General features: G+C 39.9%; 6 protein-coding genes and 1 long non-coding RNA gene across 14 annotated transcripts in view; 5 read left to right on the top strand and 2 right to left on the bottom strand.

Annotated features, from left to right (window-relative positions):
* Nucleotides 1–116, top strand: part of LOC121969533 (ATPase family AAA domain-containing protein At1g05910-like) — a 9155-nt gene extending 9039 nt beyond the window's left edge. Inside the window, exon 11 of the mRNA XM_042519675.1 lies at nt 1–116. This exon is cut by the window's left edge and continues 335 nt beyond it. Coding sequence (XP_042375609.1) covers nt 1–42 — 42 coding nt within the window. The 3' untranslated portion in view covers nt 43–116.
* Nucleotides 117–2048: 1932 nt separating this feature from the next.
* LOC121969532 lies at nt 2049–3055 on the top strand. Of its 2 annotated transcripts, XM_042519674.1 has the most exons (3): nt 2049–2539; nt 2630–2748; nt 2813–3055. In XM_042519674.1, the coding sequence occupies exons 1-2, from the start codon at nt 2083–2085 to the stop codon at nt 2707–2709; spliced, it is 537 nt and encodes a 178-aa protein (XP_042375608.1). In that variant the 5' UTR covers nt 2049–2082; the 3' UTR covers nt 2710–2748; nt 2813–3055. The 2 variants fall into 2 exon arrangements, with proteins under 2 accessions (XP_042375608.1, XP_042375607.1); XM_042519673.1 differs by having other exon boundaries at nt 2630–3055.
* Nucleotides 3056–3587: 532 nt separating this feature from the next.
* Nucleotides 3588–10471, top strand: LOC121969530 (phospholipase A(1) LCAT3-like). Of its 2 annotated transcripts, none has more exons than XM_042519671.1 (11): nt 3588–3953; nt 4144–4235; nt 4923–5050; nt 5156–5291; nt 5404–5455; nt 5596–5696; nt 6960–7160; nt 7753–7910; nt 9101–9155; nt 9238–9291; nt 10064–10471. In XM_042519671.1, the coding sequence occupies exons 1-11, from the start codon at nt 3716–3718 to the stop codon at nt 10256–10258; spliced, it is 1410 nt and encodes a 469-aa protein (XP_042375605.1). In that variant the 5' UTR covers nt 3588–3715; the 3' UTR covers nt 10259–10471. The 2 variants fall into 2 exon arrangements, with proteins under 2 accessions (XP_042375605.1, XP_042375606.1); XM_042519672.1 differs by having other exon boundaries at nt 3589–3953; nt 6960–7136.
* A 913-nt stretch (nt 10472–11384) lies between these two features.
* Nucleotides 11385–12916, bottom strand: LOC121973126 (OVARIAN TUMOR DOMAIN-containing deubiquitinating enzyme 4-like). Of its 6 annotated transcripts, none has more exons than XM_042524712.1 (7): nt 12641–12833; nt 12405–12487; nt 12211–12332; nt 12088–12128; nt 11922–12020; nt 11676–11849; nt 11385–11596 (listed from the first exon to the last, which is right to left on the bottom strand). In XM_042524712.1, exons 2-7 carry the CDS (start codon nt 12421–12423, stop codon nt 11581–11583), a joined length of 471 nt encoding a protein of 156 aa, XP_042380646.1. In that variant the 5' UTR covers nt 12424–12487; nt 12641–12833; the 3' UTR covers nt 11385–11580. The 6 variants fall into 6 exon arrangements, 5 of the variants coding, with proteins under 5 accessions (XP_042380646.1, XP_042380647.1, XP_042380642.1 ...); XM_042524713.1 differs by having other exon boundaries at nt 12405–12541; nt 12641–12741; XR_006109391.1 differs by having other exon boundaries at nt 11676–11840; nt 12211–12487; nt 12641–12711.
* Nucleotides 12917–25773: 12857 nt separating this feature from the next.
* Nucleotides 25774–27200, bottom strand: LOC121973125. Its single transcript, XR_006109390.1, has 3 exons — nt 26606–27200; nt 26416–26526; nt 25774–25833 (listed from the first exon to the last, which is right to left on the bottom strand). It is a non-coding gene; the product is annotated as an uncharacterized LOC121973125 (long non-coding RNA).
* Nucleotides 27201–48865: 21665 nt separating this feature from the next.
* On the top strand, nt 48866–49648 carry LOC121972233. The gene is made up of 3 exons (XM_042523927.1): nt 48866–48877; nt 48919–49120; nt 49557–49648. The coding sequence occupies exons 1-3, from the start codon at nt 48866–48868 to the stop codon at nt 49646–49648; spliced, it is 306 nt and encodes a 101-aa protein (XP_042379861.1).
* Nucleotides 49649–50753: 1105 nt separating this feature from the next.
* Nucleotides 50754–57348, top strand: LOC121969529 (WD repeat-containing protein 43-like). Its single transcript, XM_042519670.1, has 13 exons — nt 50754–50895; nt 51325–51472; nt 51568–51711; nt 51799–51914; nt 52785–52939; nt 53766–53854; nt 53977–54505; nt 54697–54873; nt 55432–55613; nt 55768–55847; nt 56671–56794; nt 56877–56951; nt 57023–57348. The coding sequence occupies exons 2-13, from the start codon at nt 51377–51379 to the stop codon at nt 57209–57211; spliced, it is 1956 nt and encodes a 651-aa protein (XP_042375604.1). The 5' UTR covers nt 50754–50895; nt 51325–51376; the 3' UTR covers nt 57212–57348.
* The last annotated feature ends 13428 nt before the right edge of the window (nt 57349–70776 follow it).

Below are 70776 nucleotides of genomic sequence, written 5' to 3'. Positions count from 1 at the left end.
AGGCATCTTTTGGAATTTGTAGAGGATGATGCAAATTTTTAACTTCTATTGTTAAGTCCCTTAATGCAGTTCTTGTACATTGAGCTTTTTATAAAATTTTCCTCCCTGATTCAGCATGTTTATGCTTATTGATGTCTGACACTTTGGTTCGTGAAAATTTGTTGGGGTTTGATTTTCCTTTGTCAGAAAATAAATTCTAAAAAATAAAATAAAATGGATTGTACATTGAGCAATGATTTTTTTGTACTGAGGGCTATAATGCAGGCCACGTGGTGGTTGATCTGTGCTTGTCACAATTCAAATCGAAACATGTCATGGATTGGCATTAGAAAGAATCACGTTTTCTTTTATTTATTTTTTATTTTAACAATTTTTATCTGTATTTTGTTTTAAATGGTCCTACTTGACATAAAGAGAGACCATGAGTTCTTGTGGGGCTCCTGCAATATTGAAATATGAAGTGGACAGGGCAGCATATAACATACCACTCATTTCCAAACGCTGCTCTTTTTCATCTTCGAAATTCATTTTATATTATTTTAAATTTTTGAAAAGAAAATCACTTGTGGTTAAAGTTATATCGCTGGAAAAAAAATCATTATCAAGATTATCACTTTAGTCTTTCATGTATATCCCAAAGAAATATGGATATCATTTTCTGTCTCTTTCCCTCTAGCATGAGTCTCTGTCATGCTTGTATAAAGCACATGAAATGCAGGCTTATGAATGGCTGCAACTGCTGGACCAGCTCGATGGTTCCATATCATGCTTTATCTGACAGATGAGCAATAGAGTTGCTGATGAAGGAAAGCCACATATTGCATTTATTGGGACTAATTCATGGAAGAGGACACCATTAATCCTGTGGATAATCCTGTCTGCCATGTGAGCCACAAGGTTGATAAACAGATGAGAACAGGAACTTTGTTTCCTGGTTTGTTTGTTTGCTCACTTGCAAGAAATCTGTACCAAGGATAAATTATTAAAGGAAAATATTGTTCTTTTTCGATGTTTTTGTTTTGTTGTTTCTTAAAAAGCTCAAACCAACTGTGAAGAAGCTTTGAGCTTTTAGAAAGAGGCCACCTAAAAGTATGTTTGCATGATCACCCAAACAATCCACAAATTGTGAAGAGGTTCTTTTGTTGTTATCTTGGTATTTGTGGATACAAAGTTTTTGATATGATTTGTAGAAAATTATCTTTTATTTATTTTAAGTGAATCCTAATGAGTCTCGTGCATCATCCTTGTGATCCCTTTGTTACCTCATAGTTCTCCGTTAATCTTAAATCTTAAATCTTAAATTTTAAAATGATCTCATCAATAAACTAAAGAATTGTATATCAACTACGATTGTAGATATTTTGTGCATTAAATGTGTGTAACGAATGTAGATTTGATATGTATCAATATCTATTATAACTTGACGTTGCAACTAGTCAAAATGTTGAAGTTCCAATATTAATTGAACTGAATAACCTAGATGCAATTTTTTAAATATCAGCATTAGAAGAGCTAAAAAAAATTGCAAAATAAAAGTTTTTATTGGTAGATCATAAAAATATCTTCTAGTGGCAAACAACATCAAAGAGAATAATTTGGATGTAATTATTAATTATCATTAACTTGTGTGAGACCGACAGCAACATAGCATTGATCGCATCAATTTTTAATAATATATTCTTACAAATTATCTTGATTAATTATTCAAGCCATTCATACTTAATCCATTACTCCTTTCTAACCTTTCTTAGAATCTACTCTTCCTTCTATAGTTTCCCTCATTTAACTTTAAGAAAACGTATTAAGATACCTCAATTAGCTTCGTTAAGCCAATAAAGCCAAATTAAATTGAAATTGAAAATTTAGTTAATGCATCACATTGGAATATATAATTGAATTAAATTTTTTCAAAGAGATTAAATCCACTAAATTAGATCGACCACCAATTAACAAATGGCGTGACATGCCATGGGCATCATCCTTCATCATGCACCGGAACGTGATCATCATCCATGCCATCGCTCCATCTCGCCTATTTAAATGCTCAGACCCAGCCATCCCGGCCATAGCGACCAAAGGGAGATGGGAACTTACTCTACAGAAGTGAGGGAGGAGGAGGTGGAGGAGACGGCGGTGCCGGCGTGGTCGGCTCAAGTGGAACAGGGGAAAGAGCATGATGCGGCGGAGAAGGAGCAGTATCCGCAGAAGCGGAGCAGGGTGAAGCTCGAGGGCTACGTGGACGGAGGAGAGGCGGACGGCGAGGGACAAGGCCCGGACGACGCGGCGTGGACCAGGAGCTTGACGGAAGGTGACCTCGAGGAGCTCAAAGGGTGCCTCGACCTCGGATTCGGTTTCAGCTACGAGGAGATCCCCGGGCTCTGTAACACGCTCCCGGCGTTGGAGCTCTGCTACTCGATGAGTCGTGGCTTCTTCAGCGATCGTCGGCAGCTGCACCAACGACCGCTCGCCGACGCCGCCATCGATCCGTGCGCGTCTCCGCCGTCTCCTCCCGTTGCCAACTGGAAGATCTCCAGCCCTGGTAAAAATTCTGATTTTACTAAATATTCTTCGATTTCGAGATTTATTTATTTGATACTGAAGCTATTTGATTCACTTGTGTTGTTAGCAGGAGATCATCCGGATGAAGTTAAAGCGAGGTTAAAGTATTGGGCTCGAGCAGTGGCTTGTACTATTAAACTATGCAATTGACAAAAGTTGCATCTGTTTAACTTCTCCTGAACTCTGAAGGTTGGAAGAAATGAGCAGTGAGCTAATGGAGTTTGGTGCTGAATCTAATCTTTTTTTTTGGCAGATTTAATCCTCTGCTTAGCACATCAAAGATGCTGCAATTTTTTGCTGGAGATTTTCATATCAGAATCGTACATAGTAAGTAGATCACAAGTGAGGCATAGAAGAAGAGTGAAACAATTTCATGTATGATAGATAGCATAGTGAAGTACTTTTCTTCTTTCTTATACTGTTAGTATCTGTATAGTATCTGGTGTAACATAAGTATAAAAATGGATTTTGGATGTTCTCGATCCTATTATGATCAGTCTTGAGTTACAGTTGGATAATTCAGCAGTGGCTCTTCCATAACGTTGATTTTATCTATCATGAACTAACTGTGTGTGTTTCGCAGTACTCCCTAAACTTTACTAGTCTCCTCAACAAGATGGAAGTGACTTAAATCGATATGTAAATGGATGAAATGGAACGAATGACTTGAGTTGTCAGATAAACTGCAATGGAATTTTTTCCCTTGAAAATTTATTGTTTTCTCAAAATAGGTCTATTCGATTATTATCAAATTATTCCTCAAATTATTTAACGAATTTAGACTTCCACGGCAAATTTTTTAAAAGTAAAAAAAAAAAAATCGTAGGGTCAAGAATGAGATTATTCGAAGCATAAAGGGATAAAAACCCTTTCCAGATAAATAGCAATATGCTCTTTTCTGGTCGTTTTAGTTTAGTATATACTGAAGGACACGCCTCTCTTGGACACGTGTCCTCAACTCACGATCCACATCTTGGCATCCAACGGTTCATATTTTATTTTATTTATTTTTTCGGCTATATTAATTTCCATTGTTGGCTTTGACTCGAGGAGGATGGGCGCCTGTTCACCGACCAGTCGACGGATTCCATCCGATTCCGACGTAGATGCCCTTTAAAGCTCAACTACTTCCCAATGCCCGCCTCTCAAGAGTAACATGTTCGGCGATTGCGGCTTGCGCTTCCCCTCCCTCCGGAGCTGGATCGGCGGCGGCGGCCGGCGACGGGAGGCGGACCCGGACCTCGACCCTGTGCTCCTGGTCTCCGGAATGGGGGGCTCGATTCTGAACGCGAGGAGCAAGAAGAACGGCTCCACCATCTGCGTCTGGGTCCGGATCCTCCTTGCCAATCTCGAGTTCAAAAAGTACCTCTGGTCCCTTTACAATCCGGAGTCCGGTTTGCCCTCTCCCCTATACCATGTTTCGTGCTCGCTTGTCTTGGTCTTTTGTTTCGCTTCGATGGATTGCCCGCTTTTCTGTAATTTGTAGTTTTGGTAAAGTAGTTGGTCTTTTGGCGATCGGGTCTGGCGTTCTGATCTTTTCTGGTGTTCAAGAATCTGGAGTCTGATAGACAGATGATTTGGCAGGGTATACGGAGTCACTCAACGAGAACAACGAGATTGTTGTTCCTGACGATGATTACGGGCTTCAAGCGATCGACATTTTGGATCCATCGTTGGTGAGCGGTCTCTCTCCTTTTGTTCTTTTATGGTTCGTTCTCTTTCTCCGTGCATATTGTGATTGTTTGCAAGGATCTGTCGTGTGCTTGCGTGGCTATCCATGTTTAGTATAAGAAGTTAGGATGATTAATGAGAGTGTTAGTGAAGTTCTGTAAGCGGATGAAGCAGAGCGGAGGGACACTTCTTTACTAATAAATCCTTCTTCTGTAACGTTGTGAGTTATTTTTCAATGTTACGCCACGAAAGAATGAAAAGTACTTATTAAATTACTTGACGAGTAAATATAGTTTATTAGCGTGCTGGTTCAAAATTACATAATCTTAATTGTGACATTTCTTCTTCTGTCAAGTATTCTTTTCTTGCCTACAATTTTGTTTTGAATCCATGCGCATAGAAGAGTCGTATAAATAAAAAAAATGACCAACTCTATATACATTTGTTATCAATCAGATTTGAAACTTTCCTTCTTAAAGACTGGCTGATCCTACAGTCCACTATTTTACATGCAAAGCCATGTGACAAATGTAGCAGGCTATTTCATGCGAGCAAACACATAGATATGTATCTGGTGTCGGTGATAGGCTTGCCACTGGATGATTTTATTGTTTCATCTAGATTTCATTTGCTGCATGGTGCTAGGTTTTGGCAAATGTTTCTTATCAGAATTTGTTTTTTCCTGTCTTCAGTGGGCAAAGCTATTCCATCTGACTGAGGTATATCATTTCCATGATATGATAGAGATGCTTATTGGATGCGGTTATGAGAAAGGAACCACACTCTTTGGATTTGGTTATGATTTTCGTCAGAGCAATCGGTAGTGATATTATTTTTTATTGTATTTTCTAATAATTTTGCCAAGTTCACGAATACAACAGAAGTCTAATGAACAATTGTTGACCCTTTTGATATGTTGCTTCAGAATTGACAAAACAATGGATGGACTGAAAACAAAATTGGAAATGGCTTATAAAGCTTCTGGCGGTAAAAAAGTAAACATAATATCACATTCTATGGGCGGAATGCTCATCCAATGCTTCATTTCGCTGCATAATGATGTACGTGCCCCTTCATGTTTCATGGCTAAATTTCTTCTTTGTACTCTACCTTTCTTTAACATAAATAATTATTTTGTGTTGCAAAGAAAATGATAAACTATTTTTTTGACAGGCTTTTGCTAAGTATGTCAATAAATGGATCTGCATTGCTTGCCCCTTCCAAGGTGACAATGATCCCGAAGTTGTATAATGTGTTAGCATTTACCCACTTCACTTCATATTAAATCTTGAACTTTCATGATTATGCAAGCTCTATATTGAATCTGTATAATGTGTTTTGCCACTATATCTTATTTTTCAACAGGTGCACCAGGATGTATCTATGATTCCCTTATAACTGGATTGCAATTTGTTTATGGTTTTGAAAGCTTCTTCTTTGTTTCTAGATGGACAATGCATCAATTGGTAATTCCTTAACATGTGAGTTTATTTCATAGTACATACAGCCTACTCATTGAATGCCATACCTGAGTCAATTACATAGTTGCAACTATAAGTACAGATCTTTCTTTACCTTATTCTGTTGTTGTTTTTTTTTTTCAGAACATGAAGGTTCTGATAGAATTTTTCCTTTTTCATCTATAATTTTTCTTTCAGAAGTTTCAAGAAATGACGTTTAGTGCAATTTTCATAGAAATTTTCAGTCATTATGCAGTCGTCTTATTCATCAACATTGTGTTAATTAAGTCATCAAATGAACCATGCAAACTGTATATTATTTTCAATTCTGTGGATGCACCAAAATGAATAAACCCATTAAAATATAAAATATTAGTTAAAGTTAAACGAAAGTATGGTAACTGTGTTTCTACAATTGCATGTATGCTAACCTCAAATCCAGTCCATTAACAACAAAATTGTTTGTTATGCACAATTGAGTGTATGCTAGCCTACAATTTTTAATATTTTAGTCTAATATTCTATAAATTTATCTACTCCATTGATATTTACATTTACATTTCATATTCATACTTGTTCAATTATTTTAATTAAATGTTTACTAATTTCATATTTTAATTTTAAATTTATATGTTTTCTTTTTTACTGTTGGGCAAGTATGCTTGAAATAAATCAATTTGTTTTTTTCTCTGTGTTATAATATATTTGTACAATTATCTTTTAAATTTGAATATATTTTCTTATTTAAATTATTTTAAATTTCATAACATTTAATACTTATATTTTCTTTTATAAAAATTTATTGTTTCATGATAATGATAGTATTCACCTAGAGTGATAAATTAGTTGTATCAACTTAAGTAAAAATAATAGATAGCAAATCAAGTATTAATGAGAAAATCGAGATGAGAATATCTCATTGTTATCTTTTAATTTTGACTGGAAATATTTTGGTTGGAAAAAGTTTTCTGTTTACGGAACACAAAAACAATACATAATTTTTTTTTGGAAACAATTTTTTGGTGAAATAAATGGAAAACACTTTCAGCAAATAGCATCTCGTGAAGCATATAATCCACCATGGCTGCCGTTATGTAATTTTTAGTTCAGGAAGTAACTCTGGTCTGCTTATGGGCTGACTTCTGGACAATTTGAACTTTCTTGTTTTGGTTGTCTTATAAATTGAAAAGTTACTTTGTTCTATTCGTATATATATTTATTGCAGTTTTCATTAAAATTCTTCACCTAAAGAATTTTCTACATTTGCAGTTGGTTGAATGCCCATCTATCTATGAATTGCTGCCAAACCCAGACTTTCAATGGAAAAATCAGCCCATGATACAGGTTTGGAGGAAATTATCTGAAGATAATGGAGTTGTGAAGTTGGAAGAGTATGATTCATCTACATGCATCTCTTTATTTGAGGAAGCTCTAAAAAATAATGAGGTAGTGTGTGGCTTATATACGCAGGTCCTATTTCAACCCAATGCACAATTGAAGAATGAATATTCTATGTCAAAATTTTGTCTATTAGGTTAATTATTTTCCTTGTGAGATGTAAAAGAGACTAGTCATAACTTGTTTACGGAGATACTATTTTTAAAGAGAGAAATAAGTTGGCATTTGAATTCAAATTCAGAACTACAAGTTACCCTATTTTGGTTTTTCACATTTTGATCGAGCAGATCTTGCAGGAACATGTTTCTACTATATAAATGTTGTGTATTTGTTGTCCTTAATTGATTTCTCATAATCATACCTTCCTTTTATTTAGCATGAATTTTATATGCTTTGGATATTTTGGTGACAATAATGTTTAGCCTACAGCTTATTCCTTGATGGTTCTTATAGAATCTATAATGTTTCTATTATATCATGCCTTTAGTTAACTTATCATAAACACTGTTTTAATTAGCATGAACTCTACCTTCCTAAATATCATGAGAATGTTTAGTGCTCAATCTTTTTTTTCCATCTTGGATCAAATATGCAAAAATGTTGTTGTTTCCTTAGAAAATAGTTGCTAATTAAACTTTAATCAGCAACTTTTTTTTTTTTGTAGCTTAATTACAGTGGGAAGTCAATTGCATTACCATTCAATTTTTCTATCCTTGAATGGGCTACCAACACTCGGAAGATCATTTATGATGCCCAGTTACCTGCCAGTGTCAGCTTTTACAACATATATGGGACATCATATGAGACTCCTTTTGATGTTTGGTATGTGTTACTGAGTTCTTTACATTTGTTTTAAGTAAAAGGCCCTAAATTAACTATTTTCCCTAGACATTTATTTATCTTAATTACTCTACTCTAGTGTTCTTTACATAAGAGGATTGAGCCTCTGTTTACTTAGCAATTAAAATGTTTTTTCAGAGGCTGGATCTATATTCTTTTTCCATATTAATATGTACTCATTGATGTACTAGCAACAATGGAATCCATTTTAAGGATGGTGACCTTACATGAAAGAGGTCGGTTTGTTGGAATGTCAAACTCCCAGTTCATACTTTTCTTTGTTCCAGTATTTATGAAATAATGTTCAATTAAGTACTTTGCAGTTGGAATTTGTAAGCTCTTCCCTTGCAGTCGGAACCTCAAGACAATCTATCAAACACCCTTTAGGATACAAGATCAAGCTTCCTGTGTAACAAATTCTACTTAGAAACTAAATCCTATCTATACCACAATTTATCCAAAATAAAGCCAAGATAATACATTGGTCGATACAATAAATAGGTATTTAAGTCCATCTTCAAGCTTATGATCAACAGAAGTCAAAAGCTCCTCTGACTTCACACTTGATTCATGAAATCCATCATCCAAGCTTGATCACTTCAATCTTCAATTCGTATGATATCATATACACTGTGATAAAATAGACAACTAACTTCAATCATATTACTAAACTATCAAAACACTAGCTAAACTTAATCACAAGGAACCATTATTCCCCTAACAGATTAGTCAACTCAAGTCTAACGGGTAAGGAGTAGTCAATTGTTCAGGATCATTGATGCTTGAAGAATGTCTAGATCTATACGTCCTAGGTAGATTTTGCAAATATTTTTATTAGAGAATCCAGTAGTATATATTCTTTTGTAACAGTGGCTATTCAGACTTTGTGTTTAAAGAAGAAAATGACTTTTAATGACATGGCACGCTGTCTTCGATCAACAAGATATATATTGTTCATCGTTCCATTGAAACATTGAATTATTATTTTTTTAATTCTGTTTGCTAGTGTCTAAAATACTTTAAGGACTTATCATGATTGCTTTGGTCTCTCATATATTTAGTTCTGAAATCATTATCAATCATTTGACTTTATTTATTGAATTTTCTGCTGAACTTTATATATGACCTACGTGGCACCAAAAAGATAATGCTTTGTATACTCTCTGCATCAGCTTTGGATCTGAAACTTCCCCTGTTGACGACTTAACCAAACTGTGTCACACAATGGTACTGCATATGCCCCTATTTTCTTTTGAAATTTAAGTTATTGTCATCAGTTGTCAATCATTCGCTTGCCTTCTGTTTTCAGCCTGAGTATTCTTATGTAGATGGGGATGGGACTGTTCCTACCGAGTCTGCTAAGGTAAGTGCACAATTTTATATCTTAAAGAGCCTGTATCACAGTTGATCGATGCTGAGGCAAACAAGCATATTTCCTATACCAAAAGAATAGTGTATTTTAAATCCATGGAATCCATGCAAGGATGGCCATAACCGTTCTTCTATTTTGGTGTTAAACTCCACTGTGCTTCACCAATTTGTAATTGTGGAAGTAGTATTTTTTTGGCACTTTCCATGCAAATTCTTCAAAGTCACATACAAAATCATTGGTAGTCTTCAATGGACATGACACCTGCCTGAAACCTTTTTGAGAAACGTTAAGGTCTAGATTCTAGAAGAAAATAATTAAATATCTGAAGATTTAGCATGGATCTTCATCTTCTCTACAGGTTGTCCTTAAATATAGTATTTTAAAATGTTAAATTGCCATCAGATCATAGAAAATTAGGAAATATCGAATTTTTGCTTCTATATCAGAAAAAATAGTCATTACTATGTTGTTAATTAGAAGAACAGCACATGAAACAGCAAGCAACCCTTTTGAAAGTTGTGTTTTCCCTAGCATTACTGGATGCCTCTTTGCAACATATTTGGCGGCAGATTGCATGTTCGTGAAATAATTGCAGATGTTTTCTATTCCTCAGTAATCTGTTTTAGTTCGAAGTCTTTACTGGCTGAATATGTTTAAAGCTTATTGATGCGACAAAATCCCTTTAACTTAAATTCTATAATATTGGAATATGCTTTTATTATGTTTCACGCCTAACATATTTTCGTTTCCTTTTTTATGATAGGCTGATGGATTTACGGCGATTTCAAGAGTTGGTATTAAAAATTCCCACCGAGGTTTGCTGAGCGATAAGAAACTCTTTAACCTGGTGAAGCAATATTTAGGCGTGAGTGAAAAATCGAAGCGCTCCTCAAGTTCCAAGGTGATGGATATACATTTCCCCTCTCGGTCTCAGTTGTCTACAAAGGAAATTTTGTGACTGCTGAGGGTGTGGAAAATAAATGTTGATAGTCGAGTTACGTCTAGGGGGAATTTGTCTCCGATTTAAAGTTGGAACTTCTCGACTCTTTAGACATTGGTAAATCAATAATTGATAGAATTGTCGAAGAGATCAAACATTGTACAGAATAACACAGATTTTCTATTCTCTTTTCCACAGAAATAATATAAGTCTATCATAATTCTTTTGGCATGGATCTTAAAAACGGTCAACCAGTCTTTATACAATTGATGTAGACAATTGGAGGAGTTAATAGTGCTGTCTCCTCTAGTCCAAAATGTCTAAATCGCTCCTATTTGAGATGCTCAAGTAACATGATTCAACGGTTTAGTGAATCGTTTGCGATTAAAAAAATCTTGAATGCCCATTAAATTTATTCTATAAATATGTTTTTAATAATAGTTAAAACTAATAATTTCATTTCATATGAATATTTGGTTTACCATGGACTAAATCTAGTAAAATTAAATTATTTTTAAATTTATCTTTTGGAAAAGATAAATAATTCATTTAATTAAACATGCTTTTGTCTCTTTTACATAAATTATATATCAGAGGTTCAAGCATTAGTTTAAAAAATTCAAATACCAATTAAATATAAGATACTTTTATTTTTAAAATATTTGAATTATTTTAGTGAATCAAGTTATTAAATTAAAAATTTAATGGTATGAAGAACAATTATTATTATTATTTTTAAAAAATATAATTTATTTCTAAAATAAATGCGCATCTTGAGATGATTAATTTCTTCTTTAGTTAATATCAATAAATATCTTTAGTTAAATTTAGAGTATTTTGAGTTAATTTTGACGAAGGACGAACCATTTTTTCTTCGGAAATGTGACGAAGCTGCAACGTTATGGCTTTGCGTGCATAGCCCGCTGGAACCACATACAGAGATGTCTATAATCCAAATTTCTAAATTTTACTGATATATAGAATTAATAATCTGTTGAAAGTGTTCAAATTATTTACTTTATTCTTTGATTCTTTGGTCCTTTTTTTCTTTTCTTACTTCGCTTTCTGTCTTGGCATTCTGAGTTGAGGAACAAATTAACTTGGAAACGAGTAATCTCCATCCATCATCATATCCACAACCCACTTGAATATTTTTGAAGAGTGAATTAATTCTTATGGACCAGAGAATATTTTGTTTTCTGAAACAATAATTTCATGTGAAAACAACAATATAATTAATCAGAGAGGTGGCTTCTCTTCAGCTGATCAGAACCAGCTCAATTAAACCCTGTGGATCTTGCACTATGTTGTTTCATTCTTGCTCACTGAGAAGATGCTTCTCAGCTCTTCATGCACCTGCAAAATTCACGGTCAGTGAAATATATATAACCAAATTGATGCTTTTTCGTCAGCATGCATGATTATTAATTCAGACCATTTAGGTTTTGTTTTTGCAAGAGGCATCTGCAGTGCATCATAGTGTCCATAGCCATCATACAGCACTCGAATCGGGTTCTCTTTGCCATATTCCTGACCGTACTCGGCTATGATTTTCGGACCAGCAGAGCTGCTGCTAGACATGTAAACCGTGATCGGCATCCTGCAGAAACTAGCTAGGCCTTCAAATCATGGACAAAACTGGTTGATTAACTCAAATGATGTCTATTAGATTGACACTGACTGAAGAACATGAGAACACATAAGCAGCTCTGGTTCACCTCCCCAAATGTGAGGCATCCTGATCTGCCTCACGTATGTGTCAAAGTCAGACTCAAGAAACCTGCAGTCGCAAAAAATAATTTCTGAAATATTAAATTTAAGATAATTTTGAGGAGATTTCTACGTACCATTCTGTGTCTGTCCTCCTCCTGATGAATTCATCAGCTACCTGATACAATGAACAGTTTCAGTAATTTAATTTTGTTTTTTTTGCAGGAATTAAAGATAAAAAAGAAGAGAATTTATGTTACTTTTGATCTCAGCTCATCTGCAAGTTCTTTCTGAAGGTTTTCAATTGGAGATGGCTTTCCTTCTCTGAGGCAGGCACCATGGACTACTGATCTGAACAAGCATCTTCCATCACCAGGTATTCCTGCAACAAGAATTAATGCAGCCTCATAATTTTCTCTATCTCATGATCTAAAGAAGGCATCTTGAAACAAACCTAACCCAGCACTTCCCATTCTCGATCGCCGTTAAAATTAGAACGAGGTCAGAAGGCACATGGACGACCACAAATAGCACAAGCTGTGAAAAATTTCACCAAACTTTGAGCAAAAGGAAAGAACAGGGGAGTGCATCCTTTGCTTGCAAGCAGAGACCGGATTATGCTAAATTAGAAGAAAACATTTTGGAAGCAGAGGGAATTAAGTGTTTCTCGCTGGACATTAGACGACGTACGAATGGATCGCAGATGGTTGCTTGGATGTGCTCTCCGATCCCGACATGGATTGAGGAGCACGGAAGGCAGGTGCGCATTCATGAAATGGGCAGCAATTCTCTGAGGGAGATATATCGTTGAGAGTTGATTTGAACTATCTGTCTATTATCCGTCTATTAGGGGGAGGGGAAAGGGTAGGAATCCTTGGATTAAATCGCGGCGAAGAGTAAATTAAATAATGTGGACTACAAAGGAGGAATCGATTCCATGCTTTTGTTTCTTGCTCCAATTGCATCTTGTTCTCTTTGTTAATTGCGACTCTTTTCCTTCTGCTTTCAAAGTTCGACAGCTCTGGCCAGTGACGGAGTAATGGAGGTAGGGAAAGATTGATTCTATCATCTAGCTTATTCATGTTTTTAAGAGAAGGAGAGGAACTTTGGCAACACTAAAGAAAATCAGGATTATCGACGAATTATTCCGTCCTAATTCTGTTGGTGAAGTTGTTTACCGACCGAATTATGATGAAAATAGTTTGTTGGAAATAATTTTACCGACAGAATTTAGAATCCGTCGGTAATCATCGACGGATCAAAGGTTCAGTTGGTAAAATTTACTATGAAAATTAAATTTCAGTAGTAAAAAAATAATTGATATTTACCAAAGGAAATCGAGTTTCCGTTGGTATAAAGTGTCGATATTTATCGATAGAATACTCATTATGTCGGTAATTAAAAAAAATACCAGAGAACATTTATATTTCTGGATCTACCTTATTTACAATTTCTATATATACAAGAAATCATTACAGATGATGACATCTCATACATTTCACATTTCACACAGTCCACCCATAAAAACACATTTCATACATCTTAACAATTTATACATTTTTTACAATCCGTAATATCACAAACACAAATATTCTAACATCCATACACACAAACATACTAAATTATAAAAACAAATTAGAAAGTAACTAAATATTCAACAATCACAAACATCTAAAACAAACAAAATTTAAACAAATCATAATAATAGAAAAAACTAAACTATCCAAATTTTCATATTTAAATATATATCATGAATACATCATATATAAGATAGTAATAGAAAATCCAATGGAAAGTCAAATACAAAGATTTATATCAAATTTATGTATAATTAAAAATTTTACATATATGTATAGCTAATTTTGATACATATATAGAAATGAGTAGATGACGATGATCAATAATATGTTAATAGGTCAGGACTCCTGAAACATATAGTTACAATAGTTAGAAATGAGCAGATTAAAATAAAAATAGAATAAATATATTTTGTATGGTTTATGTATGATCAATAAAAAACTAAGCTGTAGTTGAACAAATCTCAGAAAAAACTAATCACCACGGTTTTATGGGTCTTAACTCTCTTATGACTCAAAACCATGTGGTGTTTGAGCCTGAGTGACATTAGCCATGACTGCTTACATATGGGCCATGAGAGCCTTATGGTCGACTCTCTTTTGATCGTCCTCCGCTCTCCTCCGATCATCTTTGACTCTCCTCTACTCATCATGAGCAGCCATCCTCTGCTCCTCAACGACCATCCACTGATTCATCCTTTGATCCATTGAGGCAATTTGAGTACGTAGTTCTTGATTTTCTCATCTTAAATATTGCACCTTAGTAGAAGAAGAGAAAGAGGAACTATCACGACCCCTAGTAGTTCTCAAACGATCAAATACAACTTTGATATGAGAGCCAAGGCTGTAGAGGGTGAAATTTTTTGTCTGCCCACCAATAACATCATAATAAATCTCATTTAGTGCCTCGGTGGATATAGGTTGTGACTTCCCCTTCTGCTAGTGGCTAAGATGTCTGAGCCACTCTATTTGTCATTTGATCATGTGTGGAAAAATATAATAGAATTAATATTCAATTTGATCACAATTACTAAAGTTCATCAAGATAGAAATGATTAAATGTAATAAAGTTAATAATTTTACGTATATGCCCTAGGATTGAGGATCGACAAATGTGTCATCCTTCTTCTTGTGGGTCTTGAGAAAGACCTCCATATAAGTAGAGCCGTCAATTTGGGTTGGGCCCGTCGGGTTGGCCCGCCCCGGTAAACAATTTAAGCGGGTTGAGTTGAAATTTTATCAATCCAAGTCCGCCGTGGGTTGACTCGCCACTACAACAAAAACCCTCATAGACATCGATTTTCCACCGGTGTCTATTACATTTTCGACCGATGTCTATGAAGTCGGTGTAAAAGGTCTGCCATTTTAGACATCGGGTTAAAACCGGTGTAGTATCACTTAACGACATCGGTGTTCGAATCGGTTATTAACCGGTGTAGTATCACTTAACGACACCGTTTCATCAACGGTGTAAAACCGATGTAATATTATATGTTAATAATACCAGTTTTGGCAGCGGTCTACGACCGATATAAAATTAGTTAATAACACCGGTTTTGCAGCGGTGGAAAGCCGATGTAATATCTATATTTTTTAACAACATAAATTTGATTTCCGAAACAATGAAAAACCGACAGTAACAAAAAAAATACACAAATATTCACAAATTACACAAATATTCTTCATTCAACAATATCCATAAAATACACAAATATTCACAAATTACATAAATAATCTTCTTACAATGGTATCCATAAAATACACAAACATTCTTTTTACATCAAAAGCTAATAGATATCAGAATCAAGGTAGAACATTCTTTTAACAACACATCAAGGTAGAACCGCACTTCAAATGTAATCTAGCATGCATTCAGCCCACTCGAACCGCACTTCATCAATTTCAACTCTGGAGTACTTGAGATTTGTAAACTATAAAAACACATAAATAATATATTAGTAAACCAAGACCAAAAATCATAGTTGAAAAAACAGTAAGGGCATCAGGTAACAAGATGACTAACTGAAATGCTTAAAAAAAGAAACATTCATCAATTATCACATAAATATAAGGGATTAATTTGTAACAACAACTCAACAAAATGAACTACCTCCCTAAACTAAGGGATTGGTGTGCATTGAGATCAAGAAAGGTGAAACAAACAACTGTATATATCCACTAAAGAACTTGAGCTTTTCTGACTTGTAATTCTCTCCCCTAAACAATCCAAAACTCTTGTACGTATAAAAAGTGACAAAGAATAAATTTCCTTTAGAACCAACAGAACTATGAGATCAACTTAATAATCAAATTACTAATATTGTGGTCAATATATAACTGTATATAATTTCCAAGGCCTATAATATATGGATGAGGATGCTCAATAATACATCAAGTAAAACAAGAAATAAGTAAAGAAGTAAATTCACCATATATCATCATTGCTTATTGTATATTGTTTATAATGTGCATGTGTAGATCATATCATAAAAGAATGAAGTGGTAATTAATCACATAGAAATTACTTTAAATAGGGAAACAAGAGAGGATATGTATTCCTGTCCCACTGTCTTTAGTGCATGCAACTGATCAATGGAATCTTTGAACGGTAAGGTCTCTTAAAAAAAATCAAGAAAATCCCAAAACACTTTTTGTTGGATTCATAAACCCCAAGCGCAACAACTAGAGCAACGAATATGATACTGACGTAGTGTTGGAAAATGCAACAAATTTTCTTTAGGGCTTATATGCAGAATGGAAGATATTGTATTATTACCATTGCTGGAAGTGAATCCTTGTAGTTAACTCCAAAATTTTCAATTATATCTTTGAAAAGAAATATTGGAATAACTCCTTCGAGGATAGTGAAACAGTTGCTAATCAAAAGGACATACCTTGACAACTACCCATGTTGGTTGTTTTTTCCCTTTCCTTCCCGCCTCCACATTATACATTTTCAAGGCCCTTCATGCATATAATCAGTGGGAATTGTATTGCCTCATCAAAATACATCCATGTTTCAACAAAGGTAAGAAAAGAAGCCAAAAAACTTACATGTTGACAACATATTTCCAATACTATCACCTATTTCTTGGCATCTATTAATTTTTTCCCCCTTGATTTTCCTCAAAGGACTGTGTAGGAATCCCATGACCAGCATGAGGAGACAAAGACATGTTCTGCATATGATCCTTAAACAGTCTACACTTAATCCTGATTGGAGAATAAAAGAAGGAAAACATATAAAACACAGTTTACGTTTTAAAGAATTCATAAGATGGTGATGTCTTAAAGTTTGATTGGTGCATCAGCAAGTTGGATAAAATGTTTTAAAGTCTACAAACAGATAAGCTAGAAACCTGGTCTAATCACTGTAGGATCAATAAATTAGAAGCAGCTTGACATCTACATTTGGCAAAGTCAAGAAGGTAATAACCACTGAAAAAAGAGATTAAATTAATTGAGAATCTTAACTTGTATAAACAACCACATAGGACCACACTATATTGTAGGAGAGAGACTCACCTGCTGCCATAATATTTTTCCTTAATGGAGTCCATGCTGTAGTATGTTCAGAGGGGAAGCCCTTCATAGCAAGAAAAAGACATGAAGGATTAATAGGTTGCCCTGTTTTTAGTATAGCTTTCTTCAAACAAAATGAAAGCATAATAGCACACTAGCTCCAAATTGGTAAAGAAAAAGAAATATTTGTTTACACGGAGCCCATGAGAGCACTGGCTCTATTGGGATCTAATGTAGTTGAGCAAATAGAACAGAACCAAAAAATATGCAGTGAAATAATAGAATTTTCTGAGTGAAGCTAGCCTAATTTAGGAATTGACAGCGACCAAATAAATGATTTTGATGCAGAAAAGAAAGACAATATGCCAAAACATGTATTAGTGAAAGATTAATGTTGCCGACTAGAAAAAAGAAGTCTTTAGATGAAGTCCCGGAAGGATTCATATAAATGATTGTTGCTGAAAGGAGGAATCTTCTGGTAACCACAAGAGAGATTATAGCACAAGATTTGTTTCACTATGCAAAATCACTGTGATTAGCCACACAAATACAGTCGAAATCTAGAGAAAGCATCAGCTCGAACAACAACAAACCCTGAGCTTACACTGGACACCTCCAGAAGAGAAGAAACAGATCGAGAGGTGGGAACTTGTGGTCGACACGAAAATGAGAGATCGAGAGGTGGACACCTCCAGAAGAGAAGAAATCAAACCCTATTCACCGACAGCGGCGAACAACACAATCTGCTCTCCTTCTTCCTCGTCGGCTGCTGCCTCCACCGCCGCCGCCGTTGCTAGCGTTAGGCAATATCAAAGTCAGTCAAATTTGTGAAAATAGTTCTTCACTTGAAAAATGGTAAATCTATATAGTTAGTGTCACATAACACAGGGGCAGTATACAAGTACTACCAATCTACCATTAAGTATAAAAACTGTAATATGAAATCCAAATCAATTGAACTGGTTAAGAATGTTAGAAATACAAGCTTAACCTTTTTTATCCCAATCAAATTAAGCCTATCATCATTGCCAATTGCAAGGATAGCCTCCACAACCATGTTTGCAAAAAACTCCTTCTCACCACCAATTAACTTTGAAGAAAGTGTAGTAGCTGCACATTTAGCCAACAAGGATTTCTTCTCTTCAAGACTTTTTCCCTCTATGCTTACGACAAGATCTTTAATTTTGTTGATGGCCTAGATAATATGACATGTGGTCTTTTTCCCTCTTTTTATGACATGTGATTTTCAGCAATTTCTAAAATACATTTTTAGTATGATAGGAAAGGTGATCTTTAATTTTGTTGATGGCCTAGAAATATCCCAAACATTTCTTGTATGAACAATTAGTTTTCTACATACTGCAGACTATTACAAAGAGCACTGTGATATATACTGCAAGTAAATATTCAGCATCTTCATGTTAATCCCTAAAATTTTTACCTACTTTTTCAAAATGCCTTGCAGAAATTTAAGATGATCAAAAGGCCCTTAGAGTTTGAAAATTCTTGAGTCTCTGATCATTTTACACTTCAACCACAAACTACCAAGTCACCATTTTATTGTTATTTAACAGTTTCATTGGTGAAAGAGTAAAATAACAAGACTTTTCATATCCTAGGGTATTTTGAAAATCCTAGAATTATAGCAGGCATTTTTAAAAAGCAATCAAACCTCGATGGTAAAATGAAATTTCCCTTAACATATATAGGGACTTACAGAATCTTTGAACAACCAGATCATTAGCAATGAACGTATAGGTTTAGTAACCTTGCACAAATATTTCAGAAAGGATTGAATAATGATGTCACAGTAGTAATGTTTAATGGCAAGAAGATAACAAAAGCATATATATATATATAAAGCAGAAAGCTCCTATAACTCACATTTCTTAAATGAACCAGCAAGACAAGTTAGTCTAGATTTCGTATCAGCCTCAGCCAAATGATTTGGTTTATCTTTAGCAATCATCCTAGCATCCCACACGCGTATCATACCATCCGAGGATGCAGAAGCAATCAAATTTGATTCATCAGAAGTCTCGGACTTGCTTCTATTTTTCAAAACAACAAGTCCTTTCACCCGAGTTGAATGTGCATTTTCAAAGCTATATGCGATTTCCCCACTTCTCATATCCCCAGAGCACTGAGACAGCGGTCCTCTCCACTAGTAAACAACACTCCATTCTGATATCATGTGGCATAAGAAAAAACTCATGCGCTATACTAATATGGAACATATCAAAACTTAATCTTGACATGTAAAAGACATTACACCAGTTTCCTCAAATTGAAGAACTATGCGTACTAGAAAATATATTGCAGTGCAAGAACTAATGAATCAGCTTTTATATGGGTGTTATACTTATTAACATCCTATTATCGAAGACCACATAATATGCTAATCTAGAGAACATTCACCAGAGCAATAATACATCAACCAGAAGTTCAACAAGCCTTCTAAGATTCGTGTTGCAACTTAGTAATCCATCAAAATTTCAAATCGCTAGTACTGTCTTGCAATTAGCAAGCTGCAAAATTTTATTTTGGAGGGTTGCTTTGCCTTTGCGTCCCCTTGAAGGTCCCTAATTGTCCCTCCAAAAAAAATGAAGCAGAAGCAAAACCAATCAAAGATTTGTACCTCTGACCTGAGAAGCGAAGTCAAAACCAAGAATAAAAGTAAATACTAAAAAATATTAATAGATCTACACCATCACCTTAATTTAACAAGCTTTAAACCCCTCAAAAGAAAGTCTAGCCATCAAAACAACCAGCGCGAAGAAATTCCAACAAGGAACTCAAAAATCCCAACAGATCTAGCCCAAAGACGATCGATTTCCTCCAAGAAAACACTAAGAAACAAGCTAAGCATACAAGGATCAACGAGGGATCACCTCCGCGTTTGACGAGAGCCACCATGAGTGCAGACGACGAAGGAGCAGCCCCGAGGAGCCAAATCCGAGCACCAGCAGCGAAAACAACAACGAAATCAAGACGATTTCTGGGGAAAAGGCCGCCGATGAATCAACGGAGAAACCAGAAAGCATGAGGAGAAGAAACCCTAAGAGATGGAGCAACCCGCGAGAGGGCAAAGACGGAAGGGAGAGGAGAAGAGAAGGGGAAAGAGGATATGGATGTGGTCGTTTGGGAAAGCAGGGCATTCCGCAGACCTCACAAGGGAGGGAGTCGTGTGTTGATTCTGATTGGGAGAGGAAGGGGCGTCTATCTAGGAAGGGGAAGGACGACGCGATCTAGGAAGAGGAAGGTTTAGGTTTGGAGGGAAGAGTGAAGTGTTGTAAATTTTGGCTAAGTATTGTTGGAAAAATTAAATTATTTTATTTATCATAAACACCGGGTTTTAAAAACCGCTGTTAAAATCGGTGTCTATTAATAAAAAAAAGCGTTTATAGATATCGGCTAAAAAACCGATGTCTATGAGCGAAAATCTGCACTCATAGACATCGATTTTTGGAAAAACTGGTGTAAAATACTCAAAGACATCAGTTTTTGCTTAAAACCGTTGTTGTTCCACCGATGTCTATGAGGGTTTTTCTTGTAGTGCGCCTAGGCCCGCGACTCGCCCGGGTTAGCCCGTGACAGGCTTGGGTTGACCCGCAGGTTGAGAAACACATGTAAACTAAGTTTTATGCCAATTTATTATCTTTCTTTGTTATAATTTTGGCGAGCTAGTGTTCCTACATACATAATTGGGATAAAATTATACAAGTTTGGTAATAAATATAAAATTTTCTTATATAAATTTAAATTAAACTCACCAGATCCATGACATGCTCAACAATAGATCTGGATCCGGACGTATACCAAGTGATTCTTATGCTCGGGTCACCTGGCTATGTATTCCTGTCTGTTCATGCTTTTTCAACATTTGCTTACCACCTTTCTGCAACCCAGGTGGCCGTCCATGCACTCTATATTTCTGTTGACACAAGCATCGGTCTGGTGCACTTCTTTCTCATATAATAAAGAAGGTCTTTGTAAATTTTGGAACAATAAGTATTCCAAGTATTTTTAAATTGTTCCTTGTGACCTTCCTCCCAATTATATATTTTTTTGCTATTATAAGTTGAATAAAAAATTTAGTATATTAAAGGATAAATATATTATCGATTACAAAATATATTAAATTTACTTACTATAAATTCATTATAATTAAATGTCTTCATCTCTTGGTCGACATGCCTCCATATAGTACTAGAAGCGTATACTCTTTCTTTGATATTTTTGGTTATATAGGTGGCAACTTAGTGGCCATCTGGAGTAAATCTATACGGAAAAATATCAAGGTATGAGAAATATATTATAAATAAAGTCATATATGAACTTAAATTACTAATAACAAAAAATACTTACGATTTCCCAACACCTTATAACACCTTGTAGCTACGGAGTGTTACTACCTGATAGCTACGGAGTGTTACTACCTGATGCTGCTCTACCATAATAATGTCTACAAAATAATATTAGAACACATCATAATAAAGTTTACTAACATGATAATATAAATATAAAATAATATGGAAGCATAACTTATTTAATGAACAATAATACTGATATTGATATTATCATTAACATCTGACTAATCAATATTAGCAGTTTCTAAGTCCTCATCGCTAGACTCTATTAGTTCAACAAGATCCTCACTGCTGGACATCTCTCTATTATCTATATTCTTATAAGTGATATTAACATCTACAAGTAATTGAGATGTGGATTGGAGTTCTGAATCAACCGAATGTCTCTCCACTTTATTCTAAAATGCATCATGGTTTTGAGTAGTGATAGTATTCAAAATTTCTATGGTTGAGTGAGGCTTCATTTGACAAACAAGCAACCATTTGCTAGATCTTCTTCTCATCGTAGGGTATTCAAAATAGAAAACTTAACCTGCTTGCACTCTGAAAATGAAAAGTTTAAATTTGTTGAACCTTTTGTTTGCATTAACCTCACCTTAACTAAATTATAATCTGGATGTATTCTGGTACCTGTTCTTGGGGTCGGATCATACCATGAACATTTGAACACAACACACCTTTTTATAGGTAATGCAGGATATTCAACCTCTATAATTTCGTCAAGTCTACCATAGTAATCAAACTTAGTGTTCTTGTTGTTCATAGATCCTTTGACATAAACACCAAAATTATAGGTTAATTTCCGTGAATCTCGTTGTGCCACGTGAAATTTGAGGCCATGAACATAGTAACCAGAGTACACCATTTTTTATAGAGGGATTCTGATGCAATATTCATTATCCTATCATCATGTACATTTGATATTTTACGGTATTTCACTAATAAAAATAGTTATGATATAAAATAGGACACTTCTTAATATACATGAACTAAAAAATTTCATAAATTCTCTGACTTACATATATTTGGAACTCTAATGCAAATTTGACCTCTAACTTGTTGCTAACTCACTTGTACCCATTGATGGATTTTATAGATATAGTTGTTGGGACCTTGATCACATACTAGAGGGGTGAATAGATGGTCACCCACTTTATTCACTTTCCTATACTTATTAGCACAGTGAAAATACAACTAAACAAGTATGAAAGATGACCCTAAAGACAAGAAGAAAGAAAATAAACCCTAACACGTTTGTTTATGTGGTTCAAAGATGATGCTCCTACTCCACGACTATCCGGAAAGGTGGACGATCCCTTAATCCGTCAATGGATTAGTCCCAAGAACTTCGACTAGCTCAATCCTCCTTGTTAGTAGAGAAACCTTATCACAAACTTGATCAAGAACTCTTGGATTACTCTGAGCTAGCCAATCTAAGTTCCATTATATAAAGCTTATGAGGAAATATCGAAGCTATATTTTCACGACAAGCCGACTGTAATACTTACTAGTCGACTAACCTCTGTGGAATTTGACCGTTAAAACCTAATGGCTTGATTCTAGTCAACTGCTCACTATGAATCAGTTGGCTGGTCTTTATGGGGTGAGCGAACAGAAGCATTCTGTTCTCTCCCAGAATACTGCCTAGTCGACTGGTACTTTACTAGTCGACCGGTGACCCTAGAACCACAAACCCTGGAATTCCATTTCAGGTTTGCTAGTTCTCAACTACAAACCGACTGAGATATATACCAGTCGACTGGTAAACCCTAACTTAGGATTTTACCCCCGAGTACAATCACTCATGCATTCGTCCTCACCCGCATAACCTTGACCTTGCCTTCTAGCTTCCTCTATCAGCCTTGCGTCCCTTGGATACTTCCCCATCCTTCATGCCTTGCCTTTAAGAGCTTCCTTCAGCCTTGTCCTTGTTGTTGGGTCTTCATCCTTACCAAGAAGCTCCTCGCTCCCAGAACTTCACTTGCCAAGAGCTTCTCGCTCCAAGACTTCATCCTTTCCAAGAGCCCCTTGCTCTAGGTGTTTACCTTGCCAAGTCACACTTGGACAAGCTTGGACTTACACCGCTAATACTCCCATGCTTGGACTTCACCTTTGCCAAGATTACACTTGGTCTTTCCTTGTACCTATCACCTGCACACTTAATAGAGCATATTAAATATAGATGCAAACTTTAACTTAAACCCTTTGTCCAAACATCAAAATCTAAAGGTACATTGATTGCTCCAACAATAATTGTTGATTGTACAAGCTGGGAAAGAATATAATTTTAAGACAATTTGGATATCAAGCAAACAACTTAAATGGGGTATAAATATTTGATTAGAGAAGTCAATTTACTTTATGTATAGTTTGACCTCATCATAGTTTAAGAGTATGTATCTTCTTACAGCATGATATTCTTCTCGAGTTAGTCATCTAGAAAAATATACACCCATTGTGTCACGCCCCTAAAGGAGTCTCTGCCAGACAAAAATTCGGCAACATCTCCCCTGTACCAATGACAATCTGAAGCATCAATACAAACAAAATACATCAGCCACATGCGGCTGGAATATATATGTATACAACCACGTAGTTATAATCACAGCCCACTCGGCTGGAATGAAACAATCACAACCACACAGTTATATATAAAACAGCTCACACGGGTGTACTAAAAACACAGTGAAAAAAATGAAGGAAAGCCCACATAAACCAAATAAATACAATGCATGCCGGCACGGCTTAAACACAAATACAACACCAAAATCATAAGATAGCCACATGGCTACACATAAATACAATGCCAAAAAAATAATAAAAAGATATACAAAAGAAAACAAGCACTTGGTGAAGCCGTAGGACCCGGCAGACAGGATACTCCGAGCGACACCAACCATCTACAAGCTACCTGAAAACATAAATGTATATATGCGGTGGTGAGTATAGGTAACTCAGTGGGTAATAGACAAGATAGTGCATGGTCCATAAACAAACATGGAGATCATAAGTATACAGTCTCAGTAGGGAATAAAGAACATGATCATACTATCATAATCAATGCACCTAAACATATCTGACATAATAACCTGACATATAAACTGTACAAATCACAACTAACATAATGACAGATACATATCCAATCTAGAATCGACACATGGTACAATGATCAGTAAACTCACCGGATCTGCAACAGATATACCCGTGACACCTGTGCAATATAAATACGACTGCATATACATATAAAATAAATGACATGTATGCAGCATGATAACCAAATGCAACAACCATATCTCAATCAAGTGCAACAATGACAATTACATGCAACTAGTATCTACTAGGCATGTATGCAAATGCAGATGCACCACGTATCAAATACAAGAATAATAACTACGTATGCATGCTCCATGGTCACCCCCGACACCTCTCCAGACACCACGACCCCAGTATGGCCGAGAGGCTTGGGTCCGTGACAACTGTACTACCCTCCAGCCCACTATATAGTGGTCGAGGTGGACAGTCCACTAGTAGCTATCTAGCTACATAACATCAGGGTCCCTGACTGCTTACAACGCCGGATCTCACTAAACCTCGTGACCGGGTGGCACAACAGGACGAGCGTCAACTGTTCCAGCTACCACTACCCATGAGTGGCCTAGTGTGCGGCGCTAAACCAAACCGATGACTCTCTCAACAACAAAGGAGACAATGGTCATCAGATGCAATGAATGATGAACATGATATATATATATAATCATCATCCATGCAACACCCCAAATCTCATAAATACCTTCAACATGAGTATAATCGTCATGATACCTCCACGTATCCCACCACACATATGTACACACTACACATGTATAATCAACCAAAAATCTCCAATAATCCCACCAAACACATGTACACAAAATATAAGTATAATCAACATGTATCCTCCAGTAAAAACACAACAGACATGTGTATATACCCCAAACATACAATCAACACAACTCCAAAAGTACATGACAAATACGTATGTACACACCACATGTAAATGCACGGTCAACAAGATAACTCCTATAACACATACCCACCTATGTACAGTCCACATCATATACTCAATCAGCATGGGAATACCAACAACCTGACAATCCCTACAAGACATACTCTACACGTGTAATTACAACAGAGTAGATATCAAGAGTGGAGACTGTATATGAATTAAATAGATCATCACAAGGGTCAAGCATAAGTATCATGCAGGAAAAACAGCAACCGATCATGATATAAGATAAAGCAGCCTAATTCATCCAATAATAACCATGCACTAAGTACAAGAAAATCTACATGGAGGCCAAGGAAGAAATACCCGCCTTAAATCTGTCGATCGTGATCCGAAAATCCCACGTCGAGACACTCGTCTCAAACCAAAGTCCTGCAATCAATATGTTTATATTTTATTTAGCTAAATTCATACGAATTAAAATAGCTAAATAAAATCCCCACCCAATCAGGATAACTCCACTCAAATCTGATCTCTGATTAATCTTCCAAATAATCTTTAACCACCATATCTGATAACCCAACCAACAATCAATCCAATAATCCAAAGAATGATTACATAACAATCTATATCAACCAATCACCATATCCACAAATTCCAACCCAATACAAACCCCAATCAATCCAACTCATACCAATAACGATCATGTTTAACTCCACCTAATGATCCAAATCCAATACGATAATAAATCCATCCTTAATCCCATCCCTTCTAAAACCAAACATAATCCACAATCCTTCACTTCGATCCAAACAACCACAAATCACAAAGTCTCCAATATAATATGATACAAATCTTGATTTACCCATCCACAACACAAATGATATCAACCTACAATAACCTATCAACTAAATCATCAAACCATAATCAACCACAAACTCCAACAATCCTCAATCTATATCAACAACTATCAAAGTAAAATCCCCAAAACATGTATCCTACATATTTCCTTACCTCCTCTTTTCCAGCTGCTACTAATGGCACAACACAAGCAGAGTTAGTTGCTGACTTCGGTGATGTGGTCACTAGCACCAAGAAATGCTCAATACTAAGCAACGTTGCTGCCTTCCAAAAGATAACTCTCCAAATCAATACCATGAAAAGGCTTAATATCTAAATCAAGAGCTAGAGTAGAACCAATTACCTTCAAGATCAAGGCTAGGGCAAATGATCAGTTCTTGCCCATGAGCAGAGAAGAAGATCAAGATCCACTTCAATTGGTGATGATCTGGTTCGCCCTCCAGTGAACTGATTGAAGAGGAGAAGCGAAAGGAGCTCAATTGGTCGGGAACGATACGAATCGACTCCTCACTGCCGTGCCCTAGGCCCCCCCTGGCCGAGTCATTGCCGCGCGCGCAAGCCCAGCCGAAGAGAGGATCGCTCCGTCGAAGATGGTCGGAACCGTCTAGATCCGGAAACGCCTTCCCTCCAACGACGTGTGATGACGAGATTGCGGTGGAGAAGTCGCTCTCTGTTGGCGTTGGCAAAAACTAGGGCACGAAGATGAAATCAGGAGAAAGGGGGATTACGCCGACGTCAAGAGCAGAAGAGAGGTAGGACTCCACGCGCCTGGAGGGAGAGGGAAGAAAGGAGGCTCGGCCGGCGGCGTCCACTAGTAGCCGGTGATGAAGAGGAGATGGCTCGTGATCGGGGCAAGGAGAGAAGAGGAAGGCGAGAGGCACGGGTTCGGTATCGTGGGTTAGGGGAGAAATCGCGAGGGAGACGGAAAGAAGAATCAGGGAGGAGAAATAGAAATCGGAAAAATGATATAAACCTAGGCATCATTAATTAACCCTAAGGTTAATTTCTCAATCAACTCCCACTTTATTGGTGTTCCAAATAGGCCTCCACTGTACCCCAAATCCATCCCCTCGAAATGGGTCATACGATCTCCGTTTAAATCCCAAAAAATTTCTAAAAATTCCTGAAAAATCCAATAAGATTTTTCGTCCAATAATATTTATTATTTTAAATTTTACGATATCTTACACATTGACTTACCAGGAAACTTGAAAATAGAAAGCATTGATGGGTATATTAATTGAACATCATCAGAATTTTTAGGACACTTGTGATGTCTAGTTTTCACATTATCGACAAAATAATAGGAGTAGAAAGATATTTTTTCAACTAAATAAGCATTAGACCCCTCAACTCTTGCTTTGTTATGAATATTATTCTTTAATTTCATCAAAAATCGTTCGAATGCATACATCCATCTGTACTACACATGACCAGTTATTTATGGCTTATATGGTAAATATATTGGTAGATGTTCCATTAAATAAAAAAATTGGGTGAAAATATGCACTCTGGCTTACATAGTCTGAGAGGAATGCCTGTCTCTAGCCGAAGCATATCATCCATCATAATATACCTTGTTGTCAAATATCTAAAACATAGACTCAATTCTGTGAGTGTTAGCCAAACATTTTGATAAAGTAAGTCATGAAAAACTATTGGAATAAGTCTTTACATGAATATATGATAGTCATAACTCTTCATTCCAAACATCTTTAACTTGTTCATATCCACACATCGAGCTATATTTGAGGCATACTTATTTGGGAATTTGATTTCTTTCAACCAACTACATAAAACTTGTTTACCACCTTTGTCTAATATATAACAAGTCTTTAGAAATTTATTGGTTATTTCCTTCTGATACAACTCTGATCTATTGACTAGTTATTTTAATTCCTCATATGATTTTATAGTGTCTTTATTTCTTCCAGGCACATTTATCATAGTGTTGAGGATAATATCTAAGAATTTTTTGTCAATATGGATGATGTTTAAATTATGTTGAATGAGTAATGAGTAGATACTTCCAATACTACAGCTCCAAAAAATACTCCTTTTCTTCCAATAATACTTGCACATCCTAGCAATGTATTTTTTTATCTCATTAGAACCAGGTTGAGATACTGGTAGAAATCCATAACTATCTATTTCTTCAATGATTTCTTCACTTGAAGCATGACTATTGGAGGAGGTTATTTCACTACAACATTCTTTAGGATTTTTTTATTTCCTCTAAACGGGTGATCAACTAGTAAAAATTTAAGGTGATTGTCAAACCAAGATACCTTTCCGCTACAAGGTAATAAAAATTCAACAAACTCTATTGTGGGCATGTTAATTTACCAGCCGTGTTCCACCCCGACAATATTGAGTATGCTGAAAAATTATTGATCATAAAAAATAATGTAGCATGCAATCTAAAATTAATTTTACTTGCAACATTATAAGTGACCGACCCTACATTCCATAATTCATTCAACTTGGCAATCAAAGATTGAAAGAAAATATCTATCTTTTCTTTAAGATTGGTTAGATAAGGAATAAGTATAGTAAGGAACATAAATTCATCTTTCATGCATATCCATGGTGGTAAATTGTATGGTATTAATATAACTAGTCAAGATGAATATTGTTATCCCGATTGACCAAATGACTAAAATCCATCTTAAAAAAGTCTCAATCTCACATTACATGATTCTATTGCAATGGAGGAAAATATAGTATCAAGATGTTTCCATGTAGGGAAATCATAAGGATGACACATAATACCTCCTTCGTACTCATGCTCATGATGCCACATCATGTGGTAAGCTGTAGCAGCAGATACATACAATTATTGAAGTCTAGCAGTTAAGATAAAATAATACATTATTTTCCAAGTAATGTTTTTCTTTTTTCCCCTAGTATGCAAGAACGATGCTTATATTGAGGGTATAAATTTTACATTCACTCAGTTTGTTGTGTTCATTCCAAAATATCATGCATTATTTATACAATAATCAATGTTCTTTATAGATAAACTTAAACCTCTAACCAATTTCTTTATACTGTAGAAGGTATTAATTATTATGTTATCCGCAAGGAGCAACTCTGACATTAATTGACATATGACATTGTAACATCATTATAAAAAATGATGTTCTTCTTTCATATTCAATAACCTTATAGTAGCTAATATTTGGGAATGACTACAAGGAATGTCTTCCCTCAATTTTCTTTTATTAGCCTTTAACATTTCATATAGTTGCTGATCTTCAGGTGTTGATATTTTATCTATATTAGAATAAACATCTACATTCATCGCATCGTGAACCATTGATTGCATTGCAATATCATTAGTTGATAGTTCTCTAATAATAGTTATGCCAGATAATGAACCATCGGAAGACCCAATTGATTTATACAAATAAGACTCTCCATAATAGTACCAATTGTAGTAATTTGACACAAACACATTTCTACATATATGTAGTTTCATGATATCCTCATCACGGAAGACTCTATTTCTACATTTGAAATGATTACATGGACACTATAACTTGACACTATTCATATATTCTGGATGACTCTTAACAGAGTTTATAAAGTATTCAACTTCAATAATAAAATTATCTTTAATAAATCTATTTTCTAATTGATTGTTTGTCCAATCTTTGTTCATAGACATTGTCACCTAATGTGAATTCAATTTCATATAATTTGTTACAAAGTATATGGATTTAACAAAATAAGAAACTATACTATCTTTCATGTTCTAACTAAAGACAATGAGATATAAAATTATCTTAGATTTAAATATACCAACACTAAAATAATAAAATGACTATATCATGTTATAGATAAAAATATAACTTAACATAGGTACTGTTTAATAAATTATATCGTCGAATGTGGCTTGCCATACAGGCAACGACATAGTTGTCAGTCGTGGCCAACAGTTGCCCACCGCCCAAGCGATGACCGGCCAAGCTGTAAGTTATGAGTTGGTGCCTGGCCAAGACGTCGACTGCATTTTGGCGGTAGGCCACACTGCCAGCCCCGGCCGGTTGCATTCTGCCAGCCAACCAAGGAGCCAACTGCCATCGGATGGCAATGTTCTTCTGGCCAACCAAGCGGCTGGCCGCATTCTGCAGGTTGGCCAAGGCACCAGCAGCTACTCGCGTGGTGGTAAAGTGGCGAATGGTGGCCAACAATGAAACAAACAACATGCTTGCGGCTTGCAAAGCCTCTAATCGCCATCACGCCGGAGGTTGGGGAAGAGGGAGAGATTGGGGTGGGTAGAGAAATCTTATCAGAGATTGCTGGTGGGGTTGGAGAGACAACGGGGCTCAGGAAGGGATGCGAGCTTGAGTGAAAATCGAGGTTGTGCTCTAGATTTTTACTAAGGATCACCAACGGAATTGGAATTTCCTTGGTGATTTCCAATGAAATCTAATTTTCATTTATGTTTATCGATGAAATTCCAATTCCATCGACACCCGTGGGAAATTAGGGTTTGCCCGGGGTTTTCGATGATAATAACAGTTCGTTGGTAACCACTCTTTCAAAGGAAGAGTGTTTCTATTGGTGGGTCCTTCCTTCTCGACGGAAACAACAATCCATCAGGAATCTATTTCTAACGAAATTGTATTTCAATGGGTATCCATCGGTATCCTCCAAAATGGTCATCAGTTTGAAACTTTTTTGACGAAAATCATCTTCAGTCTTTGACAAAAGTTTATTTTAATCCGGGATCTTTGACGAAATTAAACTCCGTTGGTAAATTTGTCAATACTCGAGGGGTTTTTTATTTTATAGTGCAAGCTACTGGAGATTGATGAAGAATTCATGGTATTCTCTACATGGGTTCATTTTTTGGATTCAATACAAGGTTGATGTAATTGTATGAAAAAATCATAACAAAATCAGATCAACACAACCCACCTTATTTAATCAACCAACATTTTCTCCATGATCAAATCTTTTATTCAATCGCTTTATGTATATCATTGCTGCCTGAGATCATCGACAAGTGAGACACCGGTGAGGTGTACCTGATGTTGACGAAGTCACCATGACCAGTAGGAAGGTGGGGCTGCCAAAGACGCCCATAGAAGGGAGTCGCCAAGCGCTGCCAAGAAGGTTTAATCACCTAGAGAGCTTACGAGGAGTCAAAAGTGAGGGAGGGAGTTAGAATGGAAGACGTGGTGCTCTGGCTCGTCCACTTCTACGATCAAGTCAGTCTCTAGTGGAGAGAAATGATGAAGAACAATAGTAGACTAATGGAAATGGATGTGTGCGAATATATCCGCGTATCTTGGCCTGCGAGGGTAGGCTCCATTTATACCATGAAGGAGTGGAATGTCATATCCACGGTTGTTAGAGGGAATGATATACTTTTGATAGGATGTCATATCTCGATAGGAGGGTGTTCCATCGCTATATCAGAAAGTCGCATCATCTATATCTGGTACCGTGGGAGATCTCGTGGGATCATGCTACGTCAATCATGCTGCTCCATGTGTTCTCATAATCCACGTGCTATTAACCAGTTCGGATGAATGGATCAGAGGTTGGACTTGTGAAAGGGTGTTAGATCAGAGTGGAGGTGAGTTAGAGTGTTCGAACGGTGAAGCCGATCAAAGTTGAGCTGGATCGAGATCGGCGGGGTCGAATGGAGTGTTAGGTCGATGGTGTTGGAACCCCAAGGTTGTTTTGGTGTGATTAACAAGTTAAGTTAGATCCTATGTGTTTCTAACCTTGTGTCTAAGTGTGTAGGAACTTAGGAGCACAGGTACTCGAGCGGAAGACACAGCTAGCGAGAAGGACGACACGTGGTGCGTCCGAGGGACGAGGCGCTGCGGAAGAGTACACTGGCGGACGAGAAGGAAGTGTGCGGTGGTTTCGAGGGACGAAAGCCAGAGCGGAAGATTGCTCGGGGAGCAAGAGACGCAGCTAGCGAGAAAGTCGGCGACCGAGGGACGAAGATTGCAGATGAGTACGCTGGTGGACGAGAAGGAAGCACGCGGTGATTCTGAGGGACGAGAAGCCGGAGGGAAGCCTGCTCGAGAAGACCGAAAGTTGGGTTCGGGTGAGCCCTTTTCCGGATGGCAGAGATCACCCATGCGAGTGAATCCGGAGCGGAAGACCCGGATCAAAGGCGGACTGAAACGGAGCAGAGAGCCCGGACCAAAAAGTTAACCAGTGTTAACTTAATGGTCCGGGCGCCCGGATTCATTCCGAGCGCCTGGACCATCCGGGTGCCCAGAACCATTCCGGGCGCCCGGAATTGAGTTTTGACCAGATCGAGTCTTTGACTCGATCTGAAAGTCGGGGGATAAAATTTATCCCCCCAGGGCGCCCGGAACCCTTTCAGGCGCCTCGACCAAGGCTATAAATATAGCCTTGGTCCAGAAGCTTTTCAACAACTCAGTGCATTCCATTTCCAACACTTGTACACTACTGTTCTAGATTAGCTTCTCTATTTTGCGCTTTCACTGCTGTAAGAGGCTTCTCCACCTGAAGGAGATACTAGTGCTACATTCCTTGGATTAACAACCTCCTTGGTTGTAACTAAGTAAAAACCTTCTGCCTCTTTCTTTCTGCTTTTTATTTACTACTTTAATTTTATACAAGTGTACTGTTGAGAGTTCGAGAAAGGGTTGTCTTATTTTTGCAGGCTATCCAACCCCCCTTCTAGCCGGCTGCAACGGTCCTACAGATGGGCTCGAGAGGAGCACTGATTGAGATTGGTGGGGCCGAATGAAGAGCTTGGTCGGTAGAGTCGATAAGAGCGCTGGATCAGGGTCGGCAGGGCCAAATGAAGAGCTAGGTCGGTAGAGGCGATAAGAGTGGTGGATCAGGGTTGACGGGATCGAACGGAGTGTTGGGATGGTGGTTGCGGAATCACTCCTAAGCAGGATGAGGGTGCTAGGGTCGGAGAAGACCTCAGAGACGAGAACTAGACTGGAAGAAGCGTGGCTCCATCACAAGAGACAATCTCTATGCCCTCTTGGTGTTGGGGCTAGAGCCTGCGGATGGCTATGTCTTGGAGGCCATAGGGCTCCAGGAGGCATAGCATGGTAGGGGGATCGACGGCCAGGGCTTGGAGGCTGGAGGGCTCTAGGATGCGGAGCACGACAGGGTCGCGTGCAATACCAAGGGCTTGGAGGTCGTAGGACTCCGGGTGGCGGATCATGATAGAGGCGCGAGGTAGCGAGGTCTTGGAGTCCATGGAATGGTTACATAGAGGAAGGGCGTGCATAGCGTGATTAGATGATGAAGGAGCGACCGACAGAGCTGGTAAGGGAGGAAATGAGGTGGTTGCTTGAGGCGGCAAGGGAGGAGAGGGTGTTGCTTAGTTGAGGCGCTAAGGGAGGAGGGGGCACTACTCAGTTGAGGTGGCCAGGAAGAAGAGGAGTCACTCGATTGAGGCAGTGAGGGAGGAGAGTGTTAGTAATAGCCCTAAGAGCCAATCATGAGATGATTAGGTCTTTTGGATTAATCATTGAGTTAGATTCGAATGAACCCATTAATTGGATTAAGTGTAATCCGAATTGGACTCTTTGAGTTAGACTCAAATAGATCCAATTGTTGGATTGAGTCGAATTGCATGGGAATCAATGAGTTAGACTCATTGGGTGAACTTGAGTTCACTAAGGAAGTTGCATGGTCAAAATTCAACTATTAGATTGAATGGTTGATTTTGAACCATTGGATGAGAAGATGAAAGGGTGGAGACTCTTGATATTCCATGGGTGGTTATAAATATCATTTGGATGATATTTTTTGAGAAGTTTTTCATTTTGAGACCCTTGGCATTCTTCTTCTTCCTCCTTCCCTCTTCTTGGCCGAACACATCCCTTAAGGTTGCTAGCACAACCTTGTGTGTTCTTCTCCATCTTGTTGAGTTTGTGAGACAAACAAAGGCAAAGCTTGTTCGTGTGGATACCGTAGAGGCGCGAACGCTTGATCGTGCTGTGATCCGAGCTGTCGGGAGATCGTGAGCACGCTTCAAAGGTATAACTCTTTCATGTAGCTTAGCATAAAATAGTTTATAGAAATTGTTTCTTCGCTTCGCATGGATCCGCTGGATAAGAGGATCTAGTTGTTTTTTCGCTGCGTTTCTGTGCCTTTGGCGCGCTAGATCCCAACAGTGGTATCAGAGCCATTTGCGAAGGGATATGCCAAGTTATTAGAATTTTTATATATGATATAGAAATTGCATGATAGGGTTTTCTATGATTGGAAAATTATGATTTTCGACCACACAAGACTCTCGGCCAGTTTATGGGTCTCGGCCAGACTATGAGTCTTGGTTAGATTCTGAGCCTCGGCTAAATCCTGAGTCTTAACCGAAGTAGGTGTTTTGTTAGGAATGAAACAGGGACCGCCGTGGCGTTGCGGCTCATAATTTATTATTGAAATCATAGTAAATTTATGCCATTAGTATATTGTGAATATAAATGACATGGTGCATGGTTATGGCCCTATTGACCACCCCAATGTGATTGGATGTGTGTAATGTTGTAATTCATAATACGACCTGCGTGTCGTGCCTTCTTCCTTTTATTCTAGTTGTAAAATAGACTACACTCGAATGTAACTCGAGTTTCTTTAGATTTTGTAATGTACAAAATTAGAAAGAGATAGTCTTCTGGACGACGGGTGAAAAGGAAGGAAGGACAACAACACATGACAACCAAGGAAGCGCTTGGAGAAGCTGCTTGGACCTAGGTTGACTTATCACTCTTCTCATTGGCTTGAGAATATTGTAGTTTATAGGGGTCATAACCATGTCACGTTTAGACTTATGTATATATGTTGATATATGCCATGATATGCCATGATGTATGTGATATATGTGTAGCTATCGTAAGTAAGTCTGTGTCATATGTCTATCAAAGTTTGGTACTCACTACTACCTCAATCATCTGTAGTCAGGTTTGCCAAAACAAAGTGACTCGTTTTATCTTGGTAGAGTGCGACAGGACAATTGTGAGGTCCGACTATTGAACTTTGGATGTGACTTAACTAAGTTACCTCAATTGGATTGAGAACTTAAAGGCATAACCCATGAGATGTAAATCATATTATACTAGTCTTGGGTGATTAGCCAAAGCTAACTCAAGATGAATTGTAATATGTATTTCATAAGATGGGAAAAATGAACAAATAGTGTTGTTCATCTAAGGATACAAGAGTTACATAGGATGTAATTGGTGAACGTTGTCTACCTAAGTTATACAAATCTTGAGTGATTAACCAAAGCTAACTCAAGAAAAGTATAATATGGATTTTGTCCAATTGGTACAAATTGCCTACCTATTTATACAAGTCTTGGACGATTAGCCAAAGCTAACTCAAGATGAGGTATAATGTGGATCTTGTCCCACTAGAATGTCTTTGCTTATGAATTTAGAACTAGTAGTGACTTGCTTCTATCAAGCTTTAGAATTTAGTGGGAGAATTATTTAATTAAAGACCTAATTAAATGATCGATATATGATACTAAGACCTGCATTTCACTATTTTAGATTACCATGCCGTCAAGTACAACAAATATCCTGTCTTTGTGATCTGTCCTTGATAAGGACAAACTCAATGGAGCTAATTTCCTGGACTGGTATAGAAACTTGAGAATAGTCCTCAAGCAAGAACGAAAACTGTATGTCCTAGAGTAGCCTATTCCTGAAGCACCCCCTGCTAATGCCACTAGAGCTGATAGGGATGCTTACAAGAAGTATCAAGATGACGCAGTAGATGTGTCATGCCTCATTATCGCCACCATGAACTCTGAGCTTCAGAAGCAACATGAGAACCTGGATGCTTATGATATGGTTGAACATCTTAGACAACTATATCAAGGACAAGCAAGGCATGAGAGATTCGAGATCTCTAAAGCACTGTTTCAATGCAGAATGCAAGAAGGAAGTCCCGTAGGGCCTCACGTGCTCAAAATGATCGGGTATGTGAAGAATCTACAAAGGTTGGGATTCCCACTAGGCCAAGAATTGGCCACTGACCTTATCTTGCAGTAGTTGTCTAACAGTTATAATCAATTTGTCATGAACTACAACATGAATGAAATTGATAAACCACTGCCTGAGATGTTAAGCATGTTAAGAACTCCTGAAATCAACCTTAAGAAGGCAAAGCCTAGTTCCATTCTGATGGTATCTAAGGGCAAAGGGAAGTGGAAGCCTAAAGGTAAGGGTAAGACCCAAGCCAAAGGCAAGGGTAAGGCTAATGCACTGAAACCCAAAGGTGGGGTTGCTAAGGAAGGAACCTGCTTCCACTGTGGTGAGACCGGACACTGGAAGAGGAATTGCAAGGTGTACCTAGAGGAACTAAAAAGGAAGAGAAGTGAGACCTCTACCGCAGGTATCTATATTATAGAAGTCAATCTATCTATTTCTTCTTCATGGGTATTAGATACCGGATGTGCATCTCACATTTGTACTAATGTGCAGACACTGAGAAATAGAAGATTATTGACAAAGGGTGAAGTGGACCTATGAGTAGGCAATGGTGCAAGAGTTACTGCTGTCGCTGTAGGAACCTATTCCTTATCTTTACCCACTGGGCTTGTTTTAGAACTAGAAGAATGTTGTTATGTGCCTGCTTTAACCAAAAACATAATCTCTGTCTCTTGTTTAGACAAGAAGGGATTCTCATTTATAATAAAGGACAAATGTTGTTCTATTTATTTAAATGATATGTTTTATTGTAGTGCACCTCTGATAAATGGACTCTATATTTTAGACTTTGAAAACCCGATCTATAACATAAATACCAAATGGTTCAAGTTGAATGATCTGAACCAGACATATCTCTGGTGATCCTGTCCGAACGCTAAATCGATGGACGCTGGGCACGTGGCGCTCTTCCAACCGATGACGTGGATCTATGACCAGATGTATGGATCTCCGGCGAACCTGCAAGGAAGTCAGGCCGGGAAGGGGTTCCCGACGACGACCCTCTGACGCTTAAGTCAGACAAGAGGAAAATGAGAGTGGCTTCGAAGATGTGAAATCGCGTGATTGCGTACCTCCGCCGAAGTCTGAGGGCTCTTATATAGAGCTGTGGGGAGGCTCAGATACACCTAACGAGGCGTATACGTGTCCTTTGCCCATACCTTAGCATGGGCTTACCAGAGAAGCATGCCTAACACCATACTGCTACAGTCCGAGAACCTCTCTGATGGGACAGCAGAACCTTCTGTCGTAAGATTTTGCGTATGGTTTGATCGTTGAACATGCCGATTGTCAGAAGATGTCTCCTAATGTCCCCTTGTCCTTTTGTCTCTTCTTTCCCCGCGCCGAGCATTCATCCGCTCGGCAGGCATCAGTCCGACCGGTGAGATTCCACTCCACGTTCTTCGGTCGGCTGAGACGGTTCCTCCACCATTGCTGCTTTACGCTTCGACCGAGCGGGCTGCTCGCTCGGCCCCGCGACCCTGTTCACCATGAGCGTCGGAAACCCAACTCCCCATCGGGCTGTCTTTGATTCCGCTCGGAGCCTTCCGGCCGGTCGACCCTACTCCTCTCCGATCGACCATTTAACTTTTGACCTCTACGTGTCATTGACTCCCCTCAAAGGGGGTCCCGCGTCCGTACCGCCGGATCACTTGCCTCCCCTTCAAGTCTACTCGAAGGAGGCGATTAGTCCGACTGACTGGACCGTCAGTCACGCCGAGTGGCGTCTATAACTAATTCTTCCTCCGGGGCCGAGGGTAGCTATAAGGTCAGTCAACGCCAACATTCCTCGGATCTCTTCGAAGTTTGCGCCAATCTCCATCATTAAGGCCGAGCACGCGCTCATTAAATGCGCTCCAGTAGCTGAACGACATGTGGCGATGCTGCCGTCATCGTACGACGGCGGCGTGGTGTCCGACGGGATCTAGGCGGTTCGAAATGGATGGCCCGATGCGTGCTTCGGTTCCCGTGACCTGCATCCGACGGTGGAGGCCGCTCGGGCCCAACCCTATAAAGCCTTCGCCTTCTCCCCAAGCCGCATCTTTGCCTTCGCGTGCTCCCCCGTAGCTTCCTTTGGCGTTTCAGTGCTCTGGTGATCTCGTTGCTACTTCTTCCGGTGACTCCGTGTTCCTCCTCGATCTCTATTTTTCTCTGTAAGGCTCTTCTTCTTTCCTATCTTTGGTTTTCTTTGCGTTTCTTTCCCGAGTTTTGGTCCTCTGGGCGCTGTCTCGCTTGTTGTCCTCTTCTTTCTATCATCTGCCTTTTGTGGTTTCGTCTGTTTAGACAATGGCTAGCTCCTCTCAGCCTCAAGACCAATCCCTCGGCCCATGGTATACTACCATGGAGTCGCGCTTCGATCGGCGCGACGCTGATATTCTGATGGACTCTTTTGAAATCCCTTCTGATTTTGAACTTATCTTACCCTCCCCCTCCGCTCGGCCACACAAGCCGCCGCGCGAAGCTTTCTGTGTTTTCCACGACCAGTTCGTAGCCGGTCTGCGCTTTCCAATCCATCCATTCATCGTTGAAGTTTGCAATTTTTTCGACATTCCGCTCGGAAGCCTAGTCCCTAACACTTTCCGCCTTCTATGCGGCGTCATCGTCTTGTTCAAAATCCACAACATCCCCCTCCGACTGGAGGTTTTCTATTATTTTTATTATCCTAAACAATCCGAGCTGGGCACATACATGTTCCAGGCTCGGCCTGGTTTAATTTTCTTCAATAAACTGCCCTCTTCCAATAAACATTGGAAAGAGTTCTACTTCTATCTTCGTCTCCCCGAGCGGGCCGCTTTCCGAACCTAGTGGCAGGTCAGACTGCCAATCTCCCCAGAGCTCAAAAGGTTCAAGACTCGACCGGATTATCTGAACGCTGCCAACATGTTAGCCGGTCTGAAGTTTGACATCAATAAGTTTCTGCCTGAAGGGGTGATGTACATATTCGGCCTGAGTCCGATCAGGACCCCCCTTTCGAGCGGCTTTGGTAAGAATTTTACTTGCGTATTTGCTTTGATTGCTAACTGATTTTCTCCTTTTTCCTTTGCAGTGGACATCGTCATGGAGTCCGTGATGGCCGACATTTTGAAGAGGAAAGCGGCGGCACTCGAGGCCGCAGCTGCCAAAGAGATGGAGGTGCTGGGCATTGAGCCGGTCGGCTCGCACGAAGGAGAGAGCGACACGAATGCGGGGGAGTCGGCCGCTCAGGCTTCTCCCCCGGAGCCGACGGTTGGCATAACTTCCAGCCGAGGGCCTTCCGCTCGGGAGGAGGGCTCCGCTCAGGAGGAAGAGCGTCCTCTTCGACAAAAGAGGCGCCGAGCGGAGACACCCCTGCGATCGGCCACTTCCGCGGTGCAGCCGTCCGATCGGGCCACCGCCGATTCTCGCGGCAAAGCCCCAGCGGTCGAGGTGATTTCGTCCGATCGGACCCCATCCCAGCTGGATGCATCCGCGGACCCCCTCGAGGCCATTCCCGTCAGCGTCCTTCTGCCCGCTCCCCGCCAAGTTCAACGTTCGGCAATTTTGTCCCAGATGTCTGCGTCGACCTCCGATCCTTCTCCAGCTTCCGCTCAGACGACTCCCGGACGGCACCGTACCATCAGGGTCTCCCTGCATCTTCCCACCGAAGAGCTGTTGCTCGAGTCCGCTCGGCCAACCGCGCCCGAGAACATGATCACAATGAAGGGGCCCTTGGCCGAGATGTGGGCCGACGCTCGGGCGCGCGTCGCGATGATTCCGCTCAGCAACCTGGCCAACAACCACATGCAGCAGGCCATTGGGGTAAGTATGTTTTCTTTGAAGTCTTTTACGTATTCTTTCCGATCGTCCACTAACAATCTTGCTTATGTCAGCGATGGGTGGAGGAGATTGCTGTCTCCAACCGTCTCACCATGGTGGATGAGGAGCTAAAGAGGTTGAGGGCTTCGGGTGGCCTGCTCGGCTCTCAAGGCCCCTCATACGCCGAGCTGCAGAAAGAGCTCAAAAAGACCCAATACCTGTTGGCGGCTGAACAAAAAAAGGCGGCCGATCAGGCCCATACCCTAGACGAGCTCGAGCGACAGGTCAAATCACGGGACCGCAAAATAAGCCTGGCAACCGAGCGGAAGAACACGGCTATCGCCGATCTAGAGAAGAAGAATGTCGAGGCTCGGGGCCTGGAGCAAAGAGTCAAGGAGCTGATGGAGCAGCTAGATGGTGAGAAGGCAAGCCGCTCGGCCGAGGCGATTAAACACAAAGATGAATTGAAGGCATTGCAGGAGTCTCTCGAAGCTTCTCAAGTCGCCTTCAAGGAATACCAAGAGGCGGAACCTCGTCGAGTCGCCACCCTGAGGCTGAATTACATCCGCTCGACCGAATTTTCTGAAAAAGTGTGCGAGCGGATGTATAATGCTTTTGAGCTTGCCATCACCGCTACAACGGACTGCTTGAAGTCCAAGGCTCAGCTTCCCGACTCCACAACTATCCCGGCCGAAGATTATGTGGCGCTTCTCTCCTCCATCCCAAAGGACATTTATGATTTTCTTGAGTAAAAGTCTTCATGTAATTAGGCCGCTCGGCCAAAACTATCCTTGTTTTGTAATTCGGCCGCTCGGCCTTAATTTCTCTAATGATATGCTATCATTTCACCTGCCTTTTCTTTTGCTAATCAATACGCGTGTCGTCCGCTCGGCTCACCAAACACCGTTCATGTTCCCGTACTTCTCCCCGTTATTCGCCTCTCATCCCACTTCTCTTGTGTTCGAAAGGGATTTTTTACGAAGTATTTTGCATAGCTGGTCCGCTCGGCTGAATATATCCTGTTTTGCAAATGAACTTTTCGCTAGATGTTCATGAAGTACTTATGGTTACTTGGCCGATCGGCCAAACGATTCACAAGTCGACTTCTTTATTGTCTTCTTTCGACCGGAGTATTTATAGTCGCCGGCGCGACTCTCGATCTTTAACGTTGGAGCTCGACGGTCTTCCGGCCGGAGGGTTTATAGTCGCCGGTGCGACTCTCGATTTTTAACGTCGGAGCTCGACGGTCTTCCGGCCGGAGGGTTTATAGTCACCGGCGCGACTCTCGATTTTTAACGTTGGAGCTCGACGGACTTCCAACCGGATGGTTTATAGTCGCCGGTTCGACTCTCGATATTTAACGTCGGAGCTCGACGGTCTTCCGGCCGGAGGATTTATAGTCGCCGGCGCGACTCTCGATTTTTAACGTCGGAGCTCGACGGTCTTCCGACCGGAGGGTTTATAGTTGCTGGCGCGACTCTCGATTTTTAACGTCGGAGCTCGACGGTCTTCCGGCCAGAGGGTTTATAGTCACCGGTGCAACTCTCAATATTTAACGTCGGAGCTCGACGGTCTTCCGGCCGGAGGGTTTATAGTCGCCGGTGCGACTCTCGATTTTTAACGTCGGAGCTCGACGGTCTTCCGGCCGGAGGGTTTATAGTCGCCGGCGTGACTCTCGATTTTTAACATCGGAGCTCGACGGTCTTCCGACCGGAGGGTTTATAGTCGCCGGCCGACTCTCGATTTTTAACGTCGGAGCTCGACGGTCTTCCGCTTCGGCTGCCGATTCCTTATACTTGCGCTAATTTTTCGATTTTTTACTCCTGCATTTTAAATATACAGCCGAACGGAAAATATACAACATACATTACATTGGCGCACCTTTCACCCCGCCCGGTAAGGCTGGAGGTGGTTTGCGCTCCATGGTCGATCCAGTTGTCGTCCGTCTTCATCCTCTAGATAATAGGCACCCGAGCGGAGCTTTTCGATGACTTTGAAGGGGCCCGCCCAAGGAGCCTCCAGCTTGCCAACGTCCCCGACCGGCTTTACTTTTTTCCACACTAGGTCGCCAACCTGGAACGCTCTAGGGATCACGCGTCGGTTGTAGTTCTGCTTCATTCTCTGCCTGTACGCCATAAGCCGGACGGACGCTTTGGCTCGCTCTTCGTCGATCAAGTCCAACTCCATGTTCCTCCGCTCGGCGTTGTCATCATTATAGTTCTGGATCCGGACGGTCTCCACGCCGACTTCAACTGGGATAACTGGTTCGCCGCCATACACTAAATGGAACGGCGTGACGCCCGTTCCCTCCTTTGGAGTCGTGCGGATAGCCCATAGGACGCCCGGCAGCTCGTCCACCCAGCTTCCTCCCATATGGTCGAGCCGAGCCCAAAGAATGCGAAGAATCTCCCGGTTGGCTACTTCGGCTTGACCATTGCTCTGGGGATACGCCACGGAAGTAAAATGTTGTTCGATGCCAAACTTTTGCACCATTCTTCGAGCTGCTTCCCGATGAACTGTCGCCCGTTATCAGATATGAGCCGGCGAGGAACGCCGAACCGACAGATTATATGCTGCCAGATAAACTTTTTGACCATCTGCTCGGTAATCTTGGCCAGTGGCTCAGCCTCCACCCATTTGGAAAAGTAGTCGACCGCCACCAGTAGAAACTTCAGTTGACCGATCGCCATAGGGAACAAACCCACAATATCCATTCCCCACTGATCGAACGGACAGGATACCGTAGACGCTTTCATCTCCTCTGCCGATCAGTGGGAGAAGTTGTGGTACTTCTGGCAGAAGAGGCACGTCGCGACGGTCCGAGCGGCGTCTTCTTGCAGTGTTGGCCAGAAGTACACAGCCAGCAGGATCTTCCTAGCCAGCGATCGTCCGCCCGGATGTCCTCCGCATGATCCTTAGTGCACTTCCTGGAGTATGTACGCCGCGTCTTCCGAGCTCACACATTTCAAAAGTGGGCGAGAGAAAACCTTCTTGTAGAGTTGGTCTCCAACGAGTGTGAACTGACCAGCTCTCCTCCTCAATAGCTGGGCTTCCTCCCGATCGGAAGGTGTAGCACCCGAGCGGAGAAACTCCATGATGGCTGTCCTCCAGTCGCTCGGGAATGTGAGGCCTTCCATCCGGTCGATGTGCGCCACCAAGGATACTTGCTCAATTGGCTGTTGGATGACGACCGGTGATATTGCACTTGCGAGTTTAGCTAACTCATCTGCCACCTGGTTTTCCACTCGGGATATCTTCTGGATAATAACTTCTCTGAAGTGGGCCTTGAGCTTTTCGAAGGTCTCAGCGTAGAGCTTGAGCCGAGCGTTGTTAATCTCAAAAGTGCCTGAGAGCTGCTGGGCGGCCAGCTGAGAGTCTGAATGGAGTGTCACCTGACCGACACCTACATGCCGAGCTGCCTGCAAGCCGGCTATGAGGGCCTCATACTCCGCTTCATTATTGGTGGCTTTGTAGTCCAGCCGAACGGATAGGTGCATCCGTTCTTCTTGGGGAGAAAGTAATAGCACACCAATCCCGCTCCCAAGCCGAGTAGACGACCCATCCACAAATATTTTTCACATAGCTTCGGGCTCGGGATTTTGCACTTCGGTAACAAAATCTGCCAAGGAATGCACCTTTATCGCCGACCGAGGTTGATACTGAATGTCAAATTCGCTTAACTCCGTTGTCAATTTGATGAGCCATCCGGACGCTTCTAGGTTCAGCAGCACTCTTCCCAATGGGCTATTTGTCCGGACAATGATTGTATGTGCTAAGAAATAAGGACGAAGTCTCCGAGCGGCAAGGACCAAAGCAAAAGCCAGCTTCTCGAGTCCAGTGTAGCGAGATTCAGCGTCTTTTAGAATATGGCTCAAGAAGTACACTAGTTGTTCTTCACCGCTCGTCCTCACTAATGCCGAGCCTACTGCCCGCTCGGTTGAAGATAAATAAATATAGAGCGGCTCACCTACAGCTGGCTTGGCTAGCACGGGCAAGGAATTCAGGTATATCATCAGCTCCTCAAACGCCTGATCGCATTCCTCGTCCCAATGAAACTTAGTAGTTTTGCGCAAGATCTTGAAAAAAGGGAGCTCCGGTCGGCAGTATTGGAGATGAATCTTGACAACGCAGTTATCCGACCGGTCAGGCGCTGTACTTCCCTTAGATTTCTTGGGGGCGGCATATCTTGCAACGCTTTTACCTTGCTGGGATTTGCCTCTATGCCCCGCTCGGTCACTATATAGCCCAAGAAACGTCCGTCTTTTGCTCCGAACAGACATTTCTGAGGATTCATCTTGACTCCATACTTCCTCAGCGTTTGGAAGGTCTCCTCCATGTCCGCAAAAAGATCAGCCGCTCGGACGGACTTGATGAGAATATCATCCACGTATACTTCTAAATTACGTCCGATCTGCTCCTTGAATACTTTGTTCAACAAACGCTGGTATGTTGCTCCTGCGTTCTTCAATCCGAACGATATTACATTGTAGCAGTAAGTGCCGTCGGCTGTGACGAAGCTGACCTTCTCTTGATCTTTTCGGGCGAGCGGCACTTGATGGTAGCCCTGATAGGCGTCTAGCATGCATATCAGCTCGCAGTCGGCTGTGGAGTCCACCAGTTGATCAATCTGGGGCAGAGGGTAAAAATCCTTTGGGCATGCTTTGTTGAGATCCCTAAAATCGATGCAAACCCTCCACTTGTTGCCCGGCTTGGAGACTAGCACTACATTTGCGAGCCAGCTCAGGAACTGGACCTCCCTTATATGGCCGGCCTCCAGGAGATTCTCGACCTTCGCTCGGATGATGGCGTTTTGTTTGGCGCTGAAGTCCCTCTTCCTTTGCTTCACCAGCCGAGCATCCGGTCGGACGTGAAGCTCATGCTGCGCTATACTTGGTGAAATTCTCGGCAGCTCATGCGTTGACCAAACGAAGACGTCGCAGTTTCTCTGGAGACATTTGATCACCTCCTTTTTCTGGCTTGCCTCCAGATCGGCCACAATAAATGTGGTGGCCTCCGATCGGGTCAGGTGAATCTGCACTTCCTCTTTTTCTTCATAAACCAAAGAGGGTGGTTTTTCGGTTATGACGTTCACCTCGATCCGTGGCGTCTTCCGAGAGGAGTTAGCTTCGGCTCGGACCATCTCGACGTAGCATCGCCGAGCTGCCAGCTGGTCTCCTCACACTTCTCCAAGTTTATCTTCAACCGGGAACTTAATATTTTGGTAGAAGGTGGAGACAACCGCTCGGAACTCACTGAGCGCCGGTCGTCCCAAGATAACATTGTATGCTGAAGGAGAGTCGACCACGACGAAGTTGGCAGTCCGTGTCCTTCTGAGCGGTTCTTCTCCCAGCGAAATAGCCAGTCTGACCTGTCCAACCGGCAGAACTTCATTGCCTGTAAACCCGTAGAGGGGGGTTGTCATGGGCAGCAACTCGGCTCAATCAATTTACAGTTGGTCGAAGGCCTTTTTGAATATAATGTTGACCGAGCTTCCTATATCGATGAAAATGCGGTGAATAGTATAGTTAGCTATTACCGCTTTAATGAGGAGGACGTCGTCATGTGGCACTTCGACTCCCTTAAGATCCCTGGGTCCGAAACTGATTTCGGGCCCGCTCGCCCGCTCTTGACTGCAGCCGACTGCATGGATCTGCAGCTGCCTGACACTTGCCTTCCTTGCTCTGTTGGAGTCACCTCCGGTTGGTCCGCCAACGATGATGTTGATTTCGCCGCGGGACGTGTTGCTTTTGTTTTCTTCCTCCCGTGCGAACGACCTAGGCCGCTCCTTAGATACCCAGGGATTGTCCTCGTGCCTCTGAGGATGATACCGCTCGGGGGACTGTCGTCGATCGGCTTCACGGTGTCGCTGTTGCCTGTCGGATGATGGCGATCGACGGTGGCCACTCCGGGGAACGGGGTGGGCGATCAGGGGAAGGCTTCGGCAATCTCTTGTGTTATGCGTGTCAGTCCGGTGGAACGAGCAAAATATGGGGGTCCATACCTTCTTCTTTGGTTTGGGCCGCTCGGCAGCTACCTCTTGGATGCCATGGGACCTCGCATGGTGAGAGCGGACTGCTTCGGTCCGCCGTCCTCTGGGCGGCTCCTGTCGAGTGACAGCCTTCCGCTCGGCAGGGGCTAGCCGCTCAGTTGGAACTTCTTTTCTTCGGGCCGCTTGTGCTTCCTCCACATTGATGTATTCATTGGCCCGGTGTAACATATGATCGTAGTCTCGGGGCGGCTTCTGAATGAGTGAACGGAAGAAGTCACCGTCCACGAGGCCTTGTGTGAACGCATTCATCATCATTTCTGAGGTGGCCGTTGGAATATCCATGGCCACTCGGTTGAATCGTTGGATGTATGCTCTGAGCGACTCCCGGAGCTCTTGCTTGATGGCGAATAGGCTGACACTTGTCTTCTGGTAACGCCGACTGCTTGCAAAATGATGGAGGAAGGCTGTGCGGAACTCCTTGAAACTTGTAATGGATCCGTCCGGCAGCCTTCGAAACCACCATTGCGCCGATCCCGAGAGGGTGGTAAGGAATACACGACACTTTACTCCATCTGTGTATTGATGTAGGGTAGCCGTGTTGTCGAACTTACCCAGATGGTCGTCTGGGTCGGTGGTTCCATTGTATTGCCCGATCGCCGGTGGAACATAATGTTTTGGTAGAGGGTCCCGCAGGATGGCCTCTGAAAATTGCCGGTTGATCCGCTCGGGGGAGGCATCCGTGCGGGGAGCCTTGCCTTTTCTGTTGTCTCGAATGGGCGCCTCGTCGGACGAAGATCCTTGGTCACGATTAACTGTTGCGGCTTCAAGAGGTGTACGAAATAGTGCCCGATGAAATGGAACTGTGGATGGTGGTGCTTCCGCTCGGCCTCCCGACGCGGACGTCGCTTGTTGCTCCATCCGCTCGGCTTGCGTCTTTTGTTTCTGTTGTTCCGCAACCTTAGCTGCTCTTGCCTCGATCAGAGCGTCGAGCTCCTCCTGGGAGAGCATCACGGCGTGCTGTCGTCCAGCTTCGTCCATCTCTTCCGCTCGGATGTAGGTGCGTTCCCACAGACGGCGCCAATTTGATCCTGTCCGAACGCTGAATCGATGGACGCTGGGCACGTGGCGCTCTTCCAACCGATGACGTGGATCTCTGACCGGCTGTATGGATCTCCGGCGAACCTGCAAGGAAGTCAGGCCGGGAAGGGGTTCCCGGCGACGACCCTCCGACGCTCAAGTAAGACAAGAGGAAAATGAGAGTGGCTTCGAAGATGTGAAATCGCGTGATTGCGTACCTCCGCTGAAGTCTGAGGGCTCTTATATAGAGCTGTGGGGAGGCTCAGGCACACCTAACGAGGCGTATACGTGTCCTTTGCCCATACCTTAGCATGAGCTTACTAGAGGAGCATGCCTAACACCATACTGCTACAGTCCGAGAACCTCTTTGATGGGACAGCATAACTTTCTGTCGTAAGATTTTGCGTATAGTTTGATCATTGAACATGCCGATTGTCAGAAGATGTCTCCTAATGTCCCCTTGTCCTTTTGTCTCTTCTTTCCCTGCGCCGAGCATTCATCCGCTCGGCAGGCATCAGTCCGACCGGTGAGATTCCACTCCACGTTCTCCGGTCGGCTGAGACGGTTCCTCCACCATTGCTGCTTTACGCTTCGGCCGAGCGGGCTGCTCGCTCGGCCCTGCGACCCTGTTCACCATGAGCGTCGGAAACCCAACTCCTCGTCGGGCTCTCTTTGATTCCGCTCGGAGTCTTCCAGCCGGTCGACCCTACTCCTCTCCGATCGGCCATTTGACTTTTGACCAATACGTGTCATTGACTCCCCTCAAAGGGGGTCCCGCGTCCGTACCGCTGGATCATCTGGCATTGTCGCTTAGGTCACATAAATGAGAGTCATATATCACAATTCCAAAAGGATGGACTTTCGGACTCATTTGATTTTGAATCATATGAGGTATGCGAATCTTGTCTTCGAGGCAAGATGACGAAGACTCCATTTAGTGGACATGGCGAAAGGGCTAATGATCTGTTAGAACTCATACATACTGATATATGTGGCTCTTTCAGAATAGCAGCTAGAGGAGGCTATTATTACTTCATTACCTTCACTGATAATTTCAGTAGATTCGGATATGTGTATCTGATGAGACACAAATCCGAATCCTTTGAAAAGTTCAAAGAATTCAAGAATGAAGTACAAAACCAACTTAGTAAGAGTATTAAGATGCTTCGATCAAATCGAGGTGGGGAATACCTTAGCCAAGAGTTTCATGACCATCTCGTTGAGTGTGGGATCATATCTCAACTCACTCCACCTGGAACACCACAATGGAATGGTGTATCAGAAAGGAGGAATCGTACATTATTAGATATGGTATGATTGATGATGAGTCATACAGATATTCCTACTTCCTTCTGGGGACATGCTCTAGAGATGACTGCTTTCACACTTAACCGAGTTCCATCCAAGGTCGTCATAAAGACACCATATACGATATGGACAGGGAAGAGTCCCAAGCTGTCTTTTATGAGTATTTGGGGTTGTGAGACTTACGTTGGACGACAAGTCTCAGATAAACTAGGACCTAAATCAGATAAGTGCTATTTTGTTGGATATCCCAAGGAAACGAAGGGATATTACTTTTATAATCCCATGCATGACAAGATGTTTGTTTCCAGAACTGATGTATTTCTAGAAAAAGAAAATTGATGATTAAAGAAGGAATGAATCTAACAAAAGAACAAAGAGGAGATATGATAAATGCAGATAATAGTTCTGATCCTGGTGATGATAAAAAAACAAAAGATGCAAAAGAAGATGAGAAGAGTATACAAGCTAGTATTGAAATTGCAATCATTTGGTCTCAATGCTTGATCACGTATACAATCTACTTTTATACAACATGTATGTTTCTTTTAGGATGAATATCTCAAGGCGTACTACGAAGCTATATTAAAGAGGCAGAAAGAACAGGAAGAAGCTTTAAGCATACAACAAGGGATAGAAAGAACTCAGATGCAAGATGATGGTGTTTCTGAAACAGAACGCCAAGTGGGGAAGAAAGCTAAACGACAAGTTTATGAAAAAGATATTGTGGAGTGGGAAGATGCTCCAACTTCCGGTTTGTCCATTCTCATTCAGTTTCAGTGTCATTCAGTTCTTTCAATTGAGTGCAGTAGTGACAAACTCACATTACATATTTGACACACAAGCGCGCGCGCGCACACTGTATGTTCAATCGTTTGTTCTAGTAACGATACATCATACATGTTTGTGTGTGGGATCACATAAGATAGACCATGCTGACTTAGCTCTAAGCAATTAAATCTTGAATCTTTTTTCCTGCATGGATTTGTTGTGGGCACTAACAATTCTACTTATTGATTAAATAAGAAAGTTGCTTATTTTTCAAGTGGAGGTCTCTCTAAAATTATCATTTGACAGTGATATTGAGATACTTACATATTGTATCTGATCTCACTTCATCGAATGATTGCGTCTAACATTGAAATTCGATACTATTGTCTCATCACGTTTCTTTGAAATGTTAATTATAGGTTCAGGTGAAAAGTATGTACTTGCGGACTTGAACATGGAGGCGACTGAATCCGGTGATGAAGAGGACGACATCGACTGGGAGGAAGGCTGAGGTACATATCTCAAAATGAAGGAAACTAAATCTTGTTTGTTCTATCATCTCTTCTCCCAGCACTAGTGTTTCTGTAATTGTCAATCTTATGTGGCATTTCTTCCAACAAGTTGGATGGTAGAACATCAAGTTTGTGTTAGATTGTGTACCTTTTGGCTGGTTGTCTAATTGTAAATGTAATGTTAGCAAGTCTATTGTCAAACTACATTGACAAATTACACTGTGGTTTTTTTTTTCTTCATCAACAATTACTTGGTCTCGGCTTAATATCTATTTTATTAATAAATATAATATATTTTTTAACTTAAATCTTTGTTTAAAGATCAAAATTATTTAATAACACATTTATTGAAGCGGTGTATTCTATTTTATGGTGATAAAAGATGAATACGCTCGTCTCAAGTGTTCCCATCAATTCGTCTCAAAATTAATACGAAGGAGGTAAATTACAAATGATTACTAACTTTTGGAACATAAGAAAAGTATTTATCTGTATTTTTTATTTCATAGGACTAGGGAGATTATACAAATCATTAACAAGAATGTAATTTTAGATACATTGGATGAGTTCGGGTTGAACTAAGAATATTATAAAAAAATTAATTCAATCTGAATTTGAACTCAATATGAAAATCTTAAATAGAGTAACTCGAATAAATCGGCCAATTCATTTTTTTTCTATAATTTTTAATTTTATTATAATATTTTATAATTATTATATTACTATTTTATTATTGATTTTTATAAAATATTTTAAAATTTAAAATTTAATTTAATTTAACCTATAAAAAAACTCGGATCCTAAATCTACATCGATCCATAAACCTCTAACTCGAATTCAATCCGATGACTCAGATCGGATTAGACTTGACGGGTCAAATTAATTTTTACACCCCATTCATTAATGATTTTAGTCATTTTTTTATATTGTTTTGGTAATCATCAAACTTTATTATTTTTTAAAATATAGTTTTTTCATGAAATATAATTTAACTAAAATTAAAAATTTGCATGAACCAGATAACAATTATTTAATCCGTCCAAAAATAAAAGATTTGAGTATAATTCCCATCGAACCGGATTCACGTGGAGGTAAACCGGGTCTAGAAGCTGGAACTGAAACCCTCCCACTTAACTCATTAATATCTCGCATTCCTCTCCCTCTTCCGGCCTGCGGCGGCGTGCGAGACAAAACGGCGACCACCGAGATCCGGCGAGATCCTCCGGCACATCCTCGTCTCTGATCGGTAACATCTCTATGCCATTGCGTCTTATTCCGTTGCTTCTCCTGTTCGATGGCCGCGCTTGTCTCATTGCCTGATATGGGGTGGACCAATTGGAAAGTCCTAGGTTTTGGATTTTTGTGGCGCTTTTCCCCTTCCCTCCTCTTTTGGGTTTCTTGTATCACGTTGGATTGAGTTTGATTGCTCCTAGGGTTTTCCAATGGTACTGAATTGGAAATCGATCTGTGATTTTCCTTTTTATGTTAGATAGATTTGTCTTCTATTCTCAAATGTGGAGAATTTTGGCTTCTTATACTCTTATTTGTATATCATAGCATGATATTGATATCTTTGTGTAATTATTTTTTTATTAATTATGTTTTTCTCACAAAAAAAAAAAAACTGATACATAGGGTTCTAACTAGGTTTTGAAACCACCTTTTGTTCTTTCAGCTGGGAGATTCTTGTTTAATCTTTATCCCATCTTACTCACTCCCATTTCAAGATGGCTCTCAACTTTCATGACGTCAGAGGTCTCCTAGCGGCCTTCAGCCCTTCTTCAGAGTTCTTTGCCATTTGTTCGGGTGACGGTCGTATTAAGGTCCTCATCTACTCTGTCATTACCTGTTTAGTTTTGTGTTTTGGTTAATAGGTTTTGTTTTTGTGCTTATATTCTTTGAATGTGTTGACTGTTAGATATGGGACACTATAAAAGGTCAGTTGCAGACGGAGTTTTCAGATTTATCGCCTTCTGATGCATCAAGCATTTTGTCTCAGCCTAAAAGTGGGCACCTTTCACTTGACTATACCTGCATGAAATGGGTTCCACTTGAAAGAAAGGTTTTATTTTAGATATTTCTGCTCATCATCCGTTAACCAGGACAAAACAACTTATGTTGAAAATTGCTTTTCTTATCTGCCTTGTAGAAAAAAAGAAAATCAGGAAGCTCCTTCTTGGTGTTGGGAACTGGGAACGGCGATGTTCTAGCGTTGGATGTATCTGCTGGACAATTGAAGTGGAAAATTAGTGACTGTCATCCTGGGTGCGAATCTCTTTGAGGATTATACTTTGACTTGAAATGTGCCTATATTGTGGTAAACTAATTGTATTTTTTTAGGGAAAGAAAAATAGTGAACAAAGTCAATGGGTGCCAGTACTGAACAATTCTTTCATTGATATATGGTCAAGAACTGTTAATGCTTTGACATTCATGATTTAGACTTTTGGTGACATTTATTATAGATCTTAGGTACAAGGACAAAGTACCATTTTTCAGTATGTCTTTTCTATATAGCTGTATTTTGTCCCGGGCTTATCATTGGACGCTTAATTGTTGACTTCTCTTTTAACCATAATCATGAGGTGCAAATATCTGTACATTTAAGCTTGGCATTTCAGAATAAGCTTTTACACATTCTTGCACTGTATCTAACTCTGCATATGAATATTGTTTTTATTAGATATTTCATCTTCATGTTTTCATGGTAAGTTTATTGAACAATTTGAAGGGTTCTATTCTGTCACTATCACTTAATTTGTTTTTAATTCTCATGCGTAAATCCTTAGATATAGGGAATAATTAGATCACTGCTAATCTTTAAATGTTCACTATACATCATAGAATATATCCATTTTGAAATATGAGAACTGATGTTTAACTTGAGCGTTCCACCAAGATTTTTTTTTTTATAATTCTTTCACACTGAATAATTTTTAATTATCTCAGTTTTTGATTGCTTGAATAAGTTAAAAGTTCGAAGCTTAGGAATGCTCCTTTAAGTTATTTCCCCTTGTTATGATTATAATCTATAAGCCTGTTCGTATTTGCATGTAATGCTTTAACTTTTGTTCTTTCAATTGCTTCTGTAATGTTTTTCTTTATTTTGTTATGATTCCTGCTAATCATTGGCAGGGGTGTGAATGCTGTTTGTTTTTCTGAGTTTCATCAATCTGTGTACACAACGGGTGTTGATGGTATGGTTTGTGAGATTGATGCAGCGAAGGGGAGCTTGATAGGAAAATTTAGGGCATTTACTAAATCAATTTCTTCTATGGCTGTTTCTGCTGGTAATGTTTAATTACGAGACAAATTTTTTCTCCTTGATATCTTTGTTTTAATAGTGTATTTAACTTTGTTTCAGTTCTGTATTTAACTTTGTTTATTGAACTACAGATATTTATTTTTGTGTATCAGAACTACATACAGAAACAATATATTATGGTATTCTAACTAATGAGGATTCTTGCAATTTGGACCAATAAAAGATCAAATCTGTTATTATTTTTTAGTGGTAAGAAATTTTATGCCAAAAGAAACTATTTTTTTGTCAATTAGCTTATTTGTCTTCATAGATATGCTTTGATTGGTTTAGATGATCCACATATTAGCTTTTGTGTTTATTTTTTTTAATCTTTCTGTTGACAAATATCATGCCAATACTGCATTTAACCTATTTTTAATTCTTTCCTAGTTTTAGCACATAACTTTGTTTTAAAATGTTGACTTGTAGCAATATCGTGGGCAAAATCCCACGTTTTATTTAATGCTTGTGTTAGCTTCTACATTTAGTTAAGGCTTGTGATAGTTGATGACAATCTTTCAAAAAGTGTATGCATACAACATTTCAGCCTGTTGTTTGATAACCCTATCGTGCATCTGCAATATGTGGTGGACGCATGTGGATGCATCATGCATGTATTCATTACTAAGATAGTTGTTGGTACAATTCTTTTCAGGTTTCGCAGTCATTTGAATTTTCTTTCAGCAACTATTTTTTATAGTCCATATCTAATACATCTAAATGTTCATGGCTTTTTTACAATGCACATGTTTTTTATAAACTTCAATCATGGGCGATTGATATTTATATGGATGAATTTATAATCTCATCAGATGGTAAAATATTGGCCACTGCATCTGGACAGCTGAAGACTTTTGGTTGTTCTGATAACAAGAAACTACAAAAGTTTTCTGGACACCCAGTATGTTATTTATATACTTGCAACACTCTCTTCCTTCTTTTACATCATGTCCTCTATCTTTTTTTCATTCATCAATTCATTACCACTTGAATTACTTAACTAAACACCAAGAAGTTATTCAGGTGGCTGTTCAGTGCATGATTTTCAGTCAAGATGGGCAATATATCATGACATCTGGAGTTGGTGAGAGACATATTGCCATTTGGAGAGTAGGTGGAGACAAAAAGCAATCTGCTAGTTGTATTCTCTCAATGGAGCATCCAGCTGTTTTTCTGGACGGCAAAGATGTACAAAAGGATGAAAAATTTGGAGAGGGGTTTTCTGTTGTGGCCATTTCTGAAGTTGGCATGGGTTATTTTTGGTATGGAAGTAACCTTGAAGAATTGCGCCATAGTCAGCCCACAAAGATCTCAGTTTTTATGGAGCCAAAGATAAATGATTTGGGCATATATGGAGCAAAACTTCTAGATACACCTAAAGCTGCTTCAGGACATGTTTTCCTTGCTTATGGTTCACTAGTTAAGCCTTCATTTCAGAAACTGTTGGTACATTATGGAACAGACATTAAATTAGATGACTCCAAAGGTGGTATTCTTTTGCCAATTGGCAGCTTTCCTCATCCTCAGAAGCCACAAATGAGGAGCATGAAAGGTACGATTTACAAAACAAAAAAATATTTAACTTCGAGTAACTGGTTTGTGTTGTTAAATACTTGAAATTTGGAAAAGGACTATTTTTTTGCAGCCTATAGTTACATAGCACAACCCTACTTTGATTTGATAATTACTACTATCTACTTCCTACTTTTATGTCTTCACAGGTGTCTTATTTTTGTGTTGTAGGAACGGTTACTGCACTAGATCGAACAAATGCAGAACATGCTGTTCTTCCAATTCCAAAGCTACATACGCATGATAAGAAGAGAAAGCATTCTGTGGCAAAATTGACTGCAGATATTGAGGATGCTATAACTGATCCAATAATCAAGGAAGTGAAAAAACAATCAACTGATAGAAGAGGTACCGTGTTTTTCCTTTTTTAATGCATAGATTATTCTTAGAACATTTGATTTTGATCCCATTAACTGTGAAATGAAATGGATGTTTTTTTTCTTAACTATGTTGTGTTTCCATACAAACTTAGAAATCTTGTGAAAATGCTCAGATAAAATAATTATAACAAATTTGTTATGCTTGATATAGTGGCAGGTAGAGTCTAATAGAATCAGTTGTCTAGTTGTGCATCAATGCTTGTGAAATAGCTAGCAGAGGAACTGATTAAATGCACTAAGAATAGGTTGTTCCATTATATGCTTCCATGATTTTAAGTTCATGTTGTTGATCTATTAGAAATATATTTAAAATAAATTTCTACGCATTTCTATAGAAACATATTAATAATTTTGATACTGATATTAATTGCATGGATGAAGTTGTGATTCTGTTAGCATTTTCTGAATTTGGAATGAATGTGCTCTTCATATATCTTGAGCAAACTCAAAAGTTTGTTGACTTTGGAATTTGACAACTTAAGTTTTTCATTGCCATCTTCAAGTTTAAAAATGTTCACTGGTGCAGTTGTCCTGCAAAGAATGGAGGAAGATACAATATGCTTAGAAGATAAGCTGAGAGAACTGGGATTTATCAGTGAAAATGATTTTTCCAAGGAAGCAAGTGATCCAAGTAGTCCTACTAGTACTTCTCTAGATCTCTACAGTGGCGACATGATATCAACTGATGCAAAGATTTCTTCAAGGAAGGTCTGTTGTGTTTCTAATGGGTAGACAGTATATTTTTTTTTTGTAATTCCTTTTCATTGTTACCGGTGGAAGTTTAGGTTGCAATTAAATAAATAAACATGTAAATTGAGATTCTCTAGATGTAACAACTGACTATAGTTTGTGCTATGAGTAGATAAGGCTGCACGTCTCGTCCATGAACTCTGCTGATGCGTACAATTTCCTTGAAGACCTTATTTCTGCTTGGAGGAAAAGGTATGTAAGGATTTTCTTTTGTTTGAACTAATGATGCTTGCAGTTGGGGCTTTGTTTTGAAAAATGTGATTCTCCCATTTCTGCGAGATTATTGACCAAATTTCAGTTGCCCCATGGAAAATTGGTTAGATTTGTTCCGACTGTAGGATCTTCAGTTATGTTTTTACTGTCTGCGCATGAATTTTAAGCAAAACAAATACTGTAAGAATTTACTTTTCAGCACACTTGAAACTATGCTCTTACCTTCATGTGTATTCTTGTGTCATGGCATATGAAGAGGTTTTTTTAACAAGATCCCAATCTCATTGATTTACTGGAACATTTTGCAGTTGTTGCCAAGTGATAAAAATAGATTATGCAAGGGAATTATAATAGCAACTATTAGCAAATTTGGTTTTTGCCACTGTGTTAAGTCAATCCAGGAACAATATTTCAATTTTTTGTTTAGATTTTCACTTGTCAAGTCGTACAATGATGATACTGGATTTGACTTGAGATTCACGGTGTTATCTGATTTAACAATTGCATTTTTAAAACAACTTAATCAATCAGAGTGGAACTTGGAAGAGGTGGAAGAAGATCAAGATAAAAGAAAATATTATAGTTACAATAATAACAACTAATTCTTATCCCACTTGTTACTCGGGTTGGCTAAACATTATAGTTAATATAATCAAAATGATTTAATAACTTAACATAGTTATTAATGATCTCATATAAAGTTCAATAGATGGATAGTCTTTATATAGTAGGATCTTAGATAGTTGAGATAAACATGGTTTGATAAAGATAATTGTGATGATGAAATCTTTTTCTTTGACAGAACACCTGGTTTAAAGAATGTTCTTCAATGGATATATTATATTCTGCTCATGCACGGTCAGTTTGTTGCAAATAAAGATTCATCAGCTGGAATGCTAGACGGTCTGCAAAGGGCATCTAAAAATGTACATTCCTTGTTTGTGTTTATTTGAGAAAACAGCAACCATTTTGAGTCGTCTGATCATTGCTTCGTCTTCTTTCCGGCAGATGATAAGGTTAAGATGTGCGTCCATCAATCATTTACTGAAGCTATCCGGTAGAATTCGACTAATCATGACGCAGGTATCATTCACATCTAATTTTCTGAACTATAAATTTGTTATCCACTTCAAAAATGGTTGGTTCCTTTTCAGATCGATAAAATTGGTAAGAAAGTATCAATGGATGAGCACCTCGGTGACGGTGTCAAAATGCTGAGCGACGACGATGATGAAGATGTTGGTTTCAGCGATGAAAACAATGAAGACGAAGAGATCGATGAGATGTTGTATGGAGAAGATGAGAGCAACAGCGATGATGACCATGAACTGGGTCAGACATGATCGCTCTCGAAGTTCTTTTTGTACCTTATTAGATGTATCAACACTCTTGAACTATGTATTTCAATGGTGTGCGTGGTGTGTATCGAAGATTGAGATTCAAAACCCAACTTCTATGAAAAATTTTGTTTAGTATACAATTTTGCGGCGCTAAAGTCTTTTTTTTATCTTTTCTTGAATTTGAATAAAAATATTGAAGAGAAAGTTATTGAGAAAATTATGATCATAAAATTATGATAAATGTGCAAAAGCGTTCAGGGCATATCTTATTGTGTCACGATTTTCAAGACTATGCCTGACCAGGTGGAGGCCGTTTAGGATGTCCTTCAGTCGAGCGTGCAGTTGCGAGGCCGTCTCTTCAGGAAATATTTTTATATTCAATAAATTGTTTAAAAGTAAATATCGTTTGTTTACCTTCGAGTCGTCGGTCCCTTCATGTAGTTTGACTAGTGAGTCCCACAATTCTTTGGTGTTGTCGTAGGGATCAACTCGGTTCAACTCCTCCATCGTGAGCCCGCACTTAATGGTGTTGATCGCCTTATAGTTCAGTTGTGTCTTCTTGATCATTTGGGGAGTTCATTCTTCTGGTTCTAGTATTGTTCCGTCCTTCGTTCGGGGAGTATAGCCTTTCAAAACTGTGAACTAGAGCTCGATGTCGAACTTTAAGTAACACTCCAGCCTATTCTTCCAATAGCTGAAATTTTTTCCTTTGAATAGTGGAGGTCGGACAGTACTGTACCCTTCTTGATACGAGTTCATCGTTCTTGCAAGAAAAAAACTAAGAAAGAAATATTTCCAAGACTTTCGTCTTGGGATTAGTAGTGCTTGAGAAGAAAATAGAGATAGAAAAATATTTCTAAAAGAAAAGAAAAAAGTTTTTAAAATGCTTTGAAAAACGGTTAAGTTATTTCAGAGCTAACGAGGCTCTGATATCATTTGATAGATCGGATGAGTACGATAGAGGGGGGGGGGGGGAGGTGAATATCGTACTCTTTTAAAAAACTATTCTTTTTATATTTTTAAAACAATTCAAGTAAGTAGCGGAAAATAGAAAGAGACACAATCGTTTTACTTCGTTCGGAGCCTAGCTCGACTCCTACTCGAAGGCTCGCGGTCCTTGACCGCACGGATGGGCAAAGTACGATAATCCTTCTTTCCGAAATCCTTGGAAAGAAGTGAATCGTACAATGGAGCAAGATAGTAACACCCTACTATCTTGCTTAAATGAAATTACAATGCAAGCTTAATTTAAATTATACCGACAAGTAAATTGCAGATGAGGCTTAGGTCGGCACTTCTGGATGATGTGGCTTCTGGACTGATGAAGACGAGTCGTTTGCAAAACATAATTTTTTGATCAGAAAAGGTTGTATATGGCCTCTGACTTCGAGCCTCAATTTATAGGTGTGATGGAGGTTCGATCGACCGATCCCTCTGTTCGGTTGACCGAACCAGCTCCGATCCCTTCCAGCTGGAGTCAGATCAGAGGCAGATCAGAGCATGGCCGTGCAAACTTGCACGACCATGCCCTCCACAACTGAAGCCAAGCAAGGAACGACCGTGCAACCCTGCACGACCATGCCCCAGGAGCCGAGCTCGAAGTTCAAACGGTCGTGCAGCTCGAAGTTCAAACGGTCGTGCAGCGCGGCCAGAGACAAGAAAGGGCATAGCCGTGCCATATTGGCACGGCCGTGCCGCCGCAACTGTGCCCTAGCCTATAAAAGGGTTTTAACCCTTCTCCTCGAGGGGAGAGCGGAGAAGCGAGCCGTCAGCAGGAGAATCACCTTGGTGCCGTTCCACACCGTCCAGGACCTCTGCCAGCGATCCTTCATCACCACATCAACTCCAGAAGCAAAGGATTGGATTCGAAGATCACTCGTCGTCGTTGGATAAACATCTTTTCTCTTCCTCTCTTCGTGTTTGAGAATTTGTATGCTTAATTACATTATGTCTTCAGGTTTTTCTTCGACGTCTATGGAGTAGAGTCCTTGTTCAAGGATTAGGGAGTAATTGTGGATTGGTTTTGATGTAAGACTCATACTTATGCCTCTATTCATTGGATGATTTCGCTTACTTTGTTTCAACTATTATGCATGCTTGTTGTGTATTACTTGATTGTGTAGGAATTGCTAACCTTGTAGAGAGAGTATCCTAGATCGTACACCCTAGGGGCCCTAGTGACAGGGGTAACCCGTTCACGGACATCTAGGGTATTTCTTTGAAAGGAGAGGCAACTTCTCCACAAGAAAGTGAGCGACCAAACTAAGCTCCTTATTTTTATCCTTAATGACACCAATTAGAGTTGCGTTCTTGTGATTTACTAAGGCGTCCTAGTGACAGGGGTTAACCGTAACATGATTTCATAGGGATCTTCTCTATTTGGTACTTAGGGATAGTTGCTTTAGATTCCGGCGAATGCATGTTGATGGATAATGAGTAAAGGATAGAATGTGATACATCAATACCACTACAATGAAACCGAACTCCTAGAACTCTTCATAAACCAAGTCAATTACTTCTTCTTTGCTAGTTATCATTTTCGCTTCCCAATCTCTTTTCTTTAGATAACTTACAACCATCGGTAGTTTAGTTAATCCTAAGTGAGCTATCGCTAGTGCTTATAACCAATCCTCGTGGGATCGATAATCTTTATTACTGACGACGAATCCGTGCACTTGCGGAATCGTAACAAGTTTTTGGCGCCGTTGCCAGGGGCTGCGTCTATAATATTAGCGAAAATCATATTAGATTAGACTAGACTTTGTTTTTGTTTCTTTCCTTTTTTTCTAATATTCTGCATTTCACAGATAAATAATTTTGTTTTTCTTTATTTTCTGCAATCTTATTAAAATGAAATATTCCATATCTTGTGCTTGCATGCGAAGAGCTAACCTTACAGGAGATTCAACTACCCCACATGTTTGTCTATTTCACACTCCCAGTCTGTTCAGATAGGACATGATGTTAAGACCATTAAAGGATTATGGAACCCCGAAGTCTGCTAAAGAGCTAGGGCCCATTGTGTTTCCAGAAATCCCAACGAAGAACTTTATGCTCAGACCTTTGTTCATCTCTAAAGTTCAAGAAAATCAGTCTGGGGGATTAAATTTAGAAAAATCTTACTTGCATCTCCTAGATTTCCACAGTTATTGTAATACACTGAGAGTTGAGGGGGGTTCGGCTGATTCAATACAACTCATAGGTTTTCCATTCAACCTCAAAAGTAATGAGAAGGGTTGGTTCAACACTCTACAACTGAGAAGCATCAGGACATGAGATGAATTAGAGAGAAATTTTTTAAATAGATACTTTTCTCCAAAAAGGACTGCTCAGTTGAGGGAGGAGATTCTGCACTTCAAGCAACATGACGAAGAAGCACAGCATCAAGCTTGGGATAGGTACTTATCAATTCTATATCAGTGCCCGCATCACGGTATTGAGAGTTGGTTGATTCTTCACGTATTTTACATTGGACTTTCGTTCTAGAACAAGAGCTTTCTGGACGCAGCGGCTGGGGGGGGGGGGCACTCATGAAAAAAAGTTTGGATGAAACACAAGAAATAATCCATATGGTGGTTTCAAATCTTAGCGAGTGGTCAGGACAAGATGTGCTAAACTTATCTCTACGCCCGATTGAAGCAGGAGAGGATATGAGAGTGCCTATGGATGAAAACAAATTAAGACACGCATGAAATGAGGTTCAGGAAGAATTAGAGGAATCCATCAGTATGCGGTGCAAGGATGTACAAAAATTATTTCCTTGGTGTGGAGAGGTCTTATTAAAATCGCCGGGAGGTTTGATATCTACCTCAGCATCATTTATGGAGGAGGACTTGGATGATGACGATGATATTGAGAGAATGGCTCAAGAAATTGAGGGAGTGCCAGAAGAAGTCATTGTAAACGAGGAAATACGGTTATTAGAATAGGAACCAGCCTTGCTTGAGATTGTACCACCTCAAGTGGAGTTAAAACCTCTGCCGCCTAACCTTAAATTTGCATTCCTTGGTCCAGATTCCACCTTCCTAGTAATAATTAATGCAAATTTGACTGAGATGGAGACACAAAAATTGATCAAGGAGCTGAGAGTACACAGAAAAGTAATCAGATACACCATTGATGACATAAAAGGGATCAACCCTTCGATCTGTATGCACAGAATTCTGCTCGAAGAAGGATATAAAAATTCGATTGAGTATCAAAGAAGATTAAATCCAAATCTGAAAGAAGTTGTGAAGAAAGAAGTATTGAAACTTCTTGACGGCAGAATCATTTATCCTATATCAGATAGTAAGTGGGTAAGTCCGGTCCATGTGGTCCCCAAGAGAGGGGGAATGACGGTGGTTAAAAATGAAAACAACGAATTGATTCCAACAAGGACAGTTACAGGATGGTGGGTGTGTATTGATTACAGAAAGCTAAATAAGGAGACTAGGAAAGATCATTTTCCCTTACCATTCATTGATGAGATGCTAGAAAGACTGGCAAAATATTCCTATTTTTGCTATCAGGATGGATACTCTGGCTTCTTTCAAATTCCAATACATCCCCTAGATCAAGACAAGACCATCTTCACGTGCCCTTTTGGTACCTATGCTTATCGACGAATGTCGTTTGGACTCTGTAACACACCAACTACATTTCAGCGATGTATGATGGTAATATTTTCAAATTTCATAGAAAAGTTTATGGAGGCAATCATGGACGATTTCTCAGTCTATGGGAATGACTTCGACTCCTATCTTCTGAATCTTTCTAAAGTTCTCCAGAGATGTGAAGATGTAAACTTAGTTCTGAACTAAGAGAAATGCCACTTCATGGTCAAAGAGGGAATTGTTTTAGGACATAAGATTTCAGAACGAGAAATTGAGGTAGATAAAGATAAAATAGAGACAATTGAGAAACTACCTCCACCTCTTAACGTAAAAGGGGTTAGGAGCTTTCTAGGGCATGTTGGATTTTACAGGCATTTCATCAAGGATTTTTCAAAAATTTCCAAGCCACTAACCAACTTGTTGATCAAAGATACTGGATTCTGTTTTGATGATGACTGCAATGAGGCGTTTAAGAAAATCAAGAGTGCTCTCATCTCAGCTCCCGTAATTCAAGCTCCAGACTAGGAACTCCCATTCAAAATCATGTGCGACGCTAGTGACTTTACAGTGGGTGCAGTTTTAGGATAAAGAAAGAACAAAGTACTGCATGCAATCCACTATGCGAGCAAGATATTAGATGCAACCCAAATGAATTATTCTACCACTGAAAAGGAATTGTTGGCCATAGTGTTTGCAATCGACAAATTTAGGTCCTATCTAGTAGGCTCAAAAGTGATAGCGTATTCTGATCATGCTACCACAAGATATTTGCTAAATAAGAAAGATGCCAAACCTCGTTTGATTAGGTGGATTTTGCTTCTTTAGAAATTTAATCTGGAAATTAGAGACAAGAAAGGGGCTGAAAATGTTGTGGCAGATCATCTATCCCGAGTATGGCCAAATGGGCAGAAAGATGTGGATTTTGATCCACCCATAAATGATGTTTTCCCTGATGAGCATCTGTTGGCAGTAAATTCTGAGAGAGTTTCTTGGTATGTGGATTTTGTTAACTATCTTTCAAGTGGACTACTTCCCCCAAAATTCACCTGGTAGCAGAAGAAGATTTTTTTCTCAGACGTTAAACACTACATATGGGATGAACCACTGCTTTTTAGGAAATGCGGAGATACAATCTATCGAAGGTGTGTGCTGGAAGACGAGATCAAGGATATTTTATTTCACTGTCACTCATCATCTTACAGTGGACATTTGGGAGTGTCAAAAATAGTTGCAAAGATTTTACAAACAGGATTTTTTTGTCCAAGTCTATTTAAAGACAAAAAATTTTGTGCAGTCTTGCGATCAATGTCAAAAGACCGGGAACATCACTAGGAGAAATGAGATGCCACTGAATTACATCTTCGAAGCGGAATTGTTCGATGTATGGGGAGTATACTTTATGGGACCCTTTCCTTCATCATGTAGAAACAATTTTATTTTAGTGGCAGTGGACTATGTATCGAGATGGGTAGAAGCCATAGCTTCTCTTGCCAGTGACACCAAAATAGTAATTAAACTGTTTAAAAAGGTGATTTTTCCATGGTTTGGTGTGCCTAGGGCAGTTATTAGCGACGGGTGTTCGCACTTCATTGAAAGACAGTTTGAAAATTTGCTAAAGAAATATGGAGTTAGCCACAAAGTAGCGACACCCTACCATCCCTAGACCAATGGACAAGCTGAGATTTCCAACCAAGAGATCAAAGTAATATTAGAAAAGACAGTGTCCAATTCTCGCAAAGGCTGGTCATTGAAATTGGATGATGCTTTATGGGCATACTGTACTGCTTTCAAGACTCCAATCGGTATAACCCCATTTCGACTTGTGTACGAGAAGCCGTGCCATCTTCTAGTAGAATTAAAACACAAGACTTACTAGGCGATAAAACAGCTTAACATGGACCTGAAGTTAGCAGGAGATAAAAAGAAACTCCAATTAAATGAGCTTGATGAGTTGAGGATGGATGCCTACGAACATGCCAAATCCTACAAAGAGAGAACAAAGAGATGACATGATCAACATATCATGTGGAGAGAATTCAAGGACGGAGACTCAGTGTTGTTATTTAATTCAAGATTGAAGCTCTTTCCTGGAAAGTTAAAATCGAGATGGATAGGACCATTCCAAATCAAAAAGGTTTACCCGTTCGGAGCTGTTGACAATTGGAGCGAGGAGCGTAGATAATTTAAAGTAAATGGGCAGCGTTTAAAAAAATACCTCCACGATGTACCGGTAGAGGAAGATATGCGAATATACTTCTCGGATCCACGCCCACCTGAATGAGTTAAAACGGGGTCGAGCTAAAGACCTAAAACAAGTGCTTCTTGGGAGGCAACCCAAGGGGTTTTCATTTTAGTTTATCATTCCGTTTATCATTTTATTTTTCTAGTAAAGTTCAAGTTGAGTACTTTTATTATTTCTTTATTTTTAGGTATTCGTTTTCAGGATGTGCATAGTCTCCAAGAGCTGGCTGTGAGCGTTTCATGGGCGTGTAGGCGTCAGAGGAACCAAATTGACGAAAGGTGAGTCACCGTGCGCTTAAAGGAGTCGGCCGTGTGACCCCACACGGTTGTGCGAAGCCGATAGAGGGACAAAGTCCACGGGCCATGCAACCTTGCACGACCGTGTGGCTTATGTAACAACCCAAATTTCCTCATTATGAGTCCTAATAGTGCTTAAAAATATTTATAAATATTTTAGAAATATTCTAGAGATTTTTAGAAATTTTTAGAGTATTTTTATGTAATTTTTGGAGTTCGTTTGGTATTTTTACCAAAAGAAAGAAGTTTCAAAAAATAAAGAGGTTCAACCGAGGTTCGAACCCGTAACCTCTGACCTAACCCGAGTCTTAAGCGAAGCGTGATGACCAAGAACCCAGCAGGGCCGTGTTGATAAAATAGATAGTGAAATTTATTTAAGCAATAGTTGGTAACGGAATACTGGAGTTATAAAGGGATAACTTAGGGATTAATTGTCGTGACCTAACCTTTCTTCTCTCCTCTTCTCTCTCTCGCGCGGAGTCTCTGCTAGGGCGAAAACGAAGCCAGGATTAGAGCTTCGTCCCCGACGGCCGGTTAAGGAGAGTTTTTCGTGGGTTCTTTACACGGTTGTGATCCTCTCGTCCAGGAGAATCTGTGGGCACGAAGAAGAGGCCGAAAACTTGCAAAACTCAAGCTCCTCCAGAAACCCTAGAAACCTAATTCGGGTTGTAAGTCCAAGAATGCAATGTAAGTGCTACTCACCTGCGGTAAGGGTAGTTTCGAGTTTGATTTGGTGTTTCTGTTATTTTTTTTGGGAATATGCCGTAAAGATGGTTGATTTAGAAGTTTTTCTGCCGTGAGTTCTTTAAGAAGATGAGAAGGGATTTAAAATAACATGGATAGTTAGTTCTAGAAGTGTTTGGATTTCAGTTATGATCCATTGGTTATGTAGCTTTGCAAATCTCGGTTTGTGTTTTGAAATAGCATGGATGGCTCGTTCTGGGAGGGTTCGAATGGCAGACTTGATCCATTGGTTGTATTGTGTAATTTAAATTTCAGAATTTCTTTTGTTAAATCTGAGCATGAGGAATGGTGTTTATTTTGTTTCCTTTTGCCAATTTGTTTCCTTTTTTGCTTCACTGCTGTAGCACAGGGTATGAGGAATAATTGTTGTAGCAATCGGTTTCCCTTTTTCTTCATTGCCGTGGCACAGGGTATGAGGAATGGTTGTGTAGTATATTGGTTTCTTTTGTTTTCTTGCTGTGGTACTGAACATGAAAAAGATTTAGTTTTCAGTTTGTGCTTATGGCTAGTGTATTTTAGTTTAGATCTTGTTATTTATTGTCAGGCATACAGATTTAAATCTCTTTGCCACCTCAATATGCATGAACGGTTTTGTTTATAAGTATGCAAATTTTTCTTTAGAGTTTATAATGCAGATTTTTTTTAGAGCTCATAGTGCAGATTTTGTTAAGCTTTGTATGCAGATTTCTGTTAAGCCTTGTATGCAGATTTTGTTAAGTTTTGTATGCAGATCTCTGTTAAGCTTTGTATGTAGATTTTTGCTAAGCTTCACATGCAGTTTTAGAATCTGTTTAAGCATTTCAGTTTTGCCGAGGCATTCTTTTATTAGAAGTATTAACAAGTAATAAGTATTTTACTTTAAGAGGCTAGTACCCGACTTTCGAAGTTGTCATTAAACAAATCCAGGTGGCCGTTTCCGAGGTCTCGGCCCTGGTAAGACCGAGGTCTTTACCCTTATAAGACTGGTGGCTTGCTACCTCAGTTTCTATTAGGGAGCGCGCTTTGGTACTACGCTTGGGCCTAAGAAGAAAGAGATTATTATTATTATTTTGAAGTATAAAAGTATAAGATTTTTAAACAAGTGAAATAAGCTTCACATAAGTTTAAAGTTCAGCAAGTTTAGTTTCTGATATGCTAGCATGTTGTTTAGATTTTCATATTGTTGTTAGATGAGCATGAACATCTTTACATGTTTAGCATTTCAGTATGTTTTGATCCCTCTATTATCAAATGAGCATGTGTAGTCATTCCTTTTAAGCATTCAGTTTTAGATTTATTCCTATTCACATGCATATTCGAGTTTTGTGAGTTAGATAGCGCTTACTAAGCATTTTGCTTATAATTGCATTTCCTCTTACTGCAGATAAAGAAAAGGAAAAGGTATAGCGAAGGAAGGCAACAAGGAGGTGCGGATGGATGTGTGATGTTTGGACTATGGAAGCCTTGGGAATTAGCTTAAAATTCATTAAGATTTTGTATTGAATATTTTATGGTTTAGAACTTTTCCTTTTAATTGCTATGAACATTAGTTCCATTATTTGAGTGATATTATTGTTGCATGCATGATCAGATTAATATATATATATTTTGTTTTAGCATGTTCAGAATGATGTATAGTTTTAGTTTTGAACATAAGCCTGAGTAGTATGTATAGATGAGTTATTTATGTTTTCCGCTGTTACGTATTGTATGTTTATCATTTTTGAGAATTTTAAGTATAGATATTTTCATATGAGCAACATTAGTTAAGATAAGTTAGTAGTCCAGTAGCGCTCCACCCTCGCAGACTAGTAGTGAAGAGGGTGGGGTACTACAAGTTGGTATCAGAGCTGTCCCCATTCTCTAGCATCACACATCTGCAACAGTCTTGCCGTCTTCAAGTAAGAAAGTATTTAATTTTTTTTAGTATGCTTTTCTTATTTCTTACAGTAAAGAGAAATTTTTAGAAGTATTAGATTATATGTGCAGAATAATGAGGTGTTTAGAAGTGCTTACTCATAAATGTTTAAAGTCAGGAATTTTGCTTAGTTTCCTCTCTCTACATAACTAGATGTCAAGAAGAGAACGTCCCCGTACCGCTCGTACTGAGGACCCAGCATAGGAGAACGAAGAGCCCAGAACAGCTGAACCAAATCTCTCTGAAGTTGTTGCTCAACTCCAGAGACAAGTTGCAGAGCAGCAACAAGTGATCGTCAATCTAATGGCTAATCAGCAGCCAGTCCCTCCCACTCCCCCAACTATCAATATGGAGACCCCAATGGTGACTGAAGTTCCACCAGCTGCCCTGGAAGTCGCCACAACACCTAAAAGACAAGAAGCATATCTGATACAGTGGCTGAAGCTGAAGCCAGAAAGTTTCTCAGGCACGACTGAGCCCTGGGATGCTCAAGCTTGGTTCAAGACACTAGAGAGCACAATGGAGCTTCTTGACTGACCAGAAGTCGAGAAGGTCAAGTGTGCCTCTTTTTGCATATCTGGAGATGCCCGTATGTGGTGGGAGAGGGTGAAGAGCAAGAGAGCAGTCAATCAGATGAGCTGGGCTGACTTCGAGACAGAGTTTTACGAAGAATTCTTCCGCCAACGGATCACCAATAAATATTATGAGGAGTTTATAGAATTCAGACAAGGTGATTTGCCAGTAGAAGAAGCAGTAAAGAGATTCAACAGACTAGCTAGTCTCTGCCCAGAGCTAGTAAGTACAGAGAAAGAACGAGTCAGACTGATGCTCCGGATGCTGAGGCCAGAAATAGCACTTAACGTGAGTAGTGAAACTCACCGACCACAGACTGGTGAAGAGCTGGTCAGCAGAGCATTAGTCGCTAAGCACTATCTGAACAGCATCAAGGCACAACAAATGTAATTCAAGCCAGTCAAGATGGAAGACAAGACAGCAGGGAGTCATAAACCTCAGGCAAGTAAGCAACACTGGAAGGGCAAAGATAACAAGAGGAAATGGTGGAATACAGGAGGAAGCCAAAAGGGAGGTTCTACAGACAAGCAGGCTAAGTTCCCTCCCTGTCCCAAATGTGGGAGAGTACATCCAGGAGCCTGTCTTTCGGGTATGGCTGGATGTTATTCGTGTGGTCAAGAAGGACATCTGGCTAAGGCATATCCTAACAAGCTTAAAGCACCTCAGCAACAAACAACACAATATGGGAACAAGCCTCAGTTACACTACATGCCTGCGACTCTGGACGGACCTCAGCTCAGTCAAGGAAGATTGGAAGCTCCACCAGTTTCAGCCAGTGCCAGAGTATTCTCCCTCACAAAAGAGGAGGCTGCTAGTGCCTCTACAGTCGTAATAGGTCAAGTAGTTATTTTTCAGCATTTAGCTACTGCACTATTTGATACTGGGGCGACCCATTCTTTTATATCAGTACTCTTTGCCAAAGAATTTTAGATACCTACAGAGAGTATGAACTCTAAGTTTTTAATGACCCTACCTTCTGGGGAAGTTATGGAGTCCAACCAGTGGCTTCGGGCTGTACCAGTCGGAATTTCAGATCGAGAGCTATATTTTGATCTAGTAGTCCTTGCGATGCAAGATTTCGATGTCATTTTGGGTATGGATTTTCTCAGCAAGTACAATGCTTCGGTGTACTGCCGCAGAAGGAAAGTAATTTTCAGCCCAGAAGGTGAACCATCCTTTGAGTTCACGGGAGTGCCGAAGAGGAAGACTCAGAAATTCCTCTCTTCCCTAACAGCTCACCAGATGTTAGCTAAAGGATGTACTGGTTTTCTTGCGTACATTGTGAATGCAGAAGAACAAGAAAGACCCAAGCAGAAAGATCTTCGGGTAGTCTGTGAGTATCCAGAGGTATTTCCAGAAGAGCTACCTGGACTACCTCCCAATAGAGAAGTGGAGTTTGAAATTGAGTTGGTTCCTGGTACTGGTTCAATTTCAAAAGCTCCGTACCGGATGTCTCTAGCAGAACTGAAAGAGCTACAAGAACAACTTCAGGAGCTGCTTGACAAAGGTTTCATTCGTCCTAGTCATTCACCATGAGGAGCTCTAGTGTTGTTCATTAAAAAGAAAGACGGATCTATGCGGATGTGCATAGATTATAGATCGCTGAACAAAGTGACAATTAAGAAAAAGTACCCTCTTCCCAGAATAGATGTTCTATTTGATCAATTAAAGGGGGCAACAGTGTTCTCTAAGATAGATCTGCGCTTTGGGTACCATCAGTTGAAAGTGAAAGAAAGTGATATACCCAGAACAGTTTTCAGGACCAGATATGGACACTACGAGTTTGTAGTGATGCCTTTTGGAGTGACTAATGCACCTGCAGTCCTCATGGACTTAATGAACAGAGTGTTCAGAGAATACCTTGACAAGTTTGTCATCGTGTTCATTGACGACATTCTGATCTATTCAAGGACCCCAGAGGAGCATGACATGCACTTTAGGATAGTACTGCAGACCCTTCAGCAAAAGTAGCTTTATGCTAAATTCTCGAAGTGTGAGTTTTGATTGGAGTAGGTGGCGTTTCTAGGTCACATCATTTCTAAAGAAGGTATCCAGGTGGATCCTGTCAAAATAGAAGCGGTTAACAACTGGAGTAGACCCAAGAACGCTATGGAGATCAGAAGCTTCCTTGGTTTAGCTGGGTACTACAGGAAATTCGTGGAGGACTTTTCCAGGATAGCTTCTCCACTAACGACCTTAACCAGGAAGAACAAGAAGTTTTAATGGTCAAATAAATGTGAGCAAAGTTTCCAAGCATTGAAGAAGAGATTGACCAGTACTCCTATCCTGACTGTTCCAGAGAGTGACAAAAGTTTTGATATATACAGTGATGCCTCCAAGATGGGCCTCGGAGCTGTTCTCATGCAAGAAGGGAAGGTTATAGCTTATGTTTCCAGACAACTCAAAGATTATGAGAAGAATTACCCCACTCATGATCTCGAACTGGCAGCTGTAGTTTTTGCACTAAAGCTCTGGCGACATTATTTGTATGGTGTTCAATGCAGAATCTTCACCGACCATCAGAGCTTGAAGTATTTCTTTACTCAGAAAGATTTGAACATGAGACAGCGTAGGTGGCTAGAGTTAGTTAAAGATTATGACCGTGAAATCTTCTACCATCCAGGTAAAGCTAACAAAGTGGAGGATGCACTAAGCCGAAAGTCCAGTGCAACTCTGATGCACTTTTCATTATTAGCACCGCCACTTCTGACCACCACTGTAGAAGGAACTGTTAGATTTTAGAGTCAAAATTGTTTATGGGCAACTCTCTGCATTGACCTTAGAGTCAACCTTGCTTGAGGATATACAGGGAAAGTAAAGTGAAGATCCAGATATCCAGAAGATCAAGCAAGGGATACAAAAAGAAGAAAATTCAGAGTTTCGAGTATCAGACAGTGAAATCCTTTATCAGAGGAGTCGCCTTTGTGTCCCCAATGATGAGGAATTGAGGAGGCAGATTCTAGAAGAAGCTCATAGCACACCATACTCCATGCATCCAGGTTCCACCAAGATGTATCAAGATTTGAAGCAGAGATTCTGGTGGTCTGGACTCAAAAGAGATGTTGCAAAATATGTCAGTACCTGCCTAACATGCCAGAGAGTCAAAGAAGAACACCAGAGACCAGGAGGAGTTCTATAGCCTCTCCCAATACCAGAGTAGAAGTGAGAAGAAATATCCATGGACTTCATAATAGGCCTTCCAAGAACTACTAATGGATATG

The sequence above is a fragment of the Zingiber officinale genome, chromosome 4A, assembly GCF_018446385.1.
Source record: "Zingiber officinale cultivar Zhangliang chromosome 4A, Zo_v1.1, whole genome shotgun sequence".
NCBI lineage: Eukaryota > Viridiplantae > Streptophyta > Magnoliopsida > Zingiberales > Zingiberaceae > Zingiber > Zingiber officinale.
The sequence above is the reverse complement of the archived record's forward strand: the minus strand, read 5'-3'. Positions and strand labels throughout refer to the sequence as shown.

Excerpts from the sequence above, each read along its gene's own strand:
- LOC121973126 (XM_042524708.1), bottom strand. The coding sequence starts at position 12,722 with ATGAATGCGCACCTGCCTTCCGTGCTCCTCAATCCATGTCGGGATCGG. Across the intron at positions 12,129-12,210 it reads CAGATGAGCTGAGATCAAAA|GTAGCTGATGAATTCATCAG; the intron begins GTAACATAAATT and ends TCATTGTATCAG. Across the intron at positions 11,850-11,921 it reads ATGTGTTCTCATGTTCTTCA|TTTCTGCAGGATGCCGATCA; the intron begins GTCAGTGTCAAT and ends AGGCCTAGCTAG.
- LOC121969529 (XM_042519670.1), top strand. The coding sequence starts at position 51,377 with ATGGCTCTCAACTTTCATGACGTCAGAGGTCTCCTAGCGGCCTTCAGC. Across the intron at positions 51,915-52,784 it reads ATTAGTGACTGTCATCCTGG|GGGTGTGAATGCTGTTTGTT; the intron begins GTGCGAATCTCT and ends AATCATTGGCAG. Across the intron at positions 56,795-56,876 it reads TGCAAAGGGCATCTAAAAAT|ATGATAAGGTTAAGATGTGC; the intron begins GTACATTCCTTG and ends TCTTTCCGGCAG.
- LOC121969532 (XM_042519674.1), top strand. The coding sequence starts at position 2,083 with ATGGGAACTTACTCTACAGAAGTGAGGGAGGAGGAGGTGGAGGAGACG. Across the intron at positions 2,540-2,629 it reads CTGGAAGATCTCCAGCCCTG|GAGATCATCCGGATGAAGTT; the intron begins GTAAAAATTCTG and ends TGTTGTTAGCAG.
- LOC121969530 (XM_042519671.1), top strand. The coding sequence starts at position 3,716 with ATGTTCGGCGATTGCGGCTTGCGCTTCCCCTCCCTCCGGAGCTGGATC. Across the intron at positions 4,236-4,922 it reads ACATTTTGGATCCATCGTTG|TGGGCAAAGCTATTCCATCT; the intron begins GTGAGCGGTCTC and ends TCCTGTCTTCAG. Across the intron at positions 5,456-5,595 it reads CATTGCTTGCCCCTTCCAAG|GTGCACCAGGATGTATCTAT; the intron begins GTGACAATGATC and ends ATTTTTCAACAG.
- LOC121972233 (XM_042523927.1), top strand. Across the intron at positions 49,121-49,556 it reads GGAAGATGCTCCAACTTCCG|GTTCAGGTGAAAAGTATGTA; the intron begins GTTTGTCCATTC and ends TGTTAATTATAG.